Below are 69,813 nucleotides of genomic sequence, written 5' to 3' on the forward strand. Positions count from 1 at the left end.
ATACACCCCAAGACCCAAACTCTTCAAAGGCAAGCGAAGCCGAAGAACAAAGACTCAAAGAATTAGAAGAACAAGTGCTGAGAAAGCAAAAAGAACTTGAAGAATGTCGCGCAAGAGCAAGAGAAAAGTCTCTCAAACAAAGAATAGAAGAAACCGAAGCCACTCTTCGAGAACTAAATGAACAACTTCAAAGCGCAAGCCACGAAGTTATACATTTAAATGAACCAAATTCAACAACAAAGGCTTCTCAAAAAAAGAAATCCCAAAAGTCATTCATATCAATTGACACAAGCTCTCCCTTGTCAATAAACTTGCAGCTAGCACAATGGCCCTTGGGGTACAAATTCAACATGATACCAACTTTCGATGGCCAATCTGACCCAAGGCAATTTTTGATGAGTTTCAAAGCCGTAATAATTTTTGAGGGTGGCGATGAAACTACACTAGCAAAATCTCTTCTTATGGCAGTTAAAGAACCAGCACAACAATGGTACTCTTCGCTAAAAGCAAAATCCATACATTCATGGGATCAACTTAAAGCAAATTTACTTGTAGACTTCCAAGGATTCCAACCAGCTGGCCTCACAGATATAGATCTATTCAATTGCAAACAACAAATCAAAAACCCCTAGGCCAGTACTTCAAAAGATTCATTCAAATCAAGGCACAAATTCCAAATATCCCAGACGAAGTGGTAATAATAGCCGCAATTAAAGGGCTTCGAGTAGGCCAATGTGCTTCTCATCTTGCTCGAGAAAAACCAAGTACAGTTGCTAAACTTTACGAACATTCAAAAATATTACAAGTCAGATGATGATTACAGAAAAAAGAATTAAAGAAGAAAACAACTTCAGGGCTCAAATCAAGCAAAGCAACAATAACTTCCATCCTCCAAGACCAAACAACTATGAGTGAAGACCATTTACACCGCACAATCAAGTCAATCAGATTGAGAATGACAACAATTCAACAACTAAAAGTGATTATGCTCACCAAAACCAATATAACCAGCAAAGTCAATTCAATGAAAGAACATTTGAAAGAGGAGGATTCGGCGCAAGAGAAAGAGGAGGAAAAGGAAGAGGAAAAGCACCTTTAAAACCTAAAGATATGTACTACATTATTCATGACAAAGGGGCTGGACATACATCTAAAATGTGTCCCAAAGTAAAAAAACATCGAAGAAGCCCAAGAAGAAAATAGGGCACCAAGCCAATAAAAATTGTCAATCATGTGAGGCAAGAACAGCAAAGTCCTCATCAAACTTATTATCCAATGCATTATGGACATACCCAAACCCTACTTCCAGGGCCACCTCCTGCATACAACTATGAACCACTAGCAATGTATCATCCCATGCAAAATCAATGGAAGCAAAATCAATCTCAGCAATCCAATGTTCAATTAGCACAACCCGAAGCTTCAGTTGCAAACAACAACCCACAAAGCAACTAGGCTAAACAAGAGAACAACTCCCCATCTGTTTCAGCGGTAAACAATAAAGCAATCATCCCAAGTAGAGAAAGAACATTGACATCACGGGTGGAAATAGCATGGACCATGAAAGAACAGTCAAAGAAGAAACTACTTCCGAAGAATAAATTTAATTTCAATGGAAGGCCCATATAAGAAAACAAGATGGTCCCATCTACCAATCACATTTTCAGAAGAAGACCTCCAGCCTGAAAGATTACTCACATATGAATGCTATGGTAATCGAAGCAAACATTGATGGATGGGCAGTCTCAAAAATATTGGTTGATGGAGGCAGCTCCGCTGACTATTATATTCACATCAATAATTGACGCCATGAAAATCATCGCAAAATACTAGGAAGAGCTGAGCATCCACTTTATGGCTTCGGCGGAAAAAAGATCCACTCAATTGGAAGAATAATTTTACCAGTTTCTTTTCGAACAGTAAGCAACGCAAGAACAGAACAAATTGCATTTGATGTGGTGGACATGTACTATCCATACAATGCACTCTTCGAAAAAGGAACTTTAAATGCATTCGAAGACAGTCATAAGCTACTCATATTTATGTATGAAAATGCCAGCAATAAATGGAGTAATTATAGTATATGGAGACCAAACTGAGGCAAGAAATATTGAAAAAGAATACACTCCAGGACAGAAGAATGTTCACGCAATCGCTAAAGAAGAAGAAAAAGAAGAAACAGAAAATGCGAAGCCTCAAACAAAAGCTCAAGCTTATGAAGAGACAAAAAAGTACCTCTCGATCCATTTGTCCCAGATAAACAAGTCATCAATGGTACTAGAGTTTCTCAAGAAGAAGAGGACAAACTTGTGGAATTCCTTCGAAGCAACAAAGATATATTTGCTTGGTCATTAAATGACTCAGGAGGAGTCAGCAGATACATAATTGAGCACAAATTAGACATCGATCCAAAAGTTGGACCAAAAAAGCAAAAGTTGAGAAAACTAGCCGAAGACAGAGTTCAGGCTGCCAAAGCTGAAATTCAAAGATTGCTCGATGCAAAAGTTATAAGAGAAGTTCAATTCACAACCTGGCTCGCAAACACTGTCATGGTCAGGACGAAGAATGGAAAATGGTGAATGTGCATCGATTTCATAGATCTCAATAAAGCATACCCAAAAGACAATTTCCCACTTCCAAGAATTGACACATTAGTCGATCAAGTAGCCGGAAGTGAAATGCTAAGTTTCTTGAATTGTTTTTCTGGTTATCATCAAATTTGGATGAGAAAAGAAGATGAAGAATTCACAAGTTTTATCACCCCATTCAGAACCTACTGTTTTGTAAGAATGACAGAAGGGCTTCGCAATGCTGGCACAACATTTGTTAGAATGACTTCAACAATGCTACACAAACAAATTGGCAAAAATCTACTCACTTACCGTTGATGACATAGTAGTCAAGAGCAAGAAAAGAGATCACATCGAAGACCTCCAAGAAACATTTACAAATCTCAGGAAAGCAAATTTAAAGTTAAATCCTGAAAAGTGCACCTTCGGAGTCTAAAAGGGTAAAATTCTAGGTTGCATTGTATCAGCAAAAGGAATCGATCCAAATTCAGACAAAGTCCAGGCAATCTTAAACATGAAAGTTCCTAAAAATATAAAGGACGTCCAAAAATTCACAGAAAGACTTGCCACCTTAAACAGGTTCATTGCAAAATCAGCAGAGCAAAGTCTGCTGATATTTCAAGCACTCAAGGGAACAAAAAGAGACTTCGCATGGGGGCCTTCGCAACAACATACATTCAAAGAAATAAAAAGCTACTTGTCAAAGCCAAATACTTTAACCACACCAACCCCAAGGGCTGAATTGCTCCTATATGTCTCATCAACAGAAAGTGCAGTAAGTGCAGTCTTATTTGAAGAACAGGAAAATGAACACACAAAAAGACAAGTCCATGTATACTTCATTTTAGATGCTTTGTCTAGCTCAAAAATTTATTACTCAGAGATCGAGAAAATAGCTTATGCTAGTTTTAATCGGCAGCAAGAAAATTGAAGCACTATTTCCAAGCTCATAAAATTAGAGTACCAACAAATTATCCTCTAAAAGAAGTCTTGCAAAGCTACAGATCATCCGAAAGATTGGGGAAATGGGCAGCGGAGCTATCTCAGCATTATATCGAATTTGAAAAAAGAACATCAATAAAATCCCAAGTCTTGGCAGACTTCAGTGGCAGATTGGACTCCGTCTCAAAATCAAAGCAAAGACAAAAAGCAACCAGACTAGATAATATATTGCGATCGAGCATAGGGCTTCGCAAGGGCTGGTGCAGCAGCAATAATCACATCACCTTCAGGGGTCAAAATGAGATACGCTGCATGGCTTGAATTTCAATGTACCAACAATATTGCTGAATACAAAGCCAGTTTTACTTGGACTTTCGAAAAGCAAGAGTAATGGGGATACAAAGTCTAATAATCAAAACATATTCACAAGTTGTGGTTGGACACATCAAAAAAGATTATAAGGCAAGAGATCCAGAGCTAGCAAAATACTTATAATTTTTAAGAGGATAAGAGAAATACTTTGAAGGCTTCACAGTCAAAAATATCTCAAGAACAGATAACTTAGATGCTAACAAAATAGCAAAAGCTACAGCTCAAAATACAAGTTTTCCTCAATATGTTTTCTTCCAAGTATTAACTCATGCATCTATCAAGGCAAATCAAGAAGTCCCAAGAGAAGTCCATATAATACAAAGCTAAGATTGGAGAGCACCAATCATGGCATACCTTCATGGGCATTATGAACCGGAAGATGAAGTTAACAAAGTCAGAATGAAACATAGAACAAGAAATTACAAAATCATCAACTAATCAATTGTACAAGCAAGGAATTTATGAACCACTTCTCAAATGCATATCAGCAGAAGAAGGAAAAGAATTGCTATCAGAAATACATGAGGGGATTTGTGGCACACATCGAGGGGCAAGAGCCATGGTAGGGAAAGCATTCCGACAAGGATTTTATTAGCCTTCAACATAGAGTGACAGCAAAGAAATAGTTAAATCTTGTCACAATTGTCAAATGTCTGCCAGCAAAATAAGAGCTCCAGCAACAAACTTACAAACAATAGAACCAACTTGGCTACTTGCAAGATGGGGAATTGACATAATAGGCAAATTACCCCCAGCTCAAGGAAATTTCCAATATGTAGTTGTGGCAGTGGAATATTTCACAAAGTGGACTAAAGCCAAGCCAATAACAAATATGTCTTCATTCGCAATGGAAAAAAATTATGGCAGAACATCATATGCTGTTTTGGAGTTCCAAGACACATTACAATAGACAATGGGACTCAATTTCACAGTCAAGATTTCAAAGATTATTGTCAAAACATGGGAATCCAACTATGCTTTGCCTCAGTTAGACACCCACAGTCAAATGGGGCAATTGAAAGAGCAAATAGAATCATATGCACATGAATTTCAAAATGCCTAGTGGGGCTTCCTAAGGGAAAATGGGTTGATGAATTACCAAAAGTTGTTTGGGCACACAATACAACAGAATCAAGATCAATAAACTTTACACCATTCAAGTTGTTGTACGAAGAAGAAGCAATGAGACCTGAAGAAATAAAATTTCAAGGCTCAAGAACAAGCGTCCAAATAATTGAAGAAGAAGAGCAAGTAACAAGCAAGGATTTGCTCAAAGAAGACAGAATGAAAGCAATCTAGAACCTCGAGAAGTACCAGAAAGAAACAAAGAATTGGTACAACAAGAAAGTAAGACCAAGACAATTATCCCCAGGCGACTTCGTTCTAAAAAGAAAGAGAAATGAAGACACAGTTGGAAAGTTTCAACAGAAATGGGAAGGGTCATATCTTATCACAAGAACAAACAAATTGGGAGCATTTCACTTGGCAAACATGAATGGAGAAGAAATTGACTAGACCTGGAACATTGAGGCTCTATGGAGATACTACCCTTAGACTCCAATTTTTTTACAAGTTCTATGATAGAAGTAGACTAGTTTTTACATTTCAAAGTTTCAATTCAAATGTAAACGAGCTGCACTCTTTTTCCACTCAGGGGAAGCCCTTCACAGGGTGAGTGGTTTTTTAATGAGGTAGTCTCTATTGTAAATTCTCATCAAATATAAATGAGAAACTATTCCCCTAAGTCTTAAAAGAACTGCAAAAAACTAAAAAGCCGAAGAGTATACTTAAATATACTCAAATATCAGCCAAAATAAACTAAAATAGGTAGCATCATTTTTTAACAAGCAAAAATTAATGCTAACCTATCTAAACAAATATTGTATCTACTTTTCAGTTTTTTCAAATTCACTAAGGTGAAATTTGACTTCTAAGCGAAGTCTGCGCGTTGCCTTCGCAAAAAGGTGAAAGGACAGCGTTTTTTAAATTCACTAAGGTGAAATTTGACTTCTAAGCGAAGTCTGCGTGTTGCCTTCGCAAAAAAGTGAAGGGGTGGCATTTTTCAAATTCACTAAGGTGAAATTTGACTTCTAAGCGAAGTATACGCGTTGCCTTCGCCAAAAAGTAAAGGGACGGTGTTTTTTAAATTCAATAAGGTGAAATTTGACTTCTAAGCGAAGTCTACGCATTGCCTTCACAATAAAGTGAAGGGACGACATTTTTCAAATTCACTAAGGTGAAATTTGACTTCTAAGCGAAGTCTACGCGTTGCCTTCGTAAAAAAGTGAGGGGACGGCGTTTTTCAAATTCACTAAGGTGAAATTTGACTTCTAAACGAAGTCTACACATTGCCTTCACAAAAAAGTAAGTGGACGGCGTTTTTCAAATTCACTAAGGTGAAATTTGACTTCTAAGCGAAGTCTACACTGTGCTCACAAAAATTCAAACATCAATACAAAAGTATGCAAAATTCAATTCCATCATAAAACTCAATAATTTATTACATATCAATAAGAGAAGTTTACAACAAAAGTTACAATCAGTCACTTTTCGAAGCTACAATAGTTGCAGCTTCACTAATCAAGTCTTCAACGTCCCTATCCAACATATGATCAACTTTACATCGTAGAAAATCTTTAGAAACATAGCTCGGTGAAGCACTCGAACATGATGACTGGGAAAAATACAAAGTATCAAATTACTTTCCATCCCATCCAAATTCCACAAGAAAAGAAAAAAGAGTTAAAACAAACTACCTGAGAAATTTTGCTGAAGTCAACAATTCACGGTAAGCAAGATTTCTTGTTCTCAGCAATAAGATTTTTAGATTCAAAATCTAGAAATAGCACATGTCATCAGAAAAAGAACCATGATGACCAAAAAACAAAGCATCATAACTTAACGCTTACGTCATCTTACGTTCAACAAATGTATCAAACGTAGGGTTCTCCTCATTAGTTGCATACTCCAACCACAGCGAAGGATCAACGACAAAGTTGTCCTTACACATCAACAATGGCAAAACACCAACTTTATCCTGCTAAGTTCAATATTTACAAATGTCAAACATCTTTCAAAAGCCTCACCCCTCAGCTTAAAACTAAAAAACTAACTACAAGGACAACTAAAATGGGTGATTACCAACATCATCATCCCTGGCATTTTCCTCTTCACGTTTGTCTTGCTCTCTTTGCACCTTCTCATTGGCGGCAATTTCTTTCTCAAGCTGCTACAAAAAGAAAACAAAATATTAGTATAAAAACACCAGAAAACCAAATACACACAAAAAACAAAAATAGGGAGAGTAAAACTCTTAATCCAACCTTCTCCATCTTCTTCTTCGCCTTTAGAAAAGCATTCTCCCTTCCACCCATGTTCTAATATTGATTACAATATTTCTTGCAAAGTAATTGAGTCCGAGAAGTAACCTGACTCAATTGCTCCTAAGAAGGAAACTTATAATCCTTGTCCAACATTTGTTCATACATGGGATCTTTTGCCTCTTTCATTAAGTGGAAAAGTGCGCGAGTTGCATAAACATAACTCAAATCAGCACTAGTCTGAATAACAGTTGGCAAATCCTCATATTGATGGCACAACCAAGCAAAAAATGGATCAAACTCTCCAAGCTCCCAACAAGGATCTTCTGGCTTCGCTCCAAACTTGTCATAGCAATTTTTGCAAAGTTCCCACAAGCGGTTGCACTTATCATGAAAATTTTGATCTTTCTAAGCAGACTTCTTCTCAAGATAATTTTTCTCCTTCACAATCTTATCAAGATATTTTTTTGAATTATCAAAATCTTCAGTCTTTGCCTCAAGCTTGGCTCCAACAGAGATACAGTTGGACTCCATGTCATGGAGAGCTTCAACTGTCTCTATTCTCTCTTTCTCTTTAGAAGCAAGTTGAGACTTCAAAGATTTAATCTCTTCAAGCAAACTTTTCTCGCGAAGTGTCGCATTCTTCGCACCTTCTTCAAGAGATTTACACAAACTCCTTTGCAAAAGTGCATTATACAAAATATAACATCAAAACATTCATATATATATATACAAAGTCAAAAACATACAAAGCAACACTTGTAAATCAACATAAGAAGTTAAGCCAAATTTACATAAGAAATCAGACAAAAACATACAAACCTTGTAAATCAAGGTAACACTAGCATCTGCCAACTCAAGGGAAGATTTACCAACGAGTTCAGCCTCCACGTCAGGAACTACAAAGGCATCATCAATGCACCTTGACAACTTTAATTCTGGCTTCTTTGACATAATACGAAGTTTGTCCAAGCCAATCCCAATAAATTTGAAAGTGTCTAAATTCACACCTTGAGCTTGGCAGTACTCCAAACAACATTTGTATGCCTCTAGGTCCACCCCATTAGGAATAGTTTCCAAAGGTTCAGCTGGAGTAGCAGGTTCCTGGGCCACCTCTTTCATTTTCCCAACATCCACAGTCGTCTCTCTTTGAGACGAAGGGTCCGGGAAAAAATCAATAATCAAAATCAAAAGTAAAAAAGCAGGCACAAAGAAAACAAAACAAACTTACTCGTAGAAACACCCTTCTCAAGTTGATATGCAACTTTTTCACCAGTATTTACATCAATTGTGGACTCGAAAAGACGAGAACCACAGGCATTTTCGACCTCTTTGTCAAAAATATCATCATCAGAATCAAGGGTAATGGTAGTAGTACCCTTACCCTTGTGAGCTTTAACTTTTAGAGCATCAGTTTCCAGAGGCCCACCTCCCAAATCAGTATCTTGCATCACAACTTGGGGAGGTGAGGCGACATGAAGGGTAGCACCAACATTTCCTGCAGTCCCTGGTAGAGTTTTGGCAACAAACCTTTGAGAAGATGGCTCAGCAGTCTCCTACGAAGACAAAGTAGCAACCTCACCTTCTGCTTGTGACTCTATAGTCGTAGTTGTAGCAGTAGCAGTAGCAACAGCAAGAAAATGAATAGGAATAACCAGAGAAGGAAAAGTATCTTTGCCAACATTAACTTGAGACAAAGACAAAGTAGATTCACCCAAATTAGCATTAGAATGAATATTGCCCTCCAAATTCTAGAAATAATCACCAAGCGGAGTCAATATCGATGGAGTCAACCCACTAGAATTAAAAACAAAACTAATCGTAGGATCTCTGGTTAGCCTAGAGGGGGTAAATAGGCCTGTTAAAACAAGCACTCAAACTTTTGTCAAATTCAACCTGCGGCACTACCGCTCTATGCCCATGGCACTTACCAGCACCTACAGACAACTTCGTGGCACAATTCAAAAACTATGAATGGAAACTTGAATCGGATAAATTACTAAGCTTCCTGCAGGTATATCTAATATAGATCAACAGCTAGAAGTGATAGGAACACCACACACAAGTAGGTCAGCCACAAACCCTAGAAATCACCTCAACAACAAAATGAAATGCAAATGATGTAAATCAAGCACAAGGTGACACGATGATTTATCCCGTGGTTTAGCTCGCCACCAAGGCTTGCCTAAGTCCATGTTGATGAGGTTAGCCACTAAGGCTTAGGGCTTTGCAACCCTTCCTTATTCTCAAGTTAAGAGACTTAACTCTTGAGATGAGGGGTGAGTTTACTAGCTTCAAGAGATGGTTACAAACCTCCTGGGGCTGCCACACAAGTTGACAAGCTCCACGGGCGACGCTCTAGCCGGCTAGGAGCAAAGCTTCAAGAGTAATAAACACAATCACCAGCCAAAACATGAACCAAGTGCTCTTTTGAGTTGGGAAATCAAAGGATTGGCTCTCTAATCGAGTTTGGGACCTTTTTCTCTCAATGATTGATAGGGAAATCAATGGAGAAGCTTGGGAGCTCAAGGTCACCAATGGAGGAGAGAGAAAAGAGCACTCTGTTGTGTTCTGGTCAAACTGAACGGTTGGAAGAAGAGAGAGAGACGTTGGGGAGGAAGGGAAAAAAGGTATAAATACCCCCAGCGCCCAACGGTCACTTAAGTCGTAGCAATGCCGCGGCTCAAGTGCGGTAGTGACACTCTGTGGTAGTGCCTCTCTTCATGTGTGGCACTACCGTACCAGGTAAGACAACAAGGGTAAGAGTAAAGTGCTGGCTATCTTGGTTGTAAAGCTGAGGGTATATGTGTAGGATTGAGCACTTGGTAGCACATGTTGGCTTAAGCATTGTGTCTCCCTTTATAGTACAACTTTTCTTGTACTCAAATTCAAAATATAAAAGAATTTAAACCCCTTTTGAGTTTGAAGCCATCAACATTTGTAATTGGGGGCTCCTCTGTTTCGTGTAACATCCTCGAATATAGATTCCCTACTTGTCATCTCGATAAATCTCATTAGTTCTCTAATTGTGTGGTCATTATCACCAAAACCCATAATTAGGGCTTGATTGCACTTTCAATCTCCCCCTTTTTGGTGATTGATGATAACCCAATTAGAGCTTACAAAAGATAAGAAATAAATACTGAGATTTTCAAGTCATGGGTGTAGAGCCTCCCCCTAAATATTGAATGGAGAATTTAAATTCTCAAATTAGCATAAGAGGCCAAGATTCACATTTTTAGTGAAAATGATGGGGCTCCCCCTACATCCATGCTCCTATGGGGTGCAGCATACTTGTGTCAAACATATAACCATGATGCAAATAACAGTTCATGCACAACAAGATAGCTGTGACAGCTGGGTGCGGCACTGACGCTCGTTAGCTGCAGCACTGCCATAGAGCGGCACTGTCGGGCCTGGGTGCAGCACTACCGCACTTGCTGCAACAGCACATATAAGAACAGGCACTACACAACATGTAACACATATAAAGAAGTACATTCTAGCACAATTATATCACAAAGCTATAGCATAGATTAATACTTGTCCATATCCCACACATATAGAGTACTTAGGTAGCATTATTACACATATAGAGTTTTGATCGTCTCTCAAACTCTCAACCTAGCGAAGTCTACTCTCAATGGATAAGAACATGAAGCTCCTACTGCAGCAACATCTCCATGGTGTCGAAAAAGTTGTTGACCCCTCTAATTTTCTCCCCCTTTGGCATAAAGCACAAAAAAGAGAAGAAAAGAAGAAAAACCAACGAACTCACTCCTCATCTTCTTAGATGTTCTCCCAATTGACATCATCGCCACCAGCAGCTCCACCAGCACCTGTAGCATCCTCCTCACCACTATCATCATCATCGTCGGAGGAGGACACCACCACCCTCCCTTGGCGATAGGTGGTCAAAGTGTGGCCCCTATGCCTGGTGCTCCTCCTCAAGGGTTGCAAGGTAGAGCTCGGCGGTGACTAAGCTAGAGAAAGGGGAGGCAGCCCTGCATGCTCTCTAGCCTCCCGGTTGGCCTCACAGTTCTCCAATCGGTCCTCATATGCGGTCCTCGCTGCATAGGTGCAAGTAGTGAAAATGGCCTTGATCCATTTCCCAAACTTCTCCATATTCTTGTCCTTGCAAGGCCTAGAGCGAGAGGACTCAGGCACATCTTCAACTGATGGAGAGCATCTCACTGCCTTGCTAGCACCTAAGGCTTGGGTCTTCTCAATCTTGTAGACGGTGTGCAGACCATCTTTGTTAAACTTGTAACCAGTGACCCTCTCAATCATGAACATGAGATAGGGGGCATAGGGTAGCCCCTTTCTCCCATCATCCATGGCATTTCTCAGCTCATGCCACATGAAGCGAGGGACATTGAACCTATCACCTCTAGGAGCAAACCTAGCAAGCACATTTCTCACATACACATTAAGATTTGAAGCTGCTCCATCCTTGGGATTGATAGTGTGCCTGATTAGGTTGTTCAAGATGTAGTAGTAGCTTTGCAAGCCACTAACCTTGCCATCTGCACCTCTCCTATCAATCCACATGTATGCAATGTCGCGGGTCTTAGCTCTAGCCTCATCATGGATATAAGTGAAGCCCCGCTCCTCCTCACCAAAACCAAGGATCCGGCTAAAAGTCACAAAGTCAATCCGATAGTGCCGTCCCTCAGTTATCTAGTGTATCTCATCAGTATAGATGTCATAGAAGAAGGTAGCATGGAACTGAGCTAGCACTTCCTCATTCCAATTATACTGGAATCTCATGATGTCAGTGCGGCCAAAAAGCTCACAAGCCTTGATTACTTTGTTGAATTCAGGCTCATTCTTCTCCTTCATTTTCTCCTAGTCAACATACTACATCTTGACAATCTTGGACTTCTTGGAGTTGAAGATCACAGAGGCATAAAAGTTGGAATGAAACTCATTCAAAAATATGTAGTCCACCCCCAAATCCTTTGGCTGCTCAAAAGGATTGTTCTCACATGCTTCTTCCACCATCTTTTGCTTTTCCACATAGTTGAGCACGGGTGTCAACTGGATGCCTCATGATCACCTCCTTAGAGTACTCTCTGATATAGCCTCTATCAAACTCCTCAAGGTGAGGTGGAGTATCTAGCAAGTATCAGGAGGAATGATGCGGCCAGCCCTTTCCAAGTTCTCCTACTGGATCAACTGATCCCTCCTCCCCCTGTCTCTAGCAGCCCCTTCTGCCTACTGCACTACTACTACCTACTGCTATCCTCCCACGACCACATCGAGGAGGATCCTTGTCATGAGGCTCGACCATCTTTCGCTTTCCCCTTCGGTCATCATCTCCTCCGGAAGCCATCTATGCAAATAAATATAGGTCCAAACAAGAAACTGTATATGAGGGGTATAGAAGAACAAATGAAAAACACTCCGAATAGATGAGATGATTCAAATCTCGAGTTAGGAAAGCACCCTGAACAAATCCTAGCCAGAGGGTGCAGGCACTGCCGCACCTAGTGCATTCACCTCTCTCATGATTTATTTTTTCTCAACTATTCAGACTATTTCTCAACCATTCTTCTAAACCACTAGATAATCTCATAAGGAGTAGACCTAATAAAATACATGGAGTTGTCTACAATATAGGTAAAGTAGCTACATGTTTAAGATAGAAATAAATCCGGTGCACAAATCCAACTAAAACAGAGTCATCTGATGAAACATCATCTAAATTTGCAAAGTCATGTTGTTGTGTGTGGCACTGCCGCACCCAACATATGGCACTACCATGGGTATAGATGATGCTCTACCAATGAATCTGTGTTTTGATTCAACTCATCCATCAAACTTGCTTCTACCCTAATCATGCAGTCACTAGAAACCTATTTTCCAATTGAAATAGAACTCCATGGCATAGATCGGGAGGGAATAGGGTTATACCTTGACTTGCTCATAGATTGGGGAGGAAAGAGGGGAAATGGCTCTGCCTAAGAGCCTCAGTAGCTATTGGCGATAACGAGGAAGGCCAGCAGCCGACGTGGCACCATCGAGACATGGCACTAAAGACGCGGCGACGGTGGGACAGCATGGACACATGAGAGGAGGAGAGAGAATGGCACATCGGACAGAAGGGAAGAGAGAGAGAGAGAGATTTACCCTAGGGCCAGGATGGGTTAAGGAGGAAAGATGGGCCCCATGGTAACTAGATGTTGTGGGCCAAATTCCTGATTGGAATTCAAAGTGTGGCACTGCTGCCTGACAGGCGCAGCATAGCCGCACATCCCAGAACAGCGGGAAATAGCTACTAACTAAATAACTCTATATATATAGGATATGGACACATATCTCAGGCGCATTATGATCAGCAGTAGGTAAACAATACAAACAATGATCATAATGTACTTGTAGCTTTTGATAAATCATTTTGAAGCACAATATTTAAACCTTTGCGATTCATTTCTGCTATCCATGCTAGTTCATCAATCAAGGTGTGCTATAGTTCAAACCACGTTACAAGAATCAAGTATATTTAGCTCACTACATAAAGCACAAAACCTTGACTCATCGAGAGGCTTAGTGAAGATATAGGCTAGTTGCTTTGTGGTGCTCACATGGCGAATTTCGATATCTCCTTTGATTTTGTGGTCTCTCAAGAAATGATGTCGGGTGTCTATGTGCTTAGTTCTTGAATGGCTTACGGGATTGTTTGCGAGCTTTATGGCACTTTTATTGTCACACAAGAGTGGGATTTTGGTGAAGCGACATCCGAAATCTTAAAGGGTTTGCCTCATCCAAAGTAGTTGAGCACAACATGCACCGGCTGCAACATACTCGACCTCGACAGTGGAAAGGGCTACATAATTTTGCTTCTTAGAACTCCAAGACACTAGGGACCATCCAAGGAATTGACATGTCCTTGAGGTGCTTTTTCGATCTACTTTGCAACCAGACGTAATCAGAATCCAAATACCCAAGTAGATCGAACTTAGAGCCCTTAGGATACCACAAGCCAAGGTTAGGAGTGTGTACTAAATATCTCAAGATTCTCTTAACTGACCACTAAGTGACACTCTTCTGGGTTAGCTTGAAATCTAGCACGCATGCACACACTAAGCATAATATCGGGCCGAGATGCGCACAAATAAAGTAGAGAGTCAATCATGAAGCGATATACCTTAGTATCCACGGCTTTCCCTTCATCATTGAGATCTAGATGTCCATTTGTTGGCATGGGAGTTTTGATAGGCTTGGCATTCACCATGTCAAACTTTTTGAGCATATCATGGATGTACTTCGTTTGGCTAATAAAAGTTCCATCCTTCATTGGCTTGATTTGAAATCAAAGGAAGAACTTTAATTCACCCATCATGGACATCTCAAATCTCTTGGTCACTAATTCTACTAAATTTCTCATAGAAAGAATGATTAGTACTACCAAATATTATGTCATCGACATATATTTGGCACACAAATATATCTTTGCCAACTTTGCGAGTGAAAAGTGTAGGATCGACTTTGCCTATTTCAAAGCCTTGTTTAAGCAAGAATTCTTTAAGGCATTCATATCATGCTCTTCGTGATTGCTTAAGCCCATAGAGCACCTTTTGGAGTTTGTAGACATGGTTGGAAAACTTGTGATCTTCAAAGCCCAGTGGTTGCTCAACATAGACAAGTTCTTAAATAGGGCCATTGAGAAATGCACTCTTCACATTCAATTTGGTATAGCTTGAAGTTGTGATGAGTGGCATAGGCTAGAAGCATTCGGATTGCTTCAAGCCTTGCCACTGGTGCATATGTTTCTTCAAAGTCCAAGCCCTCTACTTGAGTGAAACCTTGAGCAACCAATCTTGCCTTGTTCCTTGTCACCACGCCATTCCCATCTTGGTTGTTGCGAAAGACCCACTTGGTGCCAATGAAATTGGTATTGGGTCATTTCACCAAGGTCCACACTTGGTTTCTTTCGAAGTTATTGAGCTCTTCTTGTATGGCCATCACCCAATCTGGGTCTCCAAGTGCTTGTTCTACCTTAAGAGATTCCAAAGAGGAAACAAATGAGTAATATTGACAAAAGTTTGCTAAATGTAAACGAGTTGTTGTCCCCTTTTGAAGACTCCCAAGGATGTTGTCAATGGGATGATCCCATTATATTGTTTCCTTAGCCTTGGATGCTCAATGGCCTCTTGTTCATCTTCTGGACCTTCATCATCTTCTTGCTTCAAATATGGGTTGTAGGTCTTGTCCATAAGCTAGAGTTGAATCAGCTGCTGTTGACTGTGTAGGCGCGGCACTACCTGCTCTTAGGTATGGCACTATCATGTGTAGGTGTTGCAATAGGGGTCTGCTGCTGTCTAGTATCAGGTATGTCGGCAGAAATGGGTGCAGCAGCAACTTGAGGAACCTCCACTTCAGTGACCTTCATCATCTTCTTGCTCAAATATGGGTTGTAGGTCTTGTCCACAAGCTGGAGTTGAATCAACTGCTGCTGACTGTGTAGGCACAGCACTGTCCGCTCTTAGGTGCGACACTACCAGTGTGCAGGTGTTGCAATAGGGGCCTGCTGCTGTTCAGTATCAGGTATGTCAGCAGAAATGGGTGCAGCAGCAACTTGAGGAACCTCCACTTCAATGACTTTATCTTCTTGTGGTCTAATATCACCAATAGTCAATTGATTGATTGCTTCACATGGTGGATCCTCCTTTTCTACAACACTTGAATCAACTTGCTCCACTTGAGAGCCATTAGATTCATCAAAGTTATGTCTACCACAATCTCAACTCTCCCGGAGGTTTTGTTGAAGACACGGTAGGCATGCTCATTTGATCCATAACTAAGAAGAAAACCTTCATCAACTTTAGGTGCAAACTTAGAGGTTTTAGGTTTCTTGTTAAGTATGAAACATTTGCACCCAAACACTCTAAAGAAAGACACCTTGGGCTTATTACCCATTAGAAGCTCATATGAAGTTTTCTTCAACTTCTTGTATAGATAGAGGTAGTTGATGGCATGGCAAGCGGTGTTGATGGCGTCACACCAAAAGGGGTCTAGGGGTCTTATACTCATCTAGCATTATCCTTACCATGTCAATGAGTGTATGATTTTTCCTCTCTACTACACCATTTTGTTGAGGGGTGTATGGAGTTGAAAACTCATGCTTGATGCCCTCTTCATTAAGAAATTCCTCAACTAGAGTATTCTTGAATTCAGGTCCCATTGTCGCTTCTCACTTTCTTGATGGGAAGACCGAACTCCTTTTGAGCTCTTCTAATAAATATCTTCACCTTCTCTTGAACTTGACACTTGTCATACAAGAAAAATATCCAAGTGAAATGGGAATAGTCATCAACAATAACAAGACCATATTTGTTACCTCGGAGACTTAGGTAGGCGACCAGGTCCAAAGAGATCCATATGTATTAGCTCCAATGGTTGCTTTGGTGGTCATGATGCTCTTCGGTGGGTGAGGTATGCCAACTTGCTTTCCAACTTGACAAGCGCTACAAATCCTATCTTTCTCAAAGTGAACATTTGTTAGTCCAAGGATGTGTTCATCTTTTAGAAGTTTGGCCAAGTTCCTCATCCCAACATGGGCTAGTCGACGATGCCAAAGCCAACCCATGCTAGATTTGGCCACTAAACAAGTCTCAAGCTTAGCTTTACTTTTGTTGAAATCAACTAAGTAAAACTTGTTCTTTAATTGACCTGTAAAGACAATAGAGGAATCCTCCCTTCTAAAGACTTCCACACCCTTATCCATAAAGAGACAATTGTAGCCCATCTCGTACAATTGAGAAATGGACAACAAATTATAACTTAACGAATCAACATGTAATATATTTGTAATTGAATGCTCAAGGGTTATAGCAACTTTACCGAGACCAATCACATCCCCCTTTGAATTGTCTACAAAAATAATATTTTCATTTGAGTGCGTCATCGGGGAATATGATAACATACTCCTTTCTCCGGTCATATGATTTGTACATCTACTATCAAGCACCCAACTTGATCCATCAGAGGAGTATGCCTACAAAATAAGTTTAGTTGCTAGATTTAGGTCCCCAACTTGACTTGGGGCCTTGTATGTTAGTCACAAGAAACTTAGAAACCCAAATAGAAGTATTCATATATATGTTGGTTTCCTTTCCAACATATTTGGCAACCACTTTTCCACTGCTATTGTTCTTCAAAACAAAGCATGATGTCAAACTTTGTCGAGGTGCATGGGTACTTTGGTTGATAGGCATACTTGTTCTTGGTGCCCCACATTGATTCCTTAGGCTTCTAGAAAACATGTTTCTATTGGAACACCTTCTTCTTGGGCTTAGTTTGATCAGGAACAGAATTGGTAGCCTTCCCATTTTTGTGGGGCGCGGTACTGCCGCCCTTCACCAGTGGCACTGCCGCTGCACGGTCACTACCGCTCGAGGACGCTGCACTGAGGCTGATCTATACCAATTCTACCCTTCCTCTCAAACTACACATACTCATAGTCATTCACTATCCTTCTTCTATTTGTTTTGGCTCCTTTTGTGTGTCTAAGTCCATGCTTGATTGAGGGATGCCTTCCTTGCTTATACTATGGCCCCTTTTGTTCCTCCTTTTTGCCATTGATTTGAGCCTTGTCAATTCATGCACCCTTTACCAATGATCTCTATAAGAAAAATGGACCCTAGGCCCATTTACTTTGGATTTTGGTATTTGATGATCAACACAACCAAATTGGACTAATGAATTTGCAAGTAATTGTTTTATAGTTCAATAGGGTGCAAGACATGACTTGGACGAAGGTGACATGATGATCCCACGATCAACACCATAAGCAAGACCCTAGAAGCGCAAGAGAAGACCCAAGATATCAAGCATAGTCCAAGCACAAAGATGGGAACCAAGCTAGACGCAAGATCAGGCAGATGTGACCGGACGCGACCCTTATAGGGACCGGAACTCGTTCGATCAGTTGCTCAGGCAACATCAGGCGTCAGCGGCTGTGATTGGACGCTGAGCAAAGCAGTGACTAGATGCACCGATGACACTGTTCTTTGTCACAGGCAATGTTTTTAGCGTGACCAGACGCAGCTGGCACTAGACGACCGGATGCACACAAAGTACATCGTCCGATCAAGTCCTAGAGAGGTTCTAGAGCGGACGCCAGCACGACCGAACATGTCCGATCAAGTGAGACCAGACTCGACCCAGAGTCTGATCAACGCGCATGCTCTAACGGTCAGGACGACTGGACGCATTCGGTCAGGACGATAGCAGCGTCTGGTCAGTAGCAGAAAGCTAGGTTTCGCCCCCAACAGCTACTTTCTCGGTGGGGCTTATAAATAGACCCCCAACCAGCCATTTGAGATGTGGAGAGTTGAGGAAACATACCAAGGGTGTTGATACACCATTTTAGTGATCTTCACTTGCATAGTGCTTAGTGATTCATTAGGTGATTAGTGTAGGTGCTTTGTGAAGTGCTTAGGTTGATTAGACCACCATTTATGCACTTGCTCTAGGTTTAGGCCTAGTGTTTAGTGAGGTTTGCATATCTCTTACCACTCGGTGCTTGTGCGCACCATTATTGTACATCAGAGGGGCTTGTAGTCTTGCGAGATCACACCAACAACGTTTGTGGTGTGGCCGCCACCGTGTACCAGAAGGAACAAGGCCCGTGGTGTTTTGGCCGGAAGCTTGATAGTGAAGACGTCGAGGAGCGGTCTGGGAGAGGCTTTGCCACGAGTGGCTTAATCGGAGACCCGCTTGAGTGTTAGGAAGGCCCAGAGCTATCCATGGAGTTACCCGACCAGGAGCTTAGCCCTTATAAGGGATTCCTTGCGAGGGGCCCCAACGAGGACTAGGGGTAAGCTTGCGCGCTACTCGATACCTCAATAAAAATACCAGAGTCATCGATGGGAGTTTGCGTATCTCTACCTTACTCTTTAGCTTCCACATTTATATTGTTTGGATAACTCCTTTTGTGGTAGAGATAGCAACACACCTAGCAAAACCATAGTTGCACATTTAGATAGTTTATCTTTTACATAGGTTTTGACTAGGTGAAATTAGAGGCCCTAGTTAGAGTTAGAATTTTAAGTTGCCTAATTCACCCCCCCACTCTTAGGTGTCATGGTCCCCTTTCAATTGGTATCAGAGCCGGTTGACTCAATTTGGACCTTTGGCTTCACCGTCAGTTGAGCCGACGCTATTTAGAGTGGTTGGGATGGATACCTCTAGGCCTTCGCACTTTGACAGGCACTAACTTCCCCTACTATAAAGCTAGAATGGCTTGTCACCTTGAGGCGGTAGATTTGGGTGTTTGGAGAGTCACTCGTGACGGGATGAAACCCATTAAGAATCCTGATAAACCCACAAAGAGTGAAGAAAAAGAAATTCATTTCAATGCTAGAGCTAAAAATTGCTTGTTTAAATATTTTAGCATGGATGTGTTTAACCAAGTGTTCACATTAAATATTGCACATTAAATTTGGTTAAAACTCCAAGAACCCCATGACGGCACAACTAATGTCCGTGAGCAAAAATATTGCCTAGCTAAACAAAATTATGATTCCTTTAAAATGAATAATGATGAGCTTGTTCGTGATATGTATTCTCGTTTGAATCTAATTATCAATGAGCTCCATTCAATAGGATTAACGAAGCTAGATGATGCAGACATCATGAGGAAGAACATCTCCGTGCTACCACAAAAGAAATATGCAAGCATCATCACCATTCTTCACAACATGGAGGACTTGAGCACCATGACCCCAGCCATAGTCATTGGCAAGATAGTGGCATTTGAAATGTCACGGAAGATGGGTCAAGAAGAAGCCTCGTCATCGAGCAAAGGCAAAGCTCTCGCATGTAGTGAGAAAAAGAAGATGAAGGGCAAGCAAGTTGAGACAAGCTCAAGCTCAAGCTCCTCAAGTGAAGAAGAAGAAGATGATGATGAAGAATCAAGTGATGATGATCAATCTTCCTCCTCCACCTCCGACCTTGATGAAGAATCAATCAAACTTATCAATAAGGTGGAGAGGATGATCCAAAGGCTCAATGTCAAGGGTGTGTCCTATCCAAATTCTAGATTTCATTTTCACCAATCAAAGAAATGAGCAAAGGAAGAAAGGATAATGTGGATGCGGTGAGTTGAGGCACTTTATGAAAGTTTGTCCAAACAAGCCCACACCCAAGATAAAGAAGAAGGCATGCAAGGACAAAGCCCTCACATCAATAAGGTCATAGGGATGATTCTTCAAGTGAAGAAGAAGACCATCACAAGAGACGAGGGTACAAGCACTCATCATCAAGCACTTCACGAGTGTGCCTTATGGCATGAGGTAACAAAAAGTCTATCCCTAGTGATAGTGACAATAATAGTGATAGTGATGATGAGCTACCTTCTTATGAGCAACTTGTGCAAGAAAATCTTAAATATGCTAAAAGTTGCACTAGTCAACAAAAGAAGTTAAAAATGTTGCAAGAAAAGCTAGATAGTTCACAAGAAGCATATAAACCTTGCTCGAATAATATGAGACATTTGCTAATCTCAATATTGAACTATCTACTAAAATTGAGCAACTTGAGGCTATTACAACAACAAATGCATGTACGATCAATGATGAGTAACTTGTAAAGAAAAATAAAAAATTAAAAGAAAAGTTAGCTAGCTTACAAGATGTCTATAAAAGTTTGCTTGCTAAAATGGAAATCATGTGCAAATATTGTGATAAGCTAACTAATAAAGTTGCTAATTTTGAAGCCATCGGTGCAACCCCCACCGAGGCTACCTAAAAATAAAGGTTTAATTTTTGACATGCCTAAAAAGGATGCATCTACTTCTTGTAATGATTTTTGTTTAGACTCATTCCTTGTGCAACCAAGTTTGTGTTGAGAAAGTTGTTATAGAAACATACACACAAGAGGTCGCAATGGAGAATGAGCAACTCAAGCAAGAAGTGGCTCGCCTCACCAAGGACTTGACTTAATTGAAAGGCAAGACTGGAGCAAGCCCAACTTCATCAAGATGACACCGTCAAGGGAGTGAAGAAGCTTGATGAAGGACAAATCATGGTTTGCTATGTATGCCACAAGGAAGGCCACAAGTCCTATGAGTGCAAGGTGAAGAATGGGGGAGGAGAAAAGAAGAAAGAGAAAAACAAAAAGCAAACAAGCAAGCTCACCAACACCTACACCTAACAAGGTGGACAAAAAGGACCTCCACACCTTATCTCTTGAAGAAGAAGAAAAATGACAAGGTGGTGGCCATCAAGGTGAACAAGCAAGCCAATAATGGGGCCAAACGCATTTAGGTGCCAAAAGAGATCATTTCCAATATGAAGAGCACCAAGAAGGTTTGGATCCCGAAAGGGAAGTGACAAGTCCGATGGACTTCGAGGAATTTTAAGACTTGGCAAAGTATGGGTGCATTTCATGGGGTACATCATTATGGACAAGGTAATTGCCAAGTGGGTTAGTGAATACTATGGACCCAAATTCCTCTTCCCATGTTAGGTAACTAGATTTAATTTCTTGCAATTTTCAATTAGTATCTAGTTCCTTTTTCATGCCTAGGTTTGTATTTGCATATTTAATCTTTTATCTTGCATACACTAGGTATATCTTATGGTACGCTTGCTCGATTTCACTCTTAACCCTTGGAGCAAACCTACATGGTTTAAATTATTTAGGAGCACAGGCACATAGCTTGTTTTACTAATTATTCATCTAATATGTGCCCAAATCCAAATTGTAGATTATTTCTACCAAATATCACTTTCGAAAATGATTCTCACATTCATGTGATGTCATCTTTCAAGTGGTATTTTTTATTCTAAAATCAATGTGCATGTCTCCTACAAGTATTCCATACTTGTGTGCACAAATTTAGGGGGAGGTTACTCTACAAGTTAGATGCTTTGAGACTAACACCTTTTCAAGCTTATCATGTGTGTAGTAGTCTCATTGCAAGGAAAACTGGAGTCCCTAGAGTCAAGTATCATACTTCAAATATCCACCACCTATTGAAAGTGGTATAAATCAAATTGGTTTCCACATATGGTATTTCTAAACCGATATCATCATGTTGACTTCACTTTGGTATTGATATGCTTTCTCCAAGCATTATATAGATTAAACTCCCTTGAGCATTAATTTGCCAATTATGCATAAACTACATTCTCCTATCATATGTATGCATATATTTAGGGGGAGCTTAGTCTATGTAATGTGAGAGTCAAATTTTATGACCTATTCCACTCCACATACAAAAGATCACAAAGTATGACCCTCCCTTGTGCTACTAATGTCTTCCTTTTCTGTGTTTAATTCCAAAGGGGGGGGGAATTTGTAGGATCCAAAAGCAAGCCCGATCATAATAATTTATAAGTGATAATGGTTCGAGAAAGAGAGGATAGTGGATTATGGAGTTAGGGGAGGCTTAAATCCATAATGCCACATGAGGACATTTGCAAGGGCAAGATAAGTTTCCAAAGATGTTACATGTGGTATCTTTTAGCATCATATAACCTTGCCCTTTGCATTGCATCTTAGCAAGTAAATAGTTTTTAAATTTTAAAAAATTTATTATTTGCTTCTTTTGGTCGTGTTGTCATCAATCACAAAAATGGGGAGATTATAAGAAAAATAGGACCCTAGGCCCATTTACTTTGGATTTTGATGTTTGATGACCAACACAACCAAATTGAACTAATGAATTTGCAAGTAATTGTTTTGTAGTTAAATAGGGTGCAAGACGTGACTTGCACGAAAGCGATATGATGATCCCACGATCAATATCATAAGCAAGACCCTAGAAGCACAAGAGAAGACCCAAGATATCAAGCATAGTCCAAGCACGAAGATGGTAACCAAGCCGGATGCTAGATCATGAAGAAACTGAGCTCTGATAGAGGTGACCGGACGCGGCCCTTATAGGGACCGGACGCGTCCAATCAGTTGCTCAGCAACAATAGGCATTAATAGCTATGATCGGACGCTGAGCGAAGGAGTGACCGGATGCACCGATGATACTATTCTTCAGTCACGACTAATGTTTTTTATAACCTTGATTAGTGGAATAGGCATTCAAATCAAGATTATAACATTTTTCATAACCTTGACTAGTGGAGGGAGTAGAGGTTTCCTTTGCCTTAGGGGGATGTGAGTTGCTATCCCAAAGAATGCCATATTGTAGCTCAAGTTCTTTGTGCATTTCATCCAAGTCACAATACTTTTTCTTGAGAGCTTTATTTGTTTTCTTTGTAATAGCATGGTCCTCTTGCTCTTTGGCCAAAGCCTTGCGCAAGGATTGCATCTCACTTCTCTCTAGTGCAAGAACTTCTTTGCTAGCAATGTAGAGATCCTCTTGTTGGATAAGAGTCTCTTCTCTAGATTCTAGTTTGGCTTGGACACTCTCTAAATCCTACATTAGCTTAGTGATGAATAATTTGGTCTTTCCATCCAAATTTTTAGTTATTTGATCAATTTCTTCATCACTAGAGCCATCGCTAATATCACTACTTAGAGATATCACTAGGAGGTGGAGGAGATTTGGCCTTCAATTTGGATTTTACCTTCTCACCATTTGCCATAAGACAAATATGAGGGGACTAGTAGTCATCGTCGGACATGTTGTTGAAGAGCCTTGGTGTAGGGGATGACTTGTGAATGGCAACGGTTGCAACCTTCTAATCTTCTTCACTTGTGCTCTCTGTAGTTCAGTCCCATTCAATGCCCAATGTGAGCCTCTCCCATGTACTTCTTGCTCTTTCTATGGTCGGCCTTGTCCTCTTTCTTGTTCTTCTTGTATTTGTTGTCCTTGGTCTCATTGGACACTTGGCAATAAAGTGATCGGTGCTACCATAATTGTAGCATATCCTCTTTTTCTTGTTTAGAAACTTTCTCTTCGCTACCTTGTAGCCTTGCTTCTTTAGCCCCTTGTGAAACCTCTTCATAAAGAGAGCAACATCATCAACCTTCTCATATTGATCATCATCATTTTTACTTTCACTTGAGGATGATGTGGTTTTACTCTTTCTTGGACTTGCTTGATTGCTTTGGGCTTGCTAGTTAAAGCTTGCTTGTTGATCTTGGACTTACTTATAGAGCCTTGCTTGCTTGATTTGTTAGCCTTGAGAGCTACATCCTTGATCTTGATGCCTTCTAGCTTTGCTTGCAGTTCTCCAAGCTTCTTCCTCTCATTTGCTTCTTCTCTTTGCATGTCAAAGGTCAAGATTCTCCCAAGTACATCATTTGGTGTGAAGTATTCAAATTTCTTCTTGTCTCTAATTAGAGTCACTACGGTCTTATTTCTAGGTGAATAAGCCTCTAACATAATCTTAACAACTTTGTGATCATCTAGCTCAACACAAACATAACATCTAATCTTGCCCACCATTGTCATCAACCTATCAAACATCTCTTGTGGCCCCACTCTATCTAAGATTACAAATCGGTTGAGCTTTGACATCAACAAATCAATTCTTGCCTTTCTCACTTTGTCAACCCCTTCATGTGCTAGGTGCAAAGTGTCCCATATTTGCTTGGCAACATTAACCCCAATCACTCTATTGTACTCATCATCATCTAAAGCACTAAGCAACACACTTGTGGCTTGACCATTGAGGTGAAGTTTCTCATCTCTTCTAGTGTTGGGTTCTTAGGATCAACCGGTGACTCAAATCCATTGCAAACAATCTCTCAAATGCTTAAGTGAAGACCTATAAGATAGGCTCTCATCAAGTGCTTCCACTTAGCAAAGTTAGTCCCATCGAAATGAGGTGGCTTGCCCGCGGGCACATTGATGAAAGACCTCCGATCATGGTTAGTCATAGCTATAGAAGAATAGTTAAAGGATACGGCGGCATATTTGTTGTTGTTGGCTTTGCCCTTTCCTTTCTTCTCCTTCTTGCCCCCCTTCGACACTTGGTAGGACAAATCATCATCTCCATCTTTGGAACTACTTGATATGTCACTTGATGATGTATTTGTTGCCTTTTCTTCTTCCATCTTCTTTCTAGCTTCTATCCTTTTTCTTCTTGTTTCTCTTTTGAGCTTTCTTTCTTCTTTTCTTTGCTTCTTGTCTTCTAACCACTGCTGTTGCTTCTTCTTCTCTCTTGCTTCTCTTTTGAGCTTTCTTGCTTCCTTCCTTTTTCTTCTCTTATCATCATTGAGAGCTCTTTTGGCATCGATAGCCTCAAGATGTGGTAGCGTGGTGTTGCTTGCTGTCGACACGCTCAACTCGCTGCTATCGGTGTCGTTGAAAGGTCTTAATGGCTAGAAGGAGGTGAATAGCCTATTAAAAATTTCTACAACAACACTTAACAAACCAGTTAGACAATTATGAGGCGAAGCAAGTATTGCGCTAGCCTACTATAATAACAAGCCACCTACTATAATTCTAGTTTATATAGTTTCTATCCACACAAAAGCTATGACACTACACTAAGTTAATGTGCTCTCAAAGGCTAACTAAAGAGCCATACTAACCAAACTAACAAGCTCTCACAACTAGCTACACTAAAGAGCTTGACAACTAGTTTGCGGTAAAGTAAAGAGAGTGAGCAATTTGTTTATACTGCCCATGTCGAGGAAGGAACCAATCAATCACAAGAATGAATATTAATGAAGACCAATCACCTCGGAATCAAATAATGAACACAATGATTTTTTTTCGAGGTTCACTTGCTTGCCGGCAAGCTAGTCCTCGTTGTGGTGATTCACTCACTTGGAGGTTCATGCACTAATTGGCATCACATGCCAAACCCTCAATAGGGTGCCGCACAACCAACACAAGATGAGGATCATACAAGCCACAAGCAATTCACTAGAGTACCTTTTGGCTCTCTGTCGGGGAAAGGTCAAGAACCCCTCACTAATCACCACGATCATAACTGGAGACAATCACCAACCTCCGCTCGATGACCCTCGCTACTCCAAGCTGTCTAGGTGGCGGCAACCACCAAGAGTAACAAGTGAATCCCACAGCGAAACACGAACACCAAGTGCCTCTAGATGCAAACACTCAAGCAATGCACTTGGATTCTCTCCCAATCTCACAAAGATGATGAATCAATGATGGAGATGAGTAGGGAGGGCTTTAGGTTAAGCTCACAAGGTTGCTATGTCAATGCAATTGACCAAGAGAAGTGAGCTTGAGCTAGCCATGGGGCTTAAATAGAAGCCCCCATGAAATAGAGTCGTTGTACCCTCACTACTTCACTAGGCACAACACGGGGTGATCGGACGCTCTGGTCATATTGACCGGACGCAGGACCCCAGCGTCCGGTCGTGCGATGCATGCCACGTGTCATCGGCTTCAAATGTTGTTTGCCCAATCTCAATGGTCAAGTGATGACCGGACGCGCTGCTGCGAAGTGATCGGACGCTGGACCTCAGCGTCCGATCGTTTCTAGTAAGCATTCAGAAATGATTTTTCACGACCGGACGCGTCCAGTCATGTTCGACCGGACACACCTAGCGTCCGGTCACACTGTGACTCCCCTGTGCGCTGCCACATCAGCAGGACCGGACGCACCCTGTCAGCATCTGGTTACTGAGTGACCCAGTGTCTGGTCAGAGACCGATGCTGCGCGCCCTCTGCTGCCACTGACCAGATGCGCCGGTCCAACCGAGACTAGTGTCTGATTACTTACGGTTACAGCGTCCGGTTACTTACAGCCAGCGTCCGGTCAGTCACCTTCAACATTGTATGTTGCCATGTCGGCAGGATCGGACACAGCCTTCCAGCGTCCGGTCAGTTTGTGGCCCAGCGTCCGGTCACTGTGTGACCAGTGACTAACTCATTTTCACCTCTATCTTCTTCACCCTTGCTCAAATGTGCCAACCACCAAGTGTATCACCTTATGCACATGTGTTAGCATATTTTCATAAATATTTTCAAGGGTGTTAGCACTCCACTAGATCCTAAATGCATATGCAATGAGTTAGAGCATCTAGTGACACTTTGATAACCGCATTTTGATACGAGTTTCACCCCTCTTAATAGTACAACTATCAAACCTAAATGTGATCACACTCTCTAAGTGTCTTGATCACCAAAACAAAATAGCTTCTACCATTTATACCTTTGCCTTGAGCCTTTTATTTTTCTCTTTCTTCTTTTTAAGTCTAAGCACTTGATCATCACCATGGCATCACCATCATCATGTCATGATCTTCATTTGCTTCACCACTTGGAATGTGCTACCTATCTCATGATCACTTGATAAACTAGGTTAGCACTTAGGGTTTCATTAATTCACCAAAACCAAACTAGAGCTTTCAGTCGTGCAGATCAACCCACTCCGGATCGACATCCACCGGCTTCACGCCACTAGTTCCTCCTTTGGGCTCCATACTTCACATGGTGAAGCGCACATGAGGTAACCTATTTTGATACCACTTGTAGAATCTCTGGTTAGCCTAGAGGGGGTGAATAGGCCTGTTAAAACAAACACTCAAACTTTTATCAAATTCAACCTACGGCACTGCCGCTCTATGCCCACGGCACTGCCGAGCCAGAACAGCGGCACTGCCGCACCTACAGACAACTTCGTGTCACAATTCAAAAACTATGAATGGAAACTTGAATCGAATAAATTATTGAGCTTCCTGTAGGTATATGTAACACAGATCAACAACAAGAAGTGATAGGAACACCACACAAAAGTAGATCGACCATAAACCCTAGAAATCACCTCAACAACAATATGAAATGCAAATAATGTAAATCAAGCACAAGATGATACAATGATTTATCCCATGGTTCAGCTCGCCACCAAGGCTTGCTTAAGTCCACGTTGTTGAGGTTAGCCACTAAGGCTTAGGGCTTTGCAATCCTTCCTTGTTCTCAAGTCAAGAGACTCAACTCTTGAGATGAGGGGTGAGTTTACTAGCTTCAAGAGATGGTTACAAACCTCCCGGGGCTGCCACACAAGTTGGCAAGCTCCACGGGCGACGCTCTAGCCGGCTAAGAGAAAAGCTCCAAGAGTAATAAACACAACCACCAGCCAAAACATGAACCAAGTGCTCTTTTGAGTTGGGGAATCAAAGGATCTGCTCTCTAATCAAGTTTGTGACATTTTTCTCTTAAGGATTGATAGAGAAATCAATGGAGAAGCTTGGGAGCTCAAGGTCACCAATAGAGGAGAGAGAGAAGAGAACTTTGCTATGTTCTGGTCGAACTAAATGGTTGGAAGAAGAGAGAGAGACGTTGGGGGAAGGGGAAAGGTATAAATACCCCCAGCCCCCAACGGTCACTTAAGTCGTGGCAGTGCCGTGGCTCAAGTGCGATAGTGCCGCTCTATGGCAGTGCCTTTCTTCATGTACGGCACTGCCGCACCAGGCAAGACAGCAAGGGCAAGAGTGAAGTGCTGGCTATCTTGACTGTGAAACTGAGGGTATATGTGTAGGATTGAGCACTTGGTAGCACATGTTGGCTTAAGCATTGTGTCCCCCTTTATAGTACAGCTTTTCTTGTACTCAAATTTAAAATAAAAAAGAATTTAAACCTCCTTTGAGATTGAAGTCATCAACATTTGTAATTGCGGGCTCCTCCGTTTCGTGTAACATCCTCGAATATAGATTCTCTGCTTGTCATCTCGATAAATCTCATTAGTTCTCTAATTGCGTGGTCATTATCGCCAAAACCCGCAATTAGGGCTTGATTGCACTTTCACTAATCATCCTCACCTCTTCATCATGAGCTAGTTGACTAAGAGTCTCCTGAACCATATCTTCATCACTTCCCCCAAGCTTCTCAGAACCAGAAGGAGTAGCAACCTTCTTCTTCTTGCTAGTCTTCTTAGCAAGCTGCCCACCAGCTCTTTTCTTCTTTGTTACATTCTCTATACCCGGCTTCACGCTACGAGTAGGCAGAGGTCTCTCACCATATCCGATCTGAGCAATATCAAAAACCATGTTCAAATGCTTGTAATCCTTTCCCAAAATCTTGTCCATCAAATCTTTTTCTTTCTCCAGAAACTTCCCAAGAATTTCAACTGCTTTAACTTCAACAGCAGAGACAAAATCTTCGTCTTTGGAGTACTTCTTTGGATGGAAAGCTTCATTATCTAGAAACAAATAATTCTTTCCTTTCACAACCTTCTCATGAAAACGAACACAACTCCAGCCCTTTTTTAGAGGCCAAATTCAAACAGCAATATATTCTTCACAAAAATCACGAGCACTTTGCATACTGGCAGCCAACTTATAAACCTTTTCACAAGTTCTAGACTTCTTTGAACTTGAAAAATCAGGTTTGCAATAAAAAATATTCATGCTCATCTTCGCGGCTAATGGATATCGTTTTATAACTTTCCTTGTATCATCTCTTTCTTCAACAAGAGGAACTAAATGGTAAAACCAGTATCGATACCAATTTTCAACCCACTTATTCTTGAAAGCCAGTGAAATCTGCTTGGCACCTCGAGTAGGCTTAAAACTACAGCAACGAAAGTATTTGATAATAGATTTGCCATCCACCGTCTTGTTTCTAAACTGAGTATACATCTCATGAAGATTACAAAAAGCTCAAATTTGCTTTTTGAGATTTCACTGCCCAAACAAAGAGTGCAATCTTTGCTATCCCATTCGGAGTCAAATGATGCATCTCAATATTGTACGCCTTCAAAATTTCTTCAATAAAACCTTGACAGGGCATGCGAAGACCAGCAGTAAATTGATCCCGGAAAACAACACATTCATGAGACTCTGGCTTAGGAATTGTCTCACCCCCGGCAAACGAATAGAAGCCTTTTCTAACATTCTGTTAGTAACCATCCACGGTAATTCAGCCTCATCCATCAAAGTTTTTCCAAAAATTAAGGACTTCGTATCATCTCCAATTAATTCTGACTCAGATGCGGAGACATCTGACAAATCCTCTTCAGATCTGGAATGATCAGATTCGACTGGTGAATTTGTATAAACATTCTTCTCTAGATCAGACATCTAAAAAACAAGAAAAAAAACTCAGCAAGATAAAAATAATAATAGCAAAAAAAGAAGAAAAACAGGAAGAAATAAAGTAAAAAACTAACCTTAGTCAATCAAACTTTCACCCCTGGAAAGAAACAGTCTATGAAAGAGAATTTGGCTTCGCTAAAACTTTTGACTTCGCTTAAAAAAATTCAAAAGGACCTCCCTGTCTTCGACAAAGCTACAAAAACAGGAGGGGAGGACGCAGTATATAGGCGGCTTCGGGTCAAACGCAACGGTTTGAAATCTGCCGGTCAAATTCAACCGTTGCAATTCAAAAATCAACTTTTCATAAGTCTAACGGATATAAACTGCCAACTCCAAAGTTCGGGACGGCGTTTTCTGTCTTCGTTCTAAAATTCAAACTTCGCGAAATTCAGACCTTTGGAGTAGGCCTTCGTCCGCAAGGGGCTGGTGTTGGGAATTTAACTTCGTCAGAAAACGTAGCCCCAAACTTTAGAGCTAAAACCTTAAAATTCCGTAACAATATCTGTTTGCTGGGAAAAAGGGAGCGAAGGCAACATTTTGACTTCGTATGAAAAGATTCGGCTTCGCTTAGAAGATGGAAAAATCAAGACGTAGAAGAAGTCGATACCAAGAGCGAAGATAGAAGTTTGGCTTCGCTAATAAGAATTCGACTTCACTGATTAACAAAGACAAAGAAAGACGGAGCAGAAATCAACTAGGTCAGAAGACAAGGTTTCCCGGAAGAATGATGGCTAAATAAAAGAAGTGGTGCAAAATGACCGCTTCGCCCTTGAAGTACAAAAGGATGTAAATATTAGAGTTAGGGGTAAAATAGTCATTTTATGTAAAATACGAAGACTGGGGCCCTATAAATGGGCCCTATAAATACCCCCACTGACATGTATAATATGATCATAAAATAAATACAACTTTGTCTTATGTTCAAACTTTTGATGCTTGGGCCCTGTTTGCTTGAACTTATGAGCTATACCGTTTCAGCAAAATAACAGTATTTTTCTCTCACAACAAATCAGCATCAACCATTTTCCCAGCCAGCCAAACAGTGCATTGAGTAATTTCTTACCCAACAGATTTCCTTGTCCTGTTGATACGCTAAATGCTGTGGACGCTCTGCGTTGACTGGCCGGAATTTGAGGACCTTCTGAACGCTTGCAAGATGATTCACCTCCTTTGATGGAGCTTCCTTACTGCTGTTGGTTGGTTTATCTGTATTTTCTTCAGAAGGTGGCGTCTCATTACTAAGAGGTTCTGGTTGAGCTTCTGACAAGAGAAGAGGAGAAACAGTGAATGGATCTACTCATATTTAAAAAGAACGGTATCAGGTCAAACAATGGAGGTTTCCAGACTCCGCGCAGACGAGGTTCCCCAAAAACGAATGAGTTGACATTGATTATAGCATGACTGACAAAGTCAGTACATAGACAAGGAAATTATATTCACTGGTTAGATCCTACTCTTGTGAATGGATTCAATAATAGAATGGGTGTTCTATAGTGCAAATGATGCCATGTCATATGAAATGAACGTCTGAAAGTTTCAGGAAACAGCAGCACCATACTCACACAGCAACAAAACCACTTCAGGAAATTTAACAAGCCATGAAGAAATATCTGCAAAACATAAGATGTGGGGAGGGAGGGAGGGGATTTTCAATGTTGCTTACCACTTTCAGAGAATACATAACATGTGCCAACAGTTTCCTTGTATTCTCCAATCTGTCATTGGGCAAGGCATTAACGCTAGCACTAGCAAACTTTGTAAGCAGGTTAGAGCTTGAAAAATCAAAGGTACAAATTGGGAAGTTTCAAGTTTTTTCTCTTTTCACAAAGAAGAAAATTGTTAGCCTAAGTGAATGGATACAAATGCAGTGCAACGAAATAGGCAAATAGCTAATCTTTTACTGTACGAATCCTGCACCATACATCCTAGCCTCTTATTGGGCCACGTCGCCTGTATTTTCTTAACCGTCCAATTCCCGTGCCAGTGTTGATCGAGCCGTTGATCCCGGCCATCCAGCTTGGCCGCACCGAGCCTTCGCGAACCTGCGCCCCTCCCGTCGCTGGCGACCCCTGCGCTAGCTCGCCGCCGCCTCCTCGTGTCCTCTCGCCGCCGCGAGCGCCAACATCGGCCCAGCGGGAAAAGAGGAGGTGTCGACGCTGCACGTGACGTGAGCTACCTTCTCCGAGCGGCGTCGCTCCCTCCACTTGCAGCCGCCACTCTCGCCCACCGCGGGTCTCCGGACGCCGAGCTTGGCACTAGCATGGTTGCCGAGCAATGTCCCTGCTCGGTCCCTGTCTTCGTGGGGCCCGCCACCGCCCGCTCTCCATCTTCCTCCAGCGTCCTCTCGTGGGCGTCGCACCGCGGTCGTCCCTTCTCCCGCCCGAGTTCAACGACGCCCAGGTCGTTCTGCTCTGCCACACGCCATCGGAGGTCCGAGGAGGGCGGCGGTGCGGGGTGGTTCGTAGGCTCACGAGGGAGGACTACGACGCTGTGCGCCTGTGCCGCAGCTTGTCCGCTGCTCCCCGCGTCGCTACGCCGTGGCCTGTCCGCCGCCCCGCGGACCCGCACGGCCATTAGCACATGGTAGCGCGCATCTGCACAGCCCTCGCTCCGGTGTGCCGCAGCCTGTCCGCAACTCCCCTTCGCCGCCTCCCTCCTCGCTACAACGGAGACGGCTTGGGCTCTGCCGGTCTGCCCCAAATTCGACCAAGCGCCGCCACGCTTCGGCGCCGGTAGCTCCGGTGCCCTTCGGGTCCCGGGCCCGGCCAGGCGCGTGTGCAGCTCCTGCGCCGCCTTCCTGCACACCGCCCGTCGCCCGGCCGAGAGCTGGTCGATCGCGTCTGTGCTGCGACCGCCACGTGCTCTGCTCTGCTGCTAGCTTGATGAAGTCACCATGACACTATGGCTATGTCATATACTCCCTTTTCCCCTTGGAAATAAAACCCGAAATACTTCATAAATACACCCCTTCCCCAGCATGGCCATGTATCGGCATCGCCTCGGCGAAGCCAAGCACAGCACGAGAGCGTGTCCGTGCCCATTGCAGCTATGCCTTCTCTTGGTGTTCATCAGGCTGCCGCTGCTCTTCGGAAGATTCAGATCATAAACATTTTTTTTCTTTGTTCAGTTTTGATCACTCAAGGTCAACATGTGATTAGAAATGCCTCCCATAGTATATCACGTTAGGACAAGCTTGGTAGTTGATGCTTTCCATAAAGGTTTGAAGCACTGCTCCTAAAAATGCAAGGTCAGATGCAGAAAATCCATTCTTTCAAAAAAAAATGCAGAAAATCCATGCTATTTTTTTGACGGAATTGTTGCTAGCTTTATTAATCTTTTATACGCTTTATTAATCACAAGGGTCCCTGTCGTTTTTGTGACAGTGTAGCAACCCCCTATATGAAGTTGTGGGATACCTTATTTACTTTTCTAATCTACTGTCACATACACATTATGCAAGGCTCTATGCTATTTTTGACTCATGGTTTGACAATTGGCACCAAGTTCCTAGGTATATACTAATTTTCATCAAGAGTTTTATATAGATATAAGTACTCAAATATAGATACGAAGTTGTAGGCTCTCAATTCAGCTGAACACTGTAAATCTATTTAGTTTGTGTTGGCACATATTGGGAGCAAAATTTAGCTCCAACTCTGATAATCGTTACCTCAGCCGTGCCATATATTTATTCTTCACTGTAAGTCGTGAGAAGAAATCTTCTTAAATTTCACCAAATACTAAATTTCAGATGAGCTACATTTTAATTACTACAAATACAATAAATCATACTAAAGCTCATGGATTCACGTCTTCATCAATCCTGTATTGCTCCTTCATTTTGTAAAGAACTCGAGAAGATATCTAACACGCTAGAGCTTCCTATCGAGCTTCAATATTCTATTGTTTAACCATAGGCCAATAAAATGACATGGTTATCGAAGATAGCGCGGCAAATGCCGCGCCCAGGTTTTCTAGTCAGTACTTAATGCATGTTGGGAACTAAACGAACTAAAGCACTTATGGGTGCCACATAAATCTTCATTCCATCTTGTCCCGTTAAAGTTTTCAAAGGCGCAAGGTACAGTTAAGAATTTTTTACGAACCTCGATAGTCACCAACAATTGAACTCAAACAAGTAATTCATTTGATCTTGAAGAGTGGCAAAAAAAAAAGCAGACTGGTGATATGTAAAAAAGACTTGATCTAAAGTTTGGAGCTTAGAGAATTAGATTTTGTGTTCATGAAAATGAAAAAAAAAAGAAACAGCCTTTGCAGCTAGTGAAAAAGCAATGCTACGACCCACAGGCCACAACCCAAAGACACGGTACAGAGTACAGAAAACATTATCAGAACATGACTTACCATCTTCAGACCATTGCCTACTATCAAGGTAGGCGTTAGTGTATCCAAACCCTGAAAAACATGATTCTCACAACTTAATAACCTAACATAAAGGCGATGAACAAAAAATCTGGAGATAGCTGCAAGTCTATTCAATGATCGAATGGCATAAGACATAACAAGTTAATCGCAGAGATGTAGATCCAGAGAAGAACCAACTTACAGAGAGTACAAACGGTGCACCTGGTGATATGTCTGAGTAAAGACAATCGTCCAACTCCAGCAATACATACTCTTCCTCTTCCACTTCCACTTCCTCTTCCTCCTGACCAAGTTTCTTGTCTTTCTCAAGTGTTTCTGACATCTCCAATTGCAAGACCAAGAAGACTCTTCAGTCCTATTCAGCACACAGGAGACCAGAACGGCAACCTATGTTATTATATGCAACAACACGTCAGCACAGTGCAGAAAATACTTGTAGCCAGTCATGCGTTCTAATATTAGTATCAGCAACTCAGTAGTGACATTCAATATTCAGTTGTTCACGGATCAATGTGCAAACAAAATATCATATTATCATTTACGTTCCAGTGGCAGATATAGAAATAGAGGGTACTGTTTCCTAATTTAGACAAATAAAAACTATGGCTAATTTTAACTTGCAATTAAACTGAATCAGACCAAACATAGATTGCAATCAAACAATGTATGCAGCTGCCACCTAGCAAGGAACTTGGTAGCCGGCAGCGAACCATACCATAGAAACCTCACAATCTTGATTGCATGATATAAATCTGAATTAGTCGCAAAAAAAATATATAAATCTGAATTAGTCATTTAATGAAGGGGAAAAGCAATGTGAATGCATACCTAGCAAGGGCCTCGGCATTCGGCAAGGCGGCAGCACACCGGGGTCACGACTATCGTACGGCAAGCGGAAGCACGGCAACGTAAGGAGCGGCGGTAGACCCCGATAGGGTGATGATCAGCGGCTACCAGTAGGTCTCTCCTAGCTGCGGGCTGCGGCAGCGACCGGCGGGAGGGACCAGCCGACGGGCGGCGGTAGACGTGTGAGGGTGATGATCAGCGGCGGCCGGTGGGTCTCTCTTAGCTGCGGCAGCGACCGGCGGGAAGGACCAGACTACGGAGGGCCGCGGTTGGGCGGCAAGGCGGCGGGGAGAACCGGAGGAGGGATCGAGGAGGCTGAGCGCCTGCGCCCGTGTGGGCTTCGGCCGGCTGCGGCAAGGCGCTCGTGGGCCGAGATTGGCGAGCGCGGTGTGGGTCTGCGAGCGGTAGCCCGTAGCCGGCAAGAAGAGACGGAGAAATTTTTTGAATCCACCCCACTTTTTGCCTCACTAATTGACCACTAAACTATCGATAAAAAAAAAAATTGACCATTAAACTATCGATATAGTTTGATTTATTACATCTCTCGTGGCTGGCATGGTGTCACGTACGCCAAAGACACTCTAAACCACTTAGGGAGATAAATAAGATGATTTCAAAAGTTGGAGGAATCTAGAAATCTGTTTTTTTTTTATTGAGGAGACAAATCAGACTTTCTGGATACTTGGAACATGGCCCCGTTCGCTGGTCTGAAACTTAGCTGAAACTGGCTGAAAAACACGGTTCCGGCTAAATTGTTGTGAGAGAAAAACACTGTTCCGACTGAAAAAAGAAGCCAAACAAACCGAATATGGGATAAGCCGAACAGGGCCAATGATTCAAAGCGTACCGAAGATTTGGATGATACCAAAGATTTGGTTTTTCTACGGTGATAACTTCCAAGTTTCGAAAGTTAAATGAAGAGATCTATGTTTTCCCAAAATAATAGATTCATAGATTAAGGGCTTGTTCGGATCCATTAGCACTAAAAATAGCCTCTACAATTAGTACTAATGGATCCAAACATACATGCTAATAAACCTACTAATTATTAGCTGGAGGGTGTTAACTATTTGTTCCATTAGCACAGGTTAGGAGTTGCTAATAGGTGCTAATAGTTCATATACACATTCAACACACTATCCAACCACCTATTAGCAGATGGATCTAAACAACCCCTGTTAAAAATTAGCTAGCTAAAAATTAGCAACTATTAGCTATTAGCTAGCTAATTTAGGTCCAAACATGCCTAAGAAAGAAATACCTATATATGAAAATAAGAGGTTATGTTCCTAAATTTTGTTCAAAATGTCGACTCATTAGGCATGGGCCAATTATAGTTATTTGTTCCAATCCAAATCATAAACAAAGAAATGGGTAATCTTTTGGGAAAAAAAACTTTGATGGTTGCAGACCTAGGACTTGAATCCACGGTAACTGTTGCGGACCTAGGACTTGAATCGAGGATGTGGCTAGCAAAAATGTCTCGCGTTTGATATGGTATATATAATCCAATACATAATCTGAATCCAATCGAGCCCAAGCAGAGAGGATCAGCCAAGCGAAGAGAGGATCTAGAGACAAGTACTTAACGATGTTGAATTTTTTTTTAGTTTAGACCTTTTAAAATCTAACTAGTAATAATAATTCAATCCAAAATATAGGGTAAGCATAAGCCTAGATGGCCTAAGGCTGAGTCCACCCTACACGGTAATGTCCAAATTGCAAAGTTTGATAGTTAGAGGAGTCTAAAATTATAGTTTTGTAAATGAGGGACTAAGGGTACTGTCTTTGTGGGGGGGGGGGGGGGCGCGGGGGCGCTAGGATTAGAACAAATCAGGACAAAGAAGTCAAAGATGAATTCAGCATCTTTTCTCTAGTCTAGCATCCTTTTTCTAGTTTTTCTTGCTCCACAACCGAGTGTTTTTTGTTTTGAAATATATGTCGTTCTAGTTATATCCTAAGTAAGCCATTTAACATTTGACCAAGTCTTCTTATAAGAAATACATTTAATATCCACAATACTAAACAAAGCACAATTGGTACATTTTATGATGGATTCAATGAAACTAAATACTGAATAAAGCTATATTGATACATTTTATGATGGATTCAATGAAACTAAATACTGAATAAAGCACTATTGATACATTTTATGATGGATTCAATGAAACTAATTGGATATTATTGATGTTGGCATATATTTTGTATAGATCTTGTGGTGCTAAAAATTAATTTATAACAAAGCTAAAACACCTTTATATATTAGAGGGTATTGATATATATTATGATCTAATGACCCTCGGGAAAAAGCTAAAGGTCCTGTTTGGTACAGCTTATAAGCTGCTTATGGTCAAAATAAGATGAAATCAACAGCTAAACGACACGCTTTTCAGCAGCTTATTCTGACCACGCTTATTCCCACAACCATATTTATACTAAAAAGCAGAATTTGGATCAAACCAGCTTATTTTGACCGCCGCTTTTACTTTATTGTGCAGTTTATCTGGAAAACGTTTTCCAAATAAGCTGTACCAGGCCTTAAAAAAAGGTCCCTACAACACCAACGGCTACGGAAAATAATAAAATAATAGTGATTTTCCTCTTTTTCTCAAATAGTCGACGGCCTAGGAAAGGAGGATTTTCATCCATTTATTTGGATGATACCTATTCCCCCCTTTTGGGTCAGACGCAGAGGCGGTAGTACCTCCTGCCCCCCGGACCCAGGACCCGCAGAACTCAAAGAGAAATGCGTAGTCCCCGTTCTCGGGGAGTTCATTGCTGTGATTTTCAAAGTGGAGGGAGAAGTACGTATGTCCACTTCTTGACCATCCAGTCATTCACGGGCGATGCAATGCACACAATTCACCCCTACATCTGGGTGTAGAACATGAAGTCGGAGACAACACTCTGGAGCCGTGATCTCCGCGCTATCTGGAGCTGGAACAGCGTGGTGTGAAGCCTTGTAAACTCAGCCCTCCTAGCGCCAGTGCCACCCAGAAACAACGACCACTCGACCAGCCCAGTAGTCCACGGGGCCACAACCACTCCATATCCACGCAGCGTCACCGCGAATCCGCGATCCCACTCCAGTCGTCCAGTCCACCACCACGTGACCGGGTATCTGGGTCTGGCATGGTAACTACACAGGCTTTCCGTTAGGGTTGGCAGGTCCACAGCGGTTAATCTTTATCACTGTGCAACGGCAACGGTCAAGCGAAGCGAGGTGGGCAGACTGCCGCCGCCACGGCACGCGCACGTCAACGGTCTTCCGCCCGCCCCGAGGGGCGCTTCCGTGGTGTCGCATCCCCACTAGTATTCACTAGCCCCCGGCGCGTCCGCGGCAGCACCAGCACATGGGGTGAGGGCCCGGCGCTCGGCAAAAGGTCACGCCTGCAAATTGCAGCTTGGTCCAAGTGTTTAACCATGCGTAAGCGTAAGACAATCACAACGAAGCCAAGAACAGACATCCGTACTTGCACCGTGCCGTTGCAACATCACAAGAGCCCGTTCCGGTTACGGCCAACTGTCAGAAACAAAGCGACACGGGCTCCCACTTCCACTAGCCATGGACTCATCACACACACCGGTCACTTGGACGTGGACCCTGCCGCACGCTGCATTCCAGATTGCTGTATTTCTCCCCCCTACAGCTTTTCGTTATAAATCTGCCCGTCTTGCCATTTGTATAGACTACAGAGCAGCTAGGGCCTGGTTTACTCCCTGTCACAACTCCCTCTAAAATTTACTCCCTGTCACAACTCCTTCTAAAGTTTACTCTTTGTCACATCAGATATTTGATACATGTATAGAATATTAAATATAGACTAAACAAATATTAATTGCACATATTACTATTAATTTGCGAGACGAATTTTTTAAACCTAATTAGCCTACGATTTGACGATGTGTGCTACAGTAAATATATGCTAATGACGAATCATTTAGGTTTAATAAATTTATCTCACGTATTACTCACGGATTCTATAATTTATTTTTTTATTAGTAATCGAACGCCTAATTCGAACCCCATATAACACGCCCGACGTGGATTTAAACACCACCGGTAGAGGAGCCTGGCGCCCAGGCTAAGCTAGCCGAGAGCAGATCTGGGCCTGTTTGTTTTGGTCGTTTTATCATATAGAATCTACAGTATTTTTCTCTCATATAAAAAGAGTTTCAACCGACTTAGAGGGTGTTTGGTTCGAGCTACTAAATTTTAATAGCTACTAAACGGTTTAGTCACTTTTAGTAACTCTAGAGTTAATAGAGATGACTAAAACTCTTTTAGTAGCTTTTAGTCGTAACGTTTAGTTAAAAAAATATTAAAATAACTAAAAACTACTAAATTTAGTAACTACTCGGCGAAGCAAACATGTCTTATTTAATACCAGCCGGCTTCTCTTACTGGGGCATTGGGGCTTGGGATTTCTCGAAGCCATAAAAGAGCGAGCCCCAAAAAGAAGCCTACCACGTACCACTCCACTACTCCGCCTCCGAGAGCAGCCGCAGTACCACCATTCCAGTCAAGTCCAGTCCAGCCCAGCGAGGGGAAGAAGAAGAAGCAGAAAGGGGAGGAGGCGAGGAGCCAGAGCCAAGCCAAACCTCTGAACCCCCCCGGAAATGGCTTCCTCGCGCGCCCTCGCTCTCTTCCTCCTCTGCGCTCTGCTGCCCGCGCCCCCCATCTCAGTCTCAGCCGCATTGCTGTTCGGCGGCGGCAAGTCAGCCGCGGCGGCCAAGCCGGGTCCGGGAGCCGACATGGAGTGGCGGCCGGCCACCGCGACGTGGTACGGCGAGGCCGAGGGCGACGGCAGCGACGGTGAGCACTCTCAACTCTGCTCCTCAGCTCCGTATCGCACTGGTCTTATCCTAGCGTTTTACTGGGGGCATAGTACACACTGGAGTAGTTGTATAGGATACGAGCAGAATACTTGAGGGAGTGCAGTGTACAACGACGCTGTCATTCTTAATTCATTCGCTGAGTTGATTATTAGGATTCTTCAGCTGTTACTGCTATCACAGTGTAGTACAATTTCCTTTACCGCGTCTAGAAGAAAATGATTTTGTGGTAGGCTAGTAGTGGTAGCACCGTATAGCAGTAAAAAAGGAGAGGAATAAATAATTCCTCCCGTTGCGACATTTTTTGGCGGGACCCCTGCGCATCCCACGAATCGCGGAGCGAATTTCGGTGGGCCCGGGCCGCGCCCCCAGTACGCGTGTCAAGCGCCTGGGTGCCCCATCACTTTAGGATTCGTGCTGCCGCCAGCCCCGTCCTCTCCCGTCTCAGCACCCGGCGACCTTCCAACAGGCAACTGCTCCATGCAGTTGCTGAAATCTTGACGAATAAATGCAGCATTGCACTCTCTGAGGGCGCGTATAGTTCCGAAAATTTTTGGCTTTCGGCTACTGTAGCACTTTCGTTTGTATTTGACAAAAATTGTCTAATTATGGACTATTTAGGCTTAAAAGATTCGTCTCGTCAATTACAGGCAAACTGTGCAATTAGTTATTCTTTTTACCTACATTTAATGCTCTATGCATGTGCCGCAAGATTTGATGTGACAGGGAATCTTGAAAATTTTTGGTTTTTGGGTGGAATCTAACCAGGGCCTCCTCTCTGGCCCGTCCACCGACGCTGCGGGTAATCTCCATTCCACCAAATCAGTACCAGTAGAAGTTAATCCAACGGCGCAACAATACCCTGCTCGATCGTTTACTGCTGGCATTTACGCCGTCCTGAGCAGTACTCATACGTCGTGCGGTGCATGACCTTCAGTTTTGTCGTCCTGTTGACGCGTCTCGCAACTGAACAGAACAGTACCCACCTGTGAGCCCGTGACTTTTGTCCATCACAATTCACACGCGGCCACAGCCCACAGGCTCTGTTCACGTCAACCTGCATTTCCATGCCCTGTCTCGGCTGTTCTGTCCCCTCCGTAATTTCTCTTGTTCTTTTTTTCTAATTTATAAAACTGAAGAAGCTGTGAGTGAGGCTGTGATGATTTTACTATTCTGACGGCAGCAACGAACACAACGTACGGTTTTCTTTCAGGTGGCGCGTGCGGGTACGGGACGCTGGTGGACGTGGTGCCGATGAAGGCGCGGGTCGGGTCGGTGAGCCCCGTGCTGTTCAAGGACGGCGAGGGCTGCGGCGCCTGCTACAAGGTCAAGTGCCTGGACCGCGGCATCTGCTCCCGCCGCGCCGTCACGGTGATCGTCACGGACGAGTGCCCCGGCGGGCTCTGCGCCTTCGGCCGCACCCACTTCGACCTCAGCGGCGCCGCCTACAGCAGGATGGCCGTCGCGGGGGCCGGCGGCCGCCTGCGCGACCGGGGCCAGCTGAACGTCGTGTACAGAAGGTGAGCACCACTCGCAACTCCCAGTCTTGCTGTGAATGCTCGTCAGTTCAGAACCAACTGCTGCGTTGCAAGTAGGAGTACTGTAGGAGCGGTAACAGTGTCTCGTAAATCGTGATGCTATGCTGAAAAATGGCCACTTGGCATCCGAAAACATCTCTGGTGCTATGATTACCTCTGTAGGAGTAGTACAAGTACTATATGATCCTGATTCCTGCGGGGGGTAGTGAATTGTCCAGGGTTAAATGGGAGGGAATGCAGCCCAGCTGTCCGTCAGTCTGAGACCTGCTGCTGGGGTTAAACATGCCGCTGCCTGAAGTAACTCGGTCAGAGTCGCATCTGATTCTGAACACTTGTAAACACCTCCTGATCAATCTCTGCAGGGGAGGGGGTTACTACTAGAGATTGCAGCAGATGTCAATACTAGCCCAAAAAGAAAACCCGATTAATTCAACTGGCACTGGCAGTTTTAGATTCCCTGTTTCGTTTTGTTTCTGAAACTGATCGGTGCACGGATACCAGGACGGCCTGCAAGTACGGCGGGAAGAACATAGCATTCCGCGTGAACGAGGGCTCGACTAATTTCTGGCTCTCTCTGCTCGTCGAGTTCGAGGACGGCGAAGGCGACATCGGATCCATGCAGATAAAGCAGGTAACGGACGATTCTTTCTATGAATAATTATTTTAAATTGCAGTAATGAGGATTTCAACTCGAGACATATGATTATGACACCATATTAAATTGACCAATTTAATCCAAAAGCTTAATGTGATAGGGTCATAGAGAAGACGGTAAATTCATTTTATATTTTAGCAGTAAAATACATTTTCCGCCCTCCAAGTTACATTGATTTTCAACCTTGAAGCATGAAATCGGGTAACAAGCACCCTAACTGTTTGAAAACGGTGGTTCTATGTTCTATAAAAATAATAAAAATATGGTTTGACCTTAAGAAGCTCATAACTAATTTATTTTAAATGAGAAAAATATGAAACTAGTACTGTTTTTCTAAAAATGTTATCTACATGTAAAACAACAACAGTTAAATAACACTTTTAGAATAGTAGAAAGTAGTTTCTTTTTTTCTTAAAAGAAATTAATTATGAATTTCTACTGATTAAACCAGATATTTATTAATTTTAGAAACCAAACATAGGAACAAATTTGACTAGTTTCAACAGTTGGAGGGTTGAAAATCGAACTGATATACAATTTAGGTTAGAAAATATACTTTACCCTGTATTTTGACACATCGTAGAGTAGTGGCACGCACCAAAGTGATCGATCGGTAGGGAAAAAAAAGGACTATTTCGTGTCCTTGGGCCATGTAGATGCACCACCGACCAAAGAGAGGGCCACAGCCCATAGGGCCTTGCCTTGCCTTAACCCCAGCATGTTGGAGACATAAGACGTGCGTGCTCCAGTGTTGCTTGCTTTCAGTACTCTCAATAGCATTGCCAGTTGCCGCTGTCCTTTGGCTTGTATCCTGCCCTGTCTGGTAGATCGAATCGATCTGAAGAGGTGAGAGGCCGGCCAAAAGACCTGGCAGCTAAAAATCTCTTTCACGTTGTTTAGTGTTTACCCATTCTACATTTGTACTCGTACTTAAGGTCACACAAGGAAAGGCAGCACCTTATCTGGAATAGGGACGCATGCCCAGGCAACAAGGCGTGCTAGTGCTGCTACTTTCTCGCGCTGTCTACCACACAAGCCCTACTCAAAGCTTTGCATAAACCTAAATAGTTTAAGACATACGACATGATCTTCTTTGCCGAATGATTCCCGTTCTGAATGTGTTGGAAAAGCAGCACGTGAGCCCCTGGCTGGTCATGGTGCTGTTGCTCCATCGAGGACTCATCTCAGTCGCCTTTCCCCCCCTGAAATCAACTGCTCTGTGCCGGCAGCCCATGATGTTGCTTCCATCAGCTCGGTCTAAGACGACCATGAAGCTGAAACTAAAGAAACCCAACAAAGGTCTCACGCCTGGCTGCTTTTGCGTTGCACTAGTGAGTGCTTTCACGGTGGCCGTTAAATCCGACAGCCATCCACGCCCTGTGGCACGCTTGTGGCTGAGTCGTCTGTCGTCCTGGCCTTTGTTGGGCTGGGGAATCCAAAGATGCCAAGGAATCCCATGCGACTTTGGTCCGCTGGCTTTATTTTGTTGCCTTTGTAAAAGTTTCAAACGCTGCTGCGCTTTGCCTAGTGGTAGTGGCCGGGTTTTAACTAACAGTAACAACAGCTGTTCACTGCTCTTGCTTACAATCATTCACCTTGTTGCTTGCCAATGCCAACCATTGGCAATCGCTGCTGTCCTATGCTGTGTTGCAGGCCAACTCGGTGGAGTGGCTGGACATGAGGCACGTGTGGGGGGCCACGTGGTGCCTGGTGCGGGGCCCGCTTGTGGGGCCCTTCTCCGTGAGGCTCACCACGCTGTCCGCCAGGAAGACGCTCACGGCCCGCGACGTCATCCCCAGGAACTGGACGCCCAAGGCCACCTACACCTCGCGCCTCAACTTCCAGCCGTCTCTCTAGGGAGGAGCCGGAGACTGCCGGAGGGAGCGCGGCGACCGGGGGCCCACGTTTTATCGGCCCCGGACTCTGCCTCGTGGGCCCGCAAAGGCTGATGGCCCGCTTGGCAGGCAGCCAGGCAGGAGGAATCCAGACTTTTGTTTTTTCCTGTATGCAGGCAGCTTGGTTTTATATGATTTTATTTGTATCGTAGCGTAGCTAGTGTGAGGTGATGCATGGTCATCATAGTAGGCATCGGGCATGCGTGATGGCTGATGAGTTGAGTCCGGGAGCGGGCCCAGAGTGCCAGGTACAGGCAGCCGCTGTCTCCAAAGGAGAGAGCGTTCGCTGCTTGCTCTCGGCTCCAGCTCCAGCTCCAGGCCTCCAGCCCTTGGAGGCTCGGAATCCGATGTGGAAGCTGGTTGGGCCGTGAGGGTTTTGGATCCCTCGTGGTGTCTGCTTCTGCTTCGCTCGTGTGTGGCTGTGTTTTTGGCGTCGATGTGTTTCAGTCTTGTGTTTGCCCTGGTTAAATCTGAATGCAGGGTTCGTGACAAAAAAGTTGTCAGGATGTTATCTGTGCACAATGAGGAATGACCCTGTGCTTTCCATGTGAGTGTCAGATTGTTGGCGTGTCCATCACCTTGTTGTCTTGTCGGTCAAAGACGGTTTCAACCATGTGTGCTAGGAGTAGGAATATTCAAGTAGCAAATGAATGAAGCTGAAATGAGCCCTTTTTAGTTATAGGAATTTGGATTTTGGGGCTACCGTAGCATGTTCATTTTTATTTGGCAAATAGTGTTCAAACATGGACTAATTAGGCTCGAAACGTTCGTCTCGCAATTTCCCACCAAACTGTGCAATTAGTTTTTCTTTTCGTCTACATTTAATGCTCCATGCATGGGCCGCAAACATTCGATGTGACAGGTACTGTAGCAACTTTTTGGAAGTTGGGGTGGAACTAAACAAGGGCTGAGATGTACACTTGTGCTCAGAAAAGGAAAGAAAAAAAAGAGAGGAACACTCGTGGCAAAATATGTAGTGAAGATGGAAACTGATCGCAAAAACATACTTTGAACGCTTGAAAGATTTTAAAACTCAGCATATATATCCATAATGTGTTTAGATATGCACATTTTTTTAGCAAAAGTTGAGATGCAAACTCGTTTATGATTTTTATTTTTGAAAATGACTTTGCTTCCTAACTTTTGCACAAGCGGCGTATATGCAAAAACTATGGATGTGCTGAGTTTTAAATTTTCTTCGAGAGATTATGATCTTTTTCATATTTCCACTAGTGTATGATTTCCTCAGCATATTTTTCCCGCCGCTGGTGGTGACTCTGCGCTGCGCAGCTGTTCATAGGTGACTCAGCACAACGATGTGATATGACCAACGATAATGCTTGTTGTAAGCCTCCGGACGGACGGACGGACCGCTCCGCGCACCCGTTCGTGTCGTTGCTCGCTCCACGCGTCTAGCGCTCTATCCTCCCGTTAAGTTGCTTGCTCCCGCACACCGTGGCCGTCTCGCAGGCTGCCTCCACCGCGTCACTTCACCACGCGCCCCCATTATGTAGCGCTAAAAACGCGTGTTGCAAACGTACATTCTAAGTGTTTCAGAAGTATATTTCAATTATTTCGTATGGATGTTGCAAAGATAGATCCGAATATTACACATGTTGCAATGGTTATACATGTATGGTGCAATAGTTTGTTCAAAATGTTTCATCTTTTTCAGACGTACGTTGCAAATGTTATAACTGGATGTTGCATTTGTTTCAATGACTATGTTGCAAATGTATGTTGCATCAGTTTTCAGACGTATATTGCAATTGTTTTCGTCTGAGTGTTGCAAAAGTAGATTTAGATGTAGGGTGGTCGAGCGAGAAAGAGAGAGCTAGCACTGGAGTTTGCGGCATTGGTCGCTAGGTTGGCGGCAGCGCTCCACCGGAGGATGCGTAGGGTCACGTCCACGCTGTCGTATGCGGCTCTGGAGTGGGTCCTCATCGCGCTGCTCCAGAATCAACGGCTGCTCGCCTACACCATCACTAGGTTCGTGGACTAGTTTGGGTTCAGACCGGCGCGGGCGAGGGAGCTTAGTCGAGCGTGGGCGTGAAAGCTCTGTCTAGATGGACGCCACGTCTGGAGTGGGGATGTGCGTGGGCATGGGCGCTACGTCGAGCGCGGGCACCGTGTCTGGTGCAGTTGCTGGATCCGCGCCTGAACGGATGCCGCGTCCGGATGTTTGGACGCTAGTGTCGCCCACCTATGACCAATGGATCTCGTTTTTTGCGATCACATAAGTACAGACACAGACGCTCAACATGCATGCACACTCACTTCTATAGACACACGTACGCAAACCTTACTCCTATGAACACATCAAAAAAAAAAACTGTGCCGACACATCTTGAGATTGACTAAGTCTCAAATCAAATTCTCAAAAGTCGCTCAATTGTTTACCATTTGGTGTCCTGAAAAGTAAAAAATAGGTCGGTCCACGAGGCCCGTGGCTGGGGCAGTTTTCCTTTCTTCCTAGGCCTCACATGGCCTTCAGGCCCAAACTATTCCTGGCCCATGGCCATCGCCTTCAATGACATGTTGACCCCACAATGCCAGCTCCGCGTCACGTTCTCCCCCAGCGAGGGCACGTTCATGCTCGTCGTCACCTCCGGATTCCCCGAAATAGACAAACTCTCCCACCCCCTCCACGCCCACCCATAGCCGGTAGATACTTTCATCAAAGATAGCACACAGGATCGCGCCGCCCGCGTGAAAAGGAGGCGACGAATCCACCTACCCGCATTCGGGCGCCAGCGGCCAGCTCCACCCCGTGCCATCGCCACTGCGTCCGCGAGCCACCGCCATTCGCGGGGCCAGAGGGAGGGAGGGGAGCAATGGGCGCGGGGATGGAGGCGGAGGAAGGGGTGATGGCAACGGACTTCTTCTGGTCGTACACGGACGAGCCGCACGCGTCGCGCCGCCGGGAGATCCTGGCCAAGTACCCGCAGATCAAGGAGCTCTTCGGCCCGGATCCGTGGGCCTTCCTCAAGGTGCCGTGATCTGCTTCCTTTACGCTCTGCTCTTTGCATCTGTTCTTTCTTTCTTTCCTTCTTGTGCGCTTCTGTGTGTGCAATGAGGAATATAGGATCGAGGATTTGAGCTCGCCTGAAAGTATGATTCACGCTGTTTCCTTTTACGATGTTTGGCGTTTGCTGAACAGATGCAAGTCGGTTTGGATCCATTAAAGTTGGGTAGCCCTAAAGTTACTACGCATATCTGAATTCAGAATTGGTGTGCTGTTTGTTACGGTTTCAGTGCGAGGTTAGTTTGGCATTGTGCAGGTTATGGTGCTTACGGTACATTGCTAGAGGTATTCTCTGGAACCACCACTATGACGAAGTGATTGTAGATATGCTTTTCTTTGTTAGGAAGACTGCAGGCACAGTTCTTTGGACTTTCACATTTTCTTCTGTTACTTGCTTGTTTTGTAATTTTGTTTGCCTTGTCTTCGACTAACTGGTTAGTATTCCTTATGTCACTGCAAATTTGACGTGCCTGCAAACTGCTAACTGTTAAGATTGGGTTTTATGGTGCAAACAAGATGAAGTAGTAACCAAAGAATACGGTCAAATCATCTTTTGAATTGTTTCCCATAATGAGCCTAATGGCATATGGCTAGGTGGCATAAGCTGCCAACTTTATTGTGACCTGCTGAACCTTTCTTGTTGGCCCTGAATCAGTTCCAGCTGTAACTCTAAGCCTGAAAGGGTTCCTGAAATGGCAGTTGCTTCTTCTTATTGGCTACCGGCACTTCCTTTCAAGACATGCATTAAACCTTCCTGGTTGTTTCAGGAGCGATTAAGAATTGATAAAGATTCATTCTCCTAAGCCCTAACTAGTGACTGCTACTTCCTTGAAGGGTAGGCAAATCCCACCAACTTTGGCCATGACATATCTTGCTTCTGATCATACTGAACCCTCAGTTTCGTATGACAAATTTAGGACAGTAATTTCAAATCAACCACAAGATGCAAACATATCTTTGGTACCCTCTATCATGGTGAGATTGTGGGAAGAACCATAGGAATTAAGAACTGCATGAAGAAAAGGTGTTTTTCATTTCCTATTGAGGTCATTAATGAGGAATGTAAATCAACTAAGACTTTAATGCCAATATGTGAGAACATTATCAAAAGATGAATGACTTGAATATGGCATGAATCTGTAAGTACATTGACACATCCTTACTGAATTACTATTCCCGGCACCATTTTCTGTGCAATCATTTGAATCAGAGTATCTTGTTGTCAGTCCTTGCTGAATTTTGGCTTCATGTGCAAAGGTGGTGTCATATCCCTTTCACCACCAACTATTTCGTTGGCCTTTTAACTTTGGCTGGGCAAGCTGGCAACGCACATCTCATACCCCTTGTAAGAAAAAATCGTAAGGGCTGCTGCCATCCTGTCCATAAGCTGAATTTTCTTTTTGGAGCAATAAGTTGTACTCCTATTTGCACTGATATGTTCTGTTGTATCTGCTGAAGTTGTTTGTGCATACCTGTATGACACGGTCGGTATGGTCCGAATTCCCAATTTAAGCATAGAATCTTCTTCTGCCAATTTCATTATTAAGATATTACAGCCAGAAACCATCACTTCTCATATCAAGTTTTAACTGCGACATGCTTTGATGGTTATTTCAACTGTTTTTTGCAGATTGCTTTGGTTGTGTCGCTTCAGCTATGGACCGCTGCATTCCTCTGCGATGCCAGCTGGTTGAAGCTACTGACGGTGGCCTACTTCTTCGGCTCCTTCCTAAACCACAACCTGTTCCTTGCTATCCATGAGCTGAGCCACAACCTTGCCTTCACAACCCCATCCCTCAATCGCTGGCTGGGCATCTTCGCAAACCTCCCCATCGGCGTCCCCATGTCCATAACGTTCCAAAAGTACCACCTGGAGCACCACCGGTTCCAGGGCGTGGACGGCATCGACATGGACATCCCGAGCCAAGCGGAGGCGCATGCCGTGAGGAACGCCGTCAGCAAGTTCATATGGGTCGTGCTCCAGCTCTTCTTCTACGCGCTGCGGCCGGTCTTCCTGAAGCCGAAGCCCCCGGGCATGTGGGAGTTCACCAACCTGGCCGTCCAGGCCGGTCTCGACGCCGGCCTCGTCTGGCTGTGCGGCTGGAAGTCGCTCGCGTACCTGATCCTCTCCACGTTCGTCGGCGGCGGCATGCACCCCATGGCGGGCCACTTCATCACGGAGCACTACGTGTTCAGCCCGGAGCAGGAGACGTACTCGTACTACGGGCCCCTGAACCTGATGGCGTGGCACGTCGGGTACCACAACGAGCACCACGACTTCCCCAGGATCCCCGGCACCAGGCTGCACAGGGTGAAGGAGATCGCGCCGGAGTACTACGACAGCCTCAAGTCGTACAGGTCCTGGAGCCAGGTCATATACATGTACATCATGGACCAGACGGTCGGCCCTTTCAGCCGGATCAAGAGGAAGGCGTCCAAGAAAGACTCGTAGTTGTAGCCTCGTAGGATCAATTTTGTTTGTCACGTATTTTGAACTCCTGGAGATGATGCCTATGTTTGGTGCAAGCATTTCGATTCGTTGGAACAGCCTGTTACTTGATATATCAATATATAGCTCGTTTCGCGACCTGTTACTTGATATCAATAGCTCGTTTCGCGACTGATTTTTCATGTGTCAGATGTATCTATGAAGCTGTTTCCGTTTGGTAATGTTGCATCAATCTGATTCATCGTGAGCTAACCCGATCCATCCGCGAGGGGAAAAAAAAACAGTCTCGGCGGTGCGCCGAGCGGGCCCACGACGCCGGGAGCCCGAGAAAACGACGCTGTGTGCCGTCGCCGCCGATGGAGTTTTTTCGTGCCGATGAATCCACCCAACCCAGCACGAGCGCGTTCACACCCAGAGTTCGTTCCAGTTCCAGGTTGTTATTACTTCTCTGATGATCAAACATAAAAACCAGCACCGGCCAATAGGAATCTCACCTTACCCAACGTTTCGGTTGGGAAAATGTATTCTTTGCCCAGGCTTAAACCTAACCACACGGATCCGCCGAAAGTCTCACAGGACCAGCGTACGCGCTTCCTTGCATCTTAAAGAAGAAGAAGCATCGACCGCTGCCTTTTTTCTTTCCAGAAGAAGCTTTTTCTCGTAACAAACAGAACCTAGAAGAAGGTTAGAAAGGACAATTGGGGCAATTAGCACGAACCGACAGGCATGCGTCAGACCCACATGTCAGTCACATGTACCTCAGGACACTCACTCGATGGCTAGGCAATTCTACAGACTGTTTCGCATCGCACCCTCCAATCGCGTGATTCAAACGTCAACCGCCGCCCTTGACCGTTCCGTCGAACGCCGACGCGGCCGCACAACTCATTTCCAGAGCTTTACAGATCAGCCCCGACTTCACGACCACACCCGCACAGCGCACACCGCACCGGGCTACCTTTTATATAGTCTCCTCCTCCCCGTCGCCATCTCCCTGTGCGATCCAAACGCGCGACAAGTCAGCCACGCCGCCGCCTTTCATTTTTTTTTCCTTCTCACCCATCTTTCTCCACGAGAGCGCGAGCGGAGCGGAGGGCAACGAAGGAGTCGAGGAGATGGGCGGGTTCGATCAGCAGGTGAAGGAGCGGACCAAGGAGCTGAAGCACCTCAAGACCGCGGCGATGAAGGGCATCAAAGCGGCCGGCGAGTCGTGCAAGAAGGCGTGGAGCAAGGTCAGGAGCAGCATCAAGCGCTAGGCCTAGGCGTCCGCGTCCGTATGGGATGGGATTTCTGCGTGGTTTTCTGAGTTGTGGTAGATTGCGCTTTTTTGGTTTTGTTGGATCTATTTATTTGAGCAACTTGAGTACATGATGTGTGAAGATCGTCTGTATGTGCATGCATAGTATTTTACTTCTGTTCGTTCGTTGTGATCCTCTTCATGCTTTTCTTCCGGTGGCGAATTCAGTTGTTATATAGCAGATAGATCTTTGGCTGCGCATGCCAACGAACTCTCGAGTCTGGATGTTCATCGCACACCGAAAAAATTTGCAGAGAGTTTCTACATCTTCGTAAAAGCAACATAGGGTCCGCATCATCTTATCGTCGTTGAACCTACCTTGATTCCTGCTTCCTGACCTTATCAACGCTCTGAAATCAGGATGTCCATCTATATCACCGATTACCGCTGATTGTTAGTCGTTAGCCTGCTTCCTAACCGGTAACGCTGAAACAATCGGCACTAATATTTTTTTTTCAAAATATACTTATTGATAAAAGAATCTGAACACTGATCTGTCGCAACTCACGAATGATTGCAACCACCGGTTACTTAAATCAAGAGAACACAAAAACACGTATATCGATCAGGTGCTTAGGTGTCCAAAGTTCAGACCATGATATTGATTTTTTTTAACATACCATGATATTGAAATTAGGGACACAGGAAGGATGATGGAACGTTTCGAACGCAAGAAGTTTACAGAACGATTTGATTGCCTCGTGGCTCAAGAAAAAAAAATGTCAGTCCACAACTCCAGATGGATCCTGATTCATCATGCTGACACCTGCTACCGTTTCTGTATGTGGGCCGTGCACAACGACAACGCTGGAGACGGCCGGTCGGGCAGGTCCAAAAATAATGCAACAGAAGAGCACACTGCATCACTGCATGTGAATGTGTGATGAATGACGAAGGTAGTTGGAACATGGGAAACAAACTTTGAAACTGGAATTCAAAATTCTGCCGATACAATACACAATAGTAGCATCTGACACATTATGTAAAAAAAAAACTTTGTAGTAGCTGACAGCAGTTCAACATGCTAAGGTATGCTCGTCGTCCTACAGTGTTCAGGAAAGCCAAGGAACAACTGCAGCGAATTGGGCTATCCACCAGCCGATTACTGCAAAGGAGCATCAGGATCCAATCTTTTCTGGATTGCAGCTGCAGCCTGATATCGGGAAATGATTGATTTAAGTCAGAGGAGTGCGTGTTGAACCATCAACTTCTAACTGCAAAGGCTTGCAAAGTTTAGGAAGAGCGAACCTACCTGAAAATTGCCCAACCTGTATTGGTAGTTCATTTTCTTCGCGTAGACGAGCCTGCTCCTTCATGTCTTGAGCCTAAGAATGAGCAAAACACAGAAGACAGACACAGCTTAGATGACAGAAAGAAACAAGTTCTGCTTTCAATTACCATGCCATGGCTTATTCCTTCCGCAATGTATACGCAAAAAAAATACCCTGCTAGGGATATTATCTAAGAAAATCTAGAGATAGATAAATAATGCATATTATGGGCCCGTTTGGCACGGCTTTGGCTCGTGAAAAAACAGCTCTGCTCTGGCTCATATGGAAAAGCAGCTTTTTCTGGCTCTGGCTTATTTGTACGAAAACGTTTGGCAAAACGGCGTCTCCTAGTTGTAAAGAAGATGTCAAATGTCCAAAATACCCTTATATATTTTTTTCTCTATTTTCTTTTTTCTCTTCATTTTTCTTTTTCTTTCTTTTTTCTTTTCTTTCCTTCTCCCCTTCTTTTCTTCTCCTTATCCGAACGGCCACACACCTTATCCTGTCACCCACTCCCCTCCCCTCTCTCTCTCTCTCTCTCTCTCTCTCTCTCTCTCTCTCTCTCTCTCTCTCTCTCTCTCTCTCTCTCGGGCGCAGCAGGAGGCTGGCGGGGGAGCTCGAGGCCGGCGGTGGGGCGGAGCAGGGAGGGCCGGCGGTGGGGCGGAGCTGGAGCTCGAGACCGGCGGGGCGGAGCATGAAGCCGGCGGTGGGGCGGAGCTCGAGGCCGGCGGAGCGGTGCAGGAGATCGAAGCCGCGCGGGGCGGAGCTCGAGGCCGGCGCGGCGGCGGCCGGCGCGCGCGGCGTCGGGGAGGAGAGCAAGCCGGGGACAAGGATGGAAAGTGTGGAGGAGGAGCCGGAATAAGCCACTTTTTTTGGCTTCTGGCGGGCGGAGGAACTGTCTCACCGCATTTTGTGGGGCTTTTGCTGGCTCTCGGTCGCAAGCCGTTTTGGGCTCGAGCGTTTGGCACGGCTTCATCAAAAGCCGCTCTAGAAGCTGCTCGATGAGCCGTGCCAAAGGGCCCCTATATTTACTATAACGTGTATTAGGACTATTACCCAAAAAACAAGGACTGAATATGAAAACGAAAATAAACTTGTGATACCATGGACTCAAGTATTCCAACATAAGGTCCAAAGCACTACTTGCCACTACATTTATTTCAGGTAAATGGACATATATATGAGGCTGATACAATAGAAGATATTAAAATGTACATTTGTACGATTGGGCCACCTATGAAATCAAACTTGGTGGCACAAAATGACACAAGTAATAGATGTCAACTACAAAGTCTTCGTATGCATATTCAATGAAAGGGCTGTTATGTGCTGACTAGTAAATCTATCACTTCGAACACATTGCACATTCCATGTCCATTGCATACTGCTTCCCATGATGTGCTATGCTCTTTGGCCAAATATATGCATGGCACTAGAAAAACTATATATAGGCTATATCCACTTAATACTGGGCCACTATCTTAAAACTACTAATAGAAGAAAAAAAAACTTTCAGCAAGGGCAGAAAACATAATTCATGAGCATTCTATAATTTATATGATGACTAGAAGATAAATCAGAACTGCCAAAAGAAACAAAAAAATAATCTAACCAGTCCAGCTTGCATAGAGGGTGGGCCCGGGCCGCGCCCCCAGTACGCGTGTCAAGCGCCTGGGTGCCCCATCACTTTAGGATTCGTGCTGCCGCCAGCCCCGTCCTCTCCCGTCTCAGCACCCGGCGACCTTCCAACAGGCAACTGCTCCATGCAGTTGCTGAAATCTTGACGAATAAATGCAGCATTGCACTCTCTGAGGGCGCGTATAGTTCCGAAAATTTTTGGCTTTCGGCTACTGTAGCACTTTCGTTTGTATTTGACAAAAATTGTCTAATTATGGACTATTTAGGCTTAAAAGATTCGTCTCGTCAATTACAGGCAAACTGTGCAATTAGTTATTCTTTTTACCTACATTTAATGCTCTATGCATGTGCCGCAAGATTTGATGTGACAGGGAATCTTGAAAATTTTTGGTTTTTGGGTGGAATCTAACCAGGGCCTCCTCTCTGGCCCGTCCACCGACGCTGCGGGTAATCTCCATTCCACCAAATCAGTACCAGTAGAAGTTAATCCAACGGCGCAACAATACCCTGCTCGATCGTTTACTGCTGGCATTTACGCCGTCCTGAGCAGTACTCATACGTCGTGCGGTGCATGACCTTCAGTTTTGTCGTCCTGTTGACGCGTCTCGCAACTGAACAGAACAGTACCCACCTGTGAGCCCGTGACTTTTGTCCATCACAATTCACACGCGGCCACAGCCCACAGGCTCTGTTCACGTCAACCTGCATTTCCATGCCCTGTCTCGGCTGTTCTGTCCCCTCCGTAATTTCTCTTGTTCTTTTTTTCTAATTTATAAAACTGAAGAAGCTGTGAGTGAGGCTGTGATGATTTTACTATTCTGACGGCAGCAACGAACACAACGTACGGTTTTCTTTCAGGTGGCGCGTGCGGGTACGGGACGCTGGTGGACGTGGTGCCGATGAAGGCGCGGGTCGGGTCGGTGAGCCCCGTGCTGTTCAAGGACGGCGAGGGCTGCGGCGCCTGCTACAAGGTCAAGTGCCTGGACCGCGGCATCTGCTCCCGCCGCGCCGTCACGGTGATCGTCACGGACGAGTGCCCCGGCGGGCTCTGCGCCTTCGGCCGCACCCACTTCGACCTCAGCGGCGCCGCCTACAGCAGGATGGCCGTCGCGGGGGCCGGCGGCCGCCTGCGCGACCGGGGCCAGCTGAACGTCGTGTACAGAAGGTGAGCACCACTCGCAACTCCCAGTCTTGCTGTGAATGCTCGTCAGTTCAGAACCAACTGCTGCGTTGCAAGTAGGAGTACTGTAGGAGCGGTAACAGTGTCTCGTAAATCGTGATGCTATGCTGAAAAATGGCCACTTGGCATCCGAAAACATCTCTGGTGCTATGATTACCTCTGTAGGAGTAGTACAAGTACTATATGATCCTGATTCCTGCGGGGGGTAGTGAATTGTCCAGGGTTAAATGGGAGGGAATGCAGCCCAGCTGTCCGTCAGTCTGAGACCTGCTGCTGGGGTTAAACATGCCGCTGCCTGAAGTAACTCGGTCAGAGTCGCATCTGATTCTGAACACTTGTAAACACCTCCTGATCAATCTCTGCAGGGGAGGGGGTTACTACTAGAGATTGCAGCAGATGTCAATACTAGCCCAAAAAGAAAACCCGATTAATTCAACTGGCACTGGCAGTTTTAGATTCCCTGTTTCGTTTTGTTTCTGAAACTGATCGGTGCACGGATACCAGGACGGCCTGCAAGTACGGCGGGAAGAACATAGCATTCCGCGTGAACGAGGGCTCGACTAATTTCTGGCTCTCTCTGCTCGTCGAGTTCGAGGACGGCGAAGGCGACATCGGATCCATGCAGATAAAGCAGGTAACGGACGATTCTTTCTATGAATAATTATTTTAAATTGCAGTAATGAGGATTTCAACTCGAGACATATGATTATGACACCATATTAAATTGACCAATTTAATCCAAAAGCTTAATGTGATAGGGTCATAGAGAAGACGGTAAATTCATTTTATATTTTAGCAGTAAAATACATTTTCCGCCCTCCAAGTTACATTGATTTTCAACCTTGAAGCATGAAATCGGGTAACAAGCACCCTAACTGTTTGAAAACGGTGGTTCTATGTTCTATAAAAATAATAAAAATATGGTTTGACCTTAAGAAGCTCATAACTAATTTATTTTAAATGAGAAAAATATGAAACTAGTACTGTTTTTCTAAAAATGTTATCTACATGTAAAACAACAACAGTTAAATAACACTTTTAGAATAGTAGAAAGTAGTTTCTTTTTTTCTTAAAAGAAATTAATTATGAATTTCTACTGATTAAACCAGATATTTATTAATTTTAGAAACCAAACATAGGAACAAATTTGACTAGTTTCAACAGTTGGAGGGTTGAAAATCGAACTGATATACAATTTAGGTTAGAAAATATACTTTACCCTGTATTTTGACACATCGTAGAGTAGTGGCACGCACCAAAGTGATCGATCGGTAGGGAAAAAAAAGGACTATTTCGTGTCCTTGGGCCATGTAGATGCACCACCGACCAAAGAGAGGGCCACAGCCCATAGGGCCTTGCCTTGCCTTAACCCCAGCATGTTGGAGACATAAGACGTGCGTGCTCCAGTGTTGCTTGCTTTCAGTACTCTCAATAGCATTGCCAGTTGCCGCTGTCCTTTGGCTTGTATCCTGCCCTGTCTGGTAGATCGAATCGATCTGAAGAGGTGAGAGGCCGGCCAAAAGACCTGGCAGCTAAAAATCTCTTTCACGTTGTTTAGTGTTTACCCATTCTACATTTGTACTCGTACTTAAGGTCACACAAGGAAAGGCAGCACCTTATCTGGAATAGGGACGCATGCCCAGGCAACAAGGCGTGCTAGTGCTGCTACTTTCTCGCGCTGTCTACCACACAAGCCCTACTCAAAGCTTTGCATAAACCTAAATAGTTTAAGACATACGACATGATCTTCTTTGCCGAATGATTCCCGTTCTGAATGTGTTGGAAAAGCAGCACGTGAGCCCCTGGCTGGTCATGGTGCTGTTGCTCCATCGAGGACTCATCTCAGTCGCCTTTCCCCCCCTGAAATCAACTGCTCTGTGCCGGCAGCCCATGATGTTGCTTCCATCAGCTCGGTCTAAGACGACCATGAAGCTGAAACTAAAGAAACCCAACAAAGGTCTCACGCCTGGCTGCTTTTGCGTTGCACTAGTGAGTGCTTTCACGGTGGCCGTTAAATCCGACAGCCATCCACGCCCTGTGGCACGCTTGTGGCTGAGTCGTCTGTCGTCCTGGCCTTTGTTGGGCTGGGGAATCCAAAGATGCCAAGGAATCCCATGCGACTTTGGTCCGCTGGCTTTATTTTGTTGCCTTTGTAAAAGTTTCAAACGCTGCTGCGCTTTGCCTAGTGGTAGTGGCCGGGTTTTAACTAACAGTAACAACAGCTGTTCACTGCTCTTGCTTACAATCATTCACCTTGTTGCTTGCCAATGCCAACCATTGGCAATCGCTGCTGTCCTATGCTGTGTTGCAGGCCAACTCGGTGGAGTGGCTGGACATGAGGCACGTGTGGGGGGCCACGTGGTGCCTGGTGCGGGGCCCGCTTGTGGGGCCCTTCTCCGTGAGGCTCACCACGCTGTCCGCCAGGAAGACGCTCACGGCCCGCGACGTCATCCCCAGGAACTGGACGCCCAAGGCCACCTACACCTCGCGCCTCAACTTCCAGCCGTCTCTCTAGGGAGGAGCCGGAGACTGCCGGAGGGAGCGCGGCGACCGGGGGCCCACGTTTTATCGGCCCCGGACTCTGCCTCGTGGGCCCGCAAAGGCTGATGGCCCGCTTGGCAGGCAGCCAGGCAGGAGGAATCCAGACTTTTGTTTTTTCCTGTATGCAGGCAGCTTGGTTTTATATGATTTTATTTGTATCGTAGCGTAGCTAGTGTGAGGTGATGCATGGTCATCATAGTAGGCATCGGGCATGCGTGATGGCTGATGAGTTGAGTCCGGGAGCGGGCCCAGAGTGCCAGGTACAGGCAGCCGCTGTCTCCAAAGGAGAGAGCGTTCGCTGCTTGCTCTCGGCTCCAGCTCCAGCTCCAGGCCTCCAGCCCTTGGAGGCTCGGAATCCGATGTGGAAGCTGGTTGGGCCGTGAGGGTTTTGGATCCCTCGTGGTGTCTGCTTCTGCTTCGCTCGTGTGTGGCTGTGTTTTTGGCGTCGATGTGTTTCAGTCTTGTGTTTGCCCTGGTTAAATCTGAATGCAGGGTTCGTGACAAAAAAGTTGTCAGGATGTTATCTGTGCACAATGAGGAATGACCCTGTGCTTTCCATGTGAGTGTCAGATTGTTGGCGTGTCCATCACCTTGTTGTCTTGTCGGTCAAAGACGGTTTCAACCATGTGTGCTAGGAGTAGGAATATTCAAGTAGCAAATGAATGAAGCTGAAATGAGCCCTTTTTAGTTATAGGAATTTGGATTTTGGGGCTACCGTAGCATGTTCATTTTTATTTGGCAAATAGTGTTCAAACATGGACTAATTAGGCTCGAAACGTTCGTCTCGCAATTTCCCACCAAACTGTGCAATTAGTTTTTCTTTTCGTCTACATTTAATGCTCCATGCATGGGCCGCAAACATTCGATGTGACAGGTACTGTAGCAACTTTTTGGAAGTTGGGGTGGAACTAAACAAGGGCTGAGATGTACACTTGTGCTCAGAAAAGGAAAGAAAAAAAAGAGAGGAACACTCGTGGCAAAATATGTAGTGAAGATGGAAACTGATCGCAAAAACATACTTTGAACGCTTGAAAGATTTTAAAACTCAGCATATATATCCATAATGTGTTTAGATATGCACATTTTTTTAGCAAAAGTTGAGATGCAAACTCGTTTATGATTTTTATTTTTGAAAATGACTTTGCTTCCTAACTTTTGCACAAGCGGCGTATATGCAAAAACTATGGATGTGCTGAGTTTTAAATTTTCTTCGAGAGATTATGATCTTTTTCATATTTCCACTAGTGTATGATTTCCTCAGCATATTTTTCCCGCCGCTGGTGGTGACTCTGCGCTGCGCAGCTGTTCATAGGTGACTCAGCACAACGATGTGATATGACCAACGATAATGCTTGTTGTAAGCCTCCGGACGGACGGACGGACCGCTCCGCGCACCCGTTCGTGTCGTTGCTCGCTCCACGCGTCTAGCGCTCTATCCTCCCGTTAAGTTGCTTGCTCCCGCACACCGTGGCCGTCTCGCAGGCTGCCTCCACCGCGTCACTTCACCACGCGCCCCCATTATGTAGCGCTAAAAACGCGTGTTGCAAACGTACATTCTAAGTGTTTCAGAAGTATATTTCAATTATTTCGTATGGATGTTGCAAAGATAGATCCGAATATTACACATGTTGCAATGGTTATACATGTATGGTGCAATAGTTTGTTCAAAATGTTTCATCTTTTTCAGACGTACGTTGCAAATGTTATAACTGGATGTTGCATTTGTTTCAATGACTATGTTGCAAATGTATGTTGCATCAGTTTTCAGACGTATATTGCAATTGTTTTCGTCTGAGTGTTGCAAAAGTAGATTTAGATGTAGGGTGGTCGAGCGAGAAAGAGAGAGCTAGCACTGGAGTTTGCGGCATTGGTCGCTAGGTTGGCGGCAGCGCTCCACCGGAGGATGCGTAGGGTCACGTCCACGCTGTCGTATGCGGCTCTGGAGTGGGTCCTCATCGCGCTGCTCCAGAATCAACGGCTGCTCGCCTACACCATCACTAGGTTCGTGGACTAGTTTGGGTTCAGACCGGCGCGGGCGAGGGAGCTTAGTCGAGCGTGGGCGTGAAAGCTCTGTCTAGATGGACGCCACGTCTGGAGTGGGGATGTGCGTGGGCATGGGCGCTACGTCGAGCGCGGGCACCGTGTCTGGTGCAGTTGCTGGATCCGCGCCTGAACGGATGCCGCGTCCGGATGTTTGGACGCTAGTGTCGCCCACCTATGACCAATGGATCTCGTTTTTTGCGATCACATAAGTACAGACACAGACGCTCAACATGCATGCACACTCACTTCTATAGACACACGTACGCAAACCTTACTCCTATGAACACATCAAAAAAAAAAACTGTGCCGACACATCTTGAGATTGACTAAGTCTCAAATCAAATTCTCAAAAGTCGCTCAATTGTTTACCATTTGGTGTCCTGAAAAGTAAAAAATAGGTCGGTCCACGAGGCCCGTGGCTGGGGCAGTTTTCCTTTCTTCCTAGGCCTCACATGGCCTTCAGGCCCAAACTATTCCTGGCCCATGGCCATCGCCTTCAATGACATGTTGACCCCACAATGCCAGCTCCGCGTCACGTTCTCCCCCAGCGAGGGCACGTTCATGCTCGTCGTCACCTCCGGATTCCCCGAAATAGACAAACTCTCCCACCCCCTCCACGCCCACCCATAGCCGGTAGATACTTTCATCAAAGATAGCACACAGGATCGCGCCGCCCGCGTGAAAAGGAGGCGACGAATCCACCTACCCGCATTCGGGCGCCAGCGGCCAGCTCCACCCCGTGCCATCGCCACTGCGTCCGCGAGCCACCGCCATTCGCGGGGCCAGAGGGAGGGAGGGGAGCAATGGGCGCGGGGATGGAGGCGGAGGAAGGGGTGATGGCAACGGACTTCTTCTGGTCGTACACGGACGAGCCGCACGCGTCGCGCCGCCGGGAGATCCTGGCCAAGTACCCGCAGATCAAGGAGCTCTTCGGCCCGGATCCGTGGGCCTTCCTCAAGGTGCCGTGATCTGCTTCCTTTACGCTCTGCTCTTTGCATCTGTTCTTTCTTTCTTTCCTTCTTGTGCGCTTCTGTGTGTGCAATGAGGAATATAGGATCGAGGATTTGAGCTCGCCTGAAAGTATGATTCACGCTGTTTCCTTTTACGATGTTTGGCGTTTGCTGAACAGATGCAAGTCGGTTTGGATCCATTAAAGTTGGGTAGCCCTAAAGTTACTACGCATATCTGAATTCAGAATTGGTGTGCTGTTTGTTACGGTTTCAGTGCGAGGTTAGTTTGGCATTGTGCAGGTTATGGTGCTTACGGTACATTGCTAGAGGTATTCTCTGGAACCACCACTATGACGAAGTGATTGTAGATATGCTTTTCTTTGTTAGGAAGACTGCAGGCACAGTTCTTTGGACTTTCACATTTTCTTCTGTTACTTGCTTGTTTTGTAATTTTGTTTGCCTTGTCTTCGACTAACTGGTTAGTATTCCTTATGTCACTGCAAATTTGACGTGCCTGCAAACTGCTAACTGTTAAGATTGGGTTTTATGGTGCAAACAAGATGAAGTAGTAACCAAAGAATACGGTCAAATCATCTTTTGAATTGTTTCCCATAATGAGCCTAATGGCATATGGCTAGGTGGCATAAGCTGCCAACTTTATTGTGACCTGCTGAACCTTTCTTGTTGGCCCTGAATCAGTTCCAGCTGTAACTCTAAGCCTGAAAGGGTTCCTGAAATGGCAGTTGCTTCTTCTTATTGGCTACCGGCACTTCCTTTCAAGACATGCATTAAACCTTCCTGGTTGTTTCAGGAGCGATTAAGAATTGATAAAGATTCATTCTCCTAAGCCCTAACTAGTGACTGCTACTTCCTTGAAGGGTAGGCAAATCCCACCAACTTTGGCCATGACATATCTTGCTTCTGATCATACTGAACCCTCAGTTTCGTATGACAAATTTAGGACAGTAATTTCAAATCAACCACAAGATGCAAACATATCTTTGGTACCCTCTATCATGGTGAGATTGTGGGAAGAACCATAGGAATTAAGAACTGCATGAAGAAAAGGTGTTTTTCATTTCCTATTGAGGTCATTAATGAGGAATGTAAATCAACTAAGACTTTAATGCCAATATGTGAGAACATTATCAAAAGATGAATGACTTGAATATGGCATGAATCTGTAAGTACATTGACACATCCTTACTGAATTACTATTCCCGGCACCATTTTCTGTGCAATCATTTGAATCAGAGTATCTTGTTGTCAGTCCTTGCTGAATTTTGGCTTCATGTGCAAAGGTGGTGTCATATCCCTTTCACCACCAACTATTTCGTTGGCCTTTTAACTTTGGCTGGGCAAGCTGGCAACGCACATCTCATACCCCTTGTAAGAAAAAATCGTAAGGGCTGCTGCCATCCTGTCCATAAGCTGAATTTTCTTTTTGGAGCAATAAGTTGTACTCCTATTTGCACTGATATGTTCTGTTGTATCTGCTGAAGTTGTTTGTGCATACCTGTATGACACGGTCGGTATGGTCCGAATTCCCAATTTAAGCATAGAATCTTCTTCTGCCAATTTCATTATTAAGATATTACAGCCAGAAACCATCACTTCTCATATCAAGTTTTAACTGCGACATGCTTTGATGGTTATTTCAACTGTTTTTTGCAGATTGCTTTGGTTGTGTCGCTTCAGCTATGGACCGCTGCATTCCTCTGCGATGCCAGCTGGTTGAAGCTACTGACGGTGGCCTACTTCTTCGGCTCCTTCCTAAACCACAACCTGTTCCTTGCTATCCATGAGCTGAGCCACAACCTTGCCTTCACAACCCCATCCCTCAATCGCTGGCTGGGCATCTTCGCAAACCTCCCCATCGGCGTCCCCATGTCCATAACGTTCCAAAAGTACCACCTGGAGCACCACCGGTTCCAGGGCGTGGACGGCATCGACATGGACATCCCGAGCCAAGCGGAGGCGCATGCCGTGAGGAACGCCGTCAGCAAGTTCATATGGGTCGTGCTCCAGCTCTTCTTCTACGCGCTGCGGCCGGTCTTCCTGAAGCCGAAGCCCCCGGGCATGTGGGAGTTCACCAACCTGGCCGTCCAGGCCGGTCTCGACGCCGGCCTCGTCTGGCTGTGCGGCTGGAAGTCGCTCGCGTACCTGATCCTCTCCACGTTCGTCGGCGGCGGCATGCACCCCATGGCGGGCCACTTCATCACGGAGCACTACGTGTTCAGCCCGGAGCAGGAGACGTACTCGTACTACGGGCCCCTGAACCTGATGGCGTGGCACGTCGGGTACCACAACGAGCACCACGACTTCCCCAGGATCCCCGGCACCAGGCTGCACAGGGTGAAGGAGATCGCGCCGGAGTACTACGACAGCCTCAAGTCGTACAGGTCCTGGAGCCAGGTCATATACATGTACATCATGGACCAGACGGTCGGCCCTTTCAGCCGGATCAAGAGGAAGGCGTCCAAGAAAGACTCGTAGTTGTAGCCTCGTAGGATCAATTTTGTTTGTCACGTATTTTGAACTCCTGGAGATGATGCCTATGTTTGGTGCAAGCATTTCGATTCGTTGGAACAGCCTGTTACTTGATATATCAATATATAGCTCGTTTCGCGACCTGTTACTTGATATCAATAGCTCGTTTCGCGACTGATTTTTCATGTGTCAGATGTATCTATGAAGCTGTTTCCGTTTGGTAATGTTGCATCAATCTGATTCATCGTGAGCTAACCCGATCCATCCGCGAGGGGAAAAAAAAAACAGTCTCGGCGGTGCGCCGAGCGGGCCCACGACGCCGGGAGCCCGAGAAAACGACGCTGTGTGCCGTCGCCGCCGATGGAGTTTTTTCGTGCCGATGAATCCACCCAACCCAGCACGAGCGCGTTCACACCCAGAGTTCGTTCCAGTTCCAGGTTGTTATTACTTCTCTGATGATCAAACATAAAAACCAGCACCGGCCAATAGGAATCTCACCTTACCCAACGTTTCGGTTGGGAAAATGTATTCTTTGCCCAGGCTTAAACCTAACCACACGGATCCGCCGAAAGTCTCACAGGACCAGCGTACGCGCTTCCTTGCATCTTAAAGAAGAAGAAGCATCGACCGCTGCCTTTTTTCTTTCCAGAAGAAGCTTTTTCTCGTAACAAACAGAACCTAGAAGAAGGTTAGAAAGGACAATTGGGGCAATTAGCACGAACCGACAGGCATGCGTCAGACCCACATGTCAGTCACATGTACCTCAGGACACTCACTCGATGGCTAGGCAATTCTACAGACTGTTTCGCATCGCACCCTCCAATCGCGTGATTCAAACGTCAACCGCCGCCCTTGACCGTTCCGTCGAACGCCGACGCGGCCGCACAACTCATTTCCAGAGCTTTACAGATCAGCCCCGACTTCACGACCACACCCGCACAGCGCACACCGCACCGGGCTACCTTTTATATAGTCTCCTCCTCCCCGTCGCCATCTCCCTGTGCGATCCAAACGCGCGACAAGTCAGCCACGCCGCCGCCTTTCATTTTTTTTTCCTTCTCACCCATCTTTCTCCACGAGAGCGCGAGCGGAGCGGAGGGCAACGAAGGAGTCGAGGAGATGGGCGGGTTCGATCAGCAGGTGAAGGAGCGGACCAAGGAGCTGAAGCACCTCAAGACCGCGGCGATGAAGGGCATCAAAGCGGCCGGCGAGTCGTGCAAGAAGGCGTGGAGCAAGGTCAGGAGCAGCATCAAGCGCTAGGCCTAGGCGTCCGCGTCCGTATGGGATGGGATTTCTGCGTGGTTTTCTGAGTTGTGGTAGATTGCGCTTTTTTGGTTTTTGTTGGATCTATTTATTTGAGCAACTTGAGTACATGATGTGTGAAGATCGTCTGTATGTGCATGCATAGTATTTTACTTCTGTTCGTTCGTTGTGATCCTCTTCATGCTTTTCTTCCGGTGGCGAATTCAGTTGTTATATAGCAGATAGATCTTTGGCTGCGCATGCCAACGAACTCTCGAGTCTGGATGTTCATCGCACACCGAAAAAATTTGCAGAGAGTTTCTACATCTTCGTAAAAGCAACATAGGGTCCGCATCATCTTATCGTCGTTGAACCTACCTTGATTCCTGCTTCCTGACCTTATCAACGCTCTGAAATCAGGATGTCCATCTATATCACCGATTACCGCTGATTGTTAGTCGTTAGCCTGCTTCCTAACCGGTAACGCTGAAACAATCGGCACTAATATTTTTTTTTCAAAATATACTTATTGATAAAAGAATCTGAACACTGATCTGTCGCAACTCACGAATGATTGCAACCACCGGTTACTTAAATCAAGAGAACACAAAAACACGTATATCGATCAGGTGCTTAGGTGTCCAAAGTTCAGACCATGATATTGATTTTTTTTAACATACCATGATATTGAAATTAGGGACACAGGAAGGATGATGGAACGTTTCGAACGCAAGAAGTTTACAGAACGATTTGATTGCCTCGTGGCTCAAGAAAAAAAAATGTCAGTCCACAACTCCAGATGGATCCTGATTCATCATGCTGACACCTGCTACCGTTTCTGTATGTGGGCCGTGCACAACGACAACGCTGGAGACGGCCGGTCGGGCAGGTCCAAAAATAATGCAACAGAAGAGCACACTGCATCACTGCATGTGAATGTGTGATGAATGACGAAGGTAGTTGGAACATGGGAAACAAACTTTGAAACTGGAATTCAAAATTCTGCCGATACAATACACAATAGTAGCATCTGACACATTATGTAAAAAAAAAACTTTGTAGTAGCTGACAGCAGTTCAACATGCTAAGGTATGCTCGTCGTCCTACAGTGTTCAGGAAAGCCAAGGAACAACTGCAGCGAATTGGGCTATCCACCAGCCGATTACTGCAAAGGAGCATCAGGATCCAATCTTTTCTGGATTGCAGCTGCAGCCTGATATCGGGAAATGATTGATTTAAGTCAGAGGAGTGCGTGTTGAACCATCAACTTCTAACTGCAAAGGCTTGCAAAGTTTAGGAAGAGCGAACCTACCTGAAAATTGCCCAACCTGTATTGGTAGTTCATTTCTTCGCGTAGACGAGCCTGCTCCTTCATGTCTTGAGCCTAAGAATGAGCAAAACACAGAAGACAGACACAGCTTAGATGACAGAAAGAAACAAGTTCTGCTTTCAATTACCATGCCATGGCTTATTCCTTCCGCAATGTATACGCAAAAAAAATACCCTGCTAGGGATATTATCTAAGAAAATCTAGAGATAGATAAATAATGCATATTATGGGCCCGTTTGGCACGGCTTTGGCTCGTGAAAAAACAGCTCTGGCTCTGGCTCATATGGAAAAGCAGCTTTTTCTGGCTCTGGCTTATTTGTACGAAAACGTTTGGCAAAACGGCGTCTCCTAGTTGTAAAGAAGATGTCAAATGTCCAAAATACCCTTATATATTTTTTTCTCTATTTTCTTTTTTCTCTTCATTTTTCTTTTTCTTTCTTTTTTCTTTTTCTTTCCTTCTCCCCTTCTTTTCTTCTCCTTATCCGAACGGCCACACTCCTTATCCTGTCACCCACTCCCTCCCTCCCCTCTCTCTCTCTCTCTCTCTCTCTCTCTCTCTCTCTCTCTCTCTCTCTCTCTCTCTCGGGCGTAGCAGGAGGCTGGCGGGGGAGCTCGAGGCCGGCGGTGGGGCGGAGCAGGGAGGGGCCGGCGGTGGGGCGGAGCTGGAGCTCGAGACCGGCGGGGCGGAGCATGAAGCCGGCGGTGGGGCGGAGCTCGAGGCCGGCGGAGCGGTGCAGGGAGATCGAAGCCGCGCGGGGCGGAGCTCGAGGCCGGCGCGGCGGCGGCCGGCGGCGCGCGGCGTCGGGGAGGAGAGCAAGCCGGGGACAAGGATGGAAAGTGTGGAGGAGGAGCCGGAATAAGCCACTTTTTTTGGCTTCTGGCGGGCGGAGGAACTGTCTCACCGCATTTTGTGGGGCTTTTGCTGGCTCTCGGTCGCAAGCCGTTTTGGGCTCGAGCGTTTGGCACGGCTTCATCAAAAGCCGCTCTAGAAGCTGCTCGATGAGCCGTGCCAAAGGGCCCCTATATTTACTATAACGTGTATTAGGACTATTACCCAAAAAAACAAGGACTGAATATGAAAACGAAAATAAACTTGTGATACCATGGACTCAAGTATTCCAACATAAGGTCCAAAGCACTACTTGCCACTACATTTATTTCAGGTAAATGGACATATATATGAGGCTGATACAATAGAAGATATTAAAATGTACATTTGTACGATTGGGCCACCTATGAAATCAAACTTGGTGGCACAAAATGACACAAGTAATAGATGTCAACTACAAAGTCTTCGTATGCATATTCAATGAAAGGGCTGTTATGTGCTGACTAGTAAATCTATCACTTCGAACACATTGCACATTCCATGTCCATTGCATACTGCTTCCCATGATGTGCTATGCTCTTTGGCCAAATATATGCATGGCACTAGAAAAACTATATATAGGCTATATCCACTTAATACTGGGCCACTATCTTAAAACTACTAATAGAAGAAAAAAAAACTTTCAGCAAGGGCAGAAAACATAATTCATGAGCATTCTATAATTTATATGATGACTAGAAGATAAATCAGAACTGCCAAAAGAAACAAAAAAATAATCTAACCAGTCCAGCTTGCATAGAGCGTTTTAAAGCTTCCACTTCTTCCTCCTTTCGTCGTTCACGCTCCTTCAACAATTCTAATCTGCATGATTTTTTCAAATAAAAAATGTAAAAAGGAACTAATCAATGCAGAAAAACTCCAAACCCAATTAAAATCCAAGAGTTTCATAATACTCCCTACATAGAACATGCAAAAGGTTAGTGTAAAGATAATAGCCCACAAACCATAAACTGATAGCTCTAGAAAAGACACTAAAAACATTATTGATGACCCATGTTTTAAGAAAAGTATATGGACAGTATTGTGGAAACCAACAAATGTTTTTTTCAGAACAATTTCATTTTTACGTACCTTCGCTGTTCCTCATCATTAAATACTGTACGTTCTGTCACAGACATCTTTAAACCCTTCTTTTTCTCTTTCTCCATTGCTTTGCAATGATAAGCATCTAAATTATAATATCTGAAAGAGAACATAAGGAGTGAAATCATGAATCCTTTTCCTGAACTGTCATCTAATAAAAGTTATTATACCCAAAAGACGAGAGCCATTACTTTTTTGACGGGAAAGTGGCTGTATTGTGATCCTCCATGAATCTGAGATACAGACACACCTTGGAACATCAATGATACAGTAGCTATTTCTTTTCTTAGTTCACGACAAGGTCTGCAATTATTGAAGCGATTTCATGACAGTAGAGTAGCTTACTCCTTGAACATTTGCTTCTCTTCCCAATTTGACAATGCCTCCAAATTAACCTGGGTTCACATTAACAAAAAAAAAAACTAAATTGAACAATGCCGTGGATCCACATAGACCTCTGCCTCCCTCACTGTGCATCAACAAATCAACACATACAGAATAACAGAAAGAAATATACCTGCTTGACTTCTGATAGCCATGCAGTGAACTCTGGTCGCTTGCTCCTACAAAACACATTGCACAGTTAATTCAAAGAAATGTAGTAGAAATAACATTAGTGCTTCATATGATTAATTAATTAGAGTCCAAACCCATCTCATTTAGTGAAAGATACTACATGATGCTGGCTGGAACGTTGGGTTAAGCTAGCAAAGTCCCATATAACATGCCCTCAGTATTAGTATAGTATTGCTAAGTGAACTGGATGGTGAAGCATAAGTATAATTTTCTAAGTGTATCATAATATGAACTTTAAAAGGTGAGCTTGCAGACTTTGCTTCAAAGCTAGTAGTAGAATAGGAGCAATATAAGCTCTTACCAGACTATCATTCCAGTGATAAGGCTACTGTTTCATGCATTCCAATCCAATCTAAGATATTCCGATTGAATTATATTTCATCTTTGCTTTCAGTAAGCTACAGGAATTGGAGATGTCATTTCCGCATTTCAGATTGAATTATATCTAGTAGCACAAAAATAACAAATAACAACTGAAAAACTCAAGCAATTCATGTCTTATGCCAAACCCTGAAACTAGGAATGAAGCTACTCACCACATATCGACCTCACGGATGATGCCATATTTCCCCCACGAGTTGGTCACTGCGCCCTTCTTCCCCAAATTCTTCTTCTCCTCCTTCCTCTTCTTCTTCTCCTTCCTCCTCTCCTTCTCCTTCTCCTTCTTCCTCTTCCTCCTCTCCTTCTCCTTCTTCCTCCGTCTCCTCTCCTCCTCCTCCCTCTCCTTCCTCCTCTTGCGCCGCCGCCGCCGCCTCTCCTCCTCCGAATCCAACTCCGACTCGCTCTCAGACTCCACGCTGGACCCCGAGTACGACGACTCGGACTCCGACTCTGACGACGAGCCCGAGCTCTCGCTGCGGCTGCGGCGCCGGCGCCGGCGCTCTTTCTCCTTTCTACGCCGTTTCCGTCGCTCGCCGGAGTCCTCTCCGGAGCTCTCGCTCTCCTCCTCCTCCCGCCGCTTCAACTTGCCGCGGTGGTCCCGGTCCCCGCTCCCATTTGAGCGGTCGTTACATTCGGCGTCTAGCGACTTGCTGCCGCTGCGCGCCGCCTCGTCCTCCTCGGCGCCTCGACCATCACGGGGCGACCCAGAGGCAGCCATGGCGTCGCCAACCTAGGGTTTCGCGCCGCGGAGGCGAGATGGCAAGTGAGAGACACAGATCGGCTCGCGACGGTGCCGCAACTGGTGTCCGCCTGGGGACGAACCGACGAACTCACGAAGTGGCCTACGCCTGGACGGGCTTGACGAGGCTACAGGTGGCGGGCCACGGCTCACGGGGTCGGCCTGGCAGGGAAGGATGAGCTGATAAGGCCTACAGGCCCATGTAATAGCATTTTTAGCTAAAAGTCCATATTGCCTCTTCAACTTTTACCAAAGTTTATTTTTCCTCTCTAAACTCTAAAACCGGATAAACCACTTCCCTAAATTTTTAAAACCGTTCGTTTGACCTCCCTGACGGGTTATAAGCAGTTTTTAAAGACGGTTTTATCTTTTCCTTTTTTATATATTTCGGCTGAATTTT

The 69,813-nt window shown here is 44.6% G+C and overlaps 6 protein-coding genes across 10 annotated transcripts; 4 read left to right on the forward strand and 2 right to left on the reverse strand.

Annotated features, from left to right (window-relative positions):
• Window positions 1-29,618: 29,618 nt before the first annotated feature.
• LOC136494276 (uncharacterized) lies at window positions 29,619-35,740 on the reverse strand. 3 transcript variants are annotated; one of them, XM_066490447.1, is made up of 6 exons: window positions 35,348-35,740; window positions 34,701-34,906; window positions 34,499-34,549; window positions 31,797-31,848; window positions 31,197-31,393; window positions 29,619-30,059 (listed from the first exon to the last, which is right to left on the reverse strand). In XM_066490447.1, exons 2-6 carry the CDS (start codon window positions 34,839-34,841, stop codon window positions 30,054-30,056), a joined length of 447 nt encoding a protein of 148 aa, XP_066346544.1. In that variant the 5' UTR covers window positions 34,842-34,906; window positions 35,348-35,740; the 3' UTR covers window positions 29,619-30,053. The 3 variants fall into 3 exon arrangements, with proteins under 3 accessions (XP_066346544.1, XP_066346543.1, XP_066346542.1); XM_066490446.1 differs by lacking the exon at window positions 29,619-30,059 and having other exon boundaries at window positions 31,013-31,390; XM_066490445.1 differs by lacking the exon at window positions 29,619-30,059 and having other exon boundaries at window positions 31,013-31,393.
• Window positions 35,741-39,794: 4,054 nt separating this feature from the next.
• On the forward strand, window positions 39,795-44,817 carry LOC136493340 (expansin-B17-like). Its single transcript, XM_066489414.1, has 4 exons — window positions 39,795-40,181; window positions 41,415-41,721; window positions 42,241-42,370; window positions 44,048-44,817. The coding sequence occupies exons 1-4, from the start codon at window positions 39,986-39,988 to the stop codon at window positions 44,249-44,251; spliced, it is 837 nt and encodes a 278-aa protein (XP_066345511.1). The 5' UTR covers window positions 39,795-39,985; the 3' UTR covers window positions 44,252-44,817.
• A 2,149-nt stretch (window positions 44,818-46,966) lies between these two features.
• On the forward strand, window positions 46,967-49,895 carry LOC136494176 (sphingolipid delta(4)-desaturase DES1-like). 2 transcript variants are annotated; one of them, XM_066490334.1, is made up of 2 exons: window positions 46,967-47,279; window positions 48,945-49,895. In XM_066490334.1, the coding sequence occupies exons 1-2, from the start codon at window positions 47,124-47,126 to the stop codon at window positions 49,764-49,766; spliced, it is 978 nt and encodes a 325-aa protein (XP_066346431.1). In that variant the 5' UTR covers window positions 46,967-47,123; the 3' UTR covers window positions 49,767-49,895. The 2 variants fall into 2 exon arrangements, with proteins under 2 accessions (XP_066346431.1, XP_066346432.1); XM_066490335.1 differs by lacking the exon at window positions 46,967-47,279 and adding an exon at window positions 47,377-48,802.
• A 4,937-nt stretch (window positions 49,896-54,832) lies between these two features.
• On the forward strand, window positions 54,833-58,231 carry LOC136493549 (expansin-B17). The gene is made up of 3 exons (XM_066489647.1): window positions 54,833-55,134; window positions 55,654-55,783; window positions 57,461-58,231. Exons 1-3 carry the CDS (start codon window positions 54,869-54,871, stop codon window positions 57,662-57,664), a joined length of 600 nt encoding a protein of 199 aa, XP_066345744.1. The 5' UTR covers window positions 54,833-54,868; the 3' UTR covers window positions 57,665-58,231.
• Window positions 58,232-60,379: 2,148 nt separating this feature from the next.
• LOC136494161 (sphingolipid delta(4)-desaturase DES1-like) lies at window positions 60,380-63,307 on the forward strand. 2 transcript variants are annotated; one of them, XM_066490321.1, is made up of 2 exons: window positions 60,380-60,692; window positions 62,358-63,307. In XM_066490321.1, exons 1-2 carry the CDS (start codon window positions 60,537-60,539, stop codon window positions 63,177-63,179), a joined length of 978 nt encoding a protein of 325 aa, XP_066346418.1. In that variant the 5' UTR covers window positions 60,380-60,536; the 3' UTR covers window positions 63,180-63,307. The 2 variants fall into 2 exon arrangements, with proteins under 2 accessions (XP_066346418.1, XP_066346419.1); XM_066490322.1 differs by lacking the exon at window positions 60,380-60,692 and adding an exon at window positions 60,790-62,215.
• A 2,046-nt stretch (window positions 63,308-65,353) lies between these two features.
• Window positions 65,354-69,499, reverse strand: LOC136490991 (vicilin-like seed storage protein At2g18540). The gene is made up of 8 exons (XM_066487203.1): window positions 68,830-69,499; window positions 68,235-68,280; window positions 68,063-68,112; window positions 67,909-67,950; window positions 67,706-67,816; window positions 67,357-67,435; window positions 65,728-65,799; window positions 65,354-65,628 (listed from the first exon to the last, which is right to left on the reverse strand). Exons 1-8 carry the CDS (start codon window positions 69,390-69,392, stop codon window positions 65,578-65,580), a joined length of 1,014 nt encoding a protein of 337 aa, XP_066343300.1. The 5' UTR covers window positions 69,393-69,499; the 3' UTR covers window positions 65,354-65,577.
• Between the last annotated feature and the right edge of the window lie 314 nt (window positions 69,500-69,813).

Source organism: Miscanthus floridulus, chromosome 11 (assembly GCF_019320115.1).
Source record: "Miscanthus floridulus cultivar M001 chromosome 11, ASM1932011v1, whole genome shotgun sequence".
Lineage (NCBI taxonomy): Eukaryota > Viridiplantae > Streptophyta > Magnoliopsida > Poales > Poaceae > Miscanthus > Miscanthus floridulus.

Coding starts and splice junctions, on each gene's coding strand:
- LOC136494276 (XM_066490445.1), bottom strand. CDS start 34,841: ATGTCAGAAACACTTGAGAAAGACAAGAAACTTGGTCAGGAGGAAGAG. Junction 31,849..34,498: donor TAGGCAATGGTCTGAAGATG/GTAAGTCATGTT, acceptor GCCCAATGACAG/ATTGGAGAATACAAGGAAAC. Junction 31,394..31,796: donor TTATGTATTCTCTGAAAGTG/GTAAGCAACATT, acceptor TTCTCTTGTCAG/AAGCTCAACCAGAACCTCTT.
- LOC136493340 (XM_066489414.1), top strand. CDS start 39,986: ATGGCTTCCTCGCGCGCCCTCGCTCTCTTCCTCCTCTGCGCTCTGCTG. Junction 40,182..41,414: donor CGAGGGCGACGGCAGCGACG/GTGAGCACTCTC, acceptor GTTTTCTTTCAG/GTGGCGCGTGCGGGTACGGG. Junction 42,371..44,047: donor GATCCATGCAGATAAAGCAG/GTAACGGACGAT, acceptor GCTGTGTTGCAG/GCCAACTCGGTGGAGTGGCT.
- LOC136494176 (XM_066490334.1), top strand. CDS start 47,124: ATGGGCGCGGGGATGGAGGCGGAGGAAGGGGTGATGGCAACGGACTTC. Junction 47,280..48,944: donor ATCCGTGGGCCTTCCTCAAG/GTGCCGTGATCT, acceptor TGTTTTTTGCAG/ATTGCTTTGGTTGTGTCGCT.
- LOC136493549 (XM_066489647.1), top strand. CDS start 54,869: ATGAAGGCGCGGGTCGGGTCGGTGAGCCCCGTGCTGTTCAAGGACGGC. Junction 55,135..55,653: donor CTGAACGTCGTGTACAGAAG/GTGAGCACCACT, acceptor CACGGATACCAG/GACGGCCTGCAAGTACGGCG. Junction 55,784..57,460: donor GATCCATGCAGATAAAGCAG/GTAACGGACGAT, acceptor GCTGTGTTGCAG/GCCAACTCGGTGGAGTGGCT.
- LOC136494161 (XM_066490321.1), top strand. CDS start 60,537: ATGGGCGCGGGGATGGAGGCGGAGGAAGGGGTGATGGCAACGGACTTC. Junction 60,693..62,357: donor ATCCGTGGGCCTTCCTCAAG/GTGCCGTGATCT, acceptor TGTTTTTTGCAG/ATTGCTTTGGTTGTGTCGCT.
- LOC136490991 (XM_066487203.1), bottom strand. CDS start 69,392: ATGGCTGCCTCTGGGTCGCCCCGTGATGGTCGAGGCGCCGAGGAGGAC. Junction 65,800..67,356: donor GCTCTATGCAAGCTGGACTG/GTTAGATTATTT, acceptor GCTCATTCTTAG/GCTCAAGACATGAAGGAGCA. Junction 65,629..65,727: donor ACAGGTTGGGCAATTTTCAG/GTAGGTTCGCTC, acceptor TCCCGATATCAG/GCTGCAGCTGCAATCCAGAA.